General features: G+C 46.5%; 2 protein-coding genes and 1 pseudogene across 3 annotated transcripts; all 3 read right to left on the bottom strand.

Moving 5' to 3' along the window:
* Positions 1–5,043: 5,043 nt before the first annotated feature.
* On the bottom strand, positions 5,044–12,858 carry KRT1 (keratin 1). Its single transcript, XM_003405463.4, has 9 exons — positions 12,252–12,858; positions 10,997–11,211; positions 10,638–10,698; positions 10,144–10,239; positions 9,798–9,962; positions 9,539–9,664; positions 8,754–8,974; positions 8,192–8,226; positions 5,044–8,099 (listed from the first exon to the last, which is right to left on the bottom strand). Exons 1-9 carry the CDS (start codon positions 12,834–12,836, stop codon positions 7,777–7,779), a joined length of 1,827 nt encoding a protein of 608 aa, XP_003405511.1. The 5' UTR covers positions 12,837–12,858; the 3' UTR covers positions 5,044–7,776.
* Positions 12,859–21,551: 8,693 nt separating this feature from the next.
* Positions 21,552–36,061, bottom strand: KRT77 (keratin 77). 2 transcript variants are annotated; one of them, XM_003405464.3, is made up of 9 exons: positions 35,450–36,061; positions 30,409–30,623; positions 29,128–29,188; positions 28,317–28,412; positions 27,114–27,278; positions 25,151–25,276; positions 24,807–25,027; positions 24,270–24,304; positions 21,552–23,231 (listed from the first exon to the last, which is right to left on the bottom strand). In XM_003405464.3, exons 1-9 carry the CDS (start codon positions 35,987–35,989, stop codon positions 22,972–22,974), a joined length of 1,719 nt encoding a protein of 572 aa, XP_003405512.1. In that variant the 5' UTR covers positions 35,990–36,061; the 3' UTR covers positions 21,552–22,971. The 2 variants fall into 2 exon arrangements, with proteins under 2 accessions (XP_003405512.1, XP_064140252.1); XM_064284182.1 differs by lacking the exon at positions 35,450–36,061 and adding an exon at positions 29,598–29,664 and having other exon boundaries at positions 30,409–30,508.
* A 2,763-nt stretch (positions 36,062–38,824) lies between these two features.
* Positions 38,825–60,356, bottom strand: LOC100659113 (keratin, type II cytoskeletal 3-like; annotated as a pseudogene).
* Positions 60,357–65,617: the final 5,261 nt, after the last annotated feature.

The following is a 65,617-nucleotide window of genomic DNA, read 5'->3' as shown; positions in this document are numbered from 1 at the left end:
CTCTTCCATCCTGGTAACCATCAAAGAATGTTAGTATACCTATTCTTGACTTTTTATAAAAGTGGTTTCATACAGTACTTGTCTTTTTGTGATTGACTTATTTCAGTCAGCATAATGTCCTCCAGATTCATCCATGTTATAAGATGTTTCTCAGGCTTATCATTATTCTTTATTGTTTTGTAGTATTCTATTGTATGTATGTACCACATTTTGTTCATCCGTTCATCCACTGATGGACTCTTAGTCTGTTTCCATCTTTTTAGTATTGTGAATAATGCTGCAATGAACATGGGTGTGCATATGTCTATTCATGTCACTGCTGTTATTTCTCCAAGATATATACCTGGGAGTGGCATTACTGGATCATATGGTATTTATTCCTAGTTTTTTGAGGAAGCACCATACTCTTTTCCATAGTGGTCATAACCACTTTACAGTCCCACCAGCAGTGTATAAGGGTTCCAATCTCCCCACAACCTCACCAGCGTTTGTTTGTTTTCTGTTTTTTTGATCAGGTGTGGACCCTATTTCACTTTTCTTTCAATGGATATCCAGATTTGCCAGCACCATTTATTAAAGAGACTATCTCTTCCCCATTGAATGGACTCTGACCCATTGTCAAAGATAAGCTGTCCATAGCTGGATGGATTTACTTCTGGGTTCTCAGTCCTGTTCCATTGGTCTGTGTGACTGTCATTGTACCAGTACTAGGCTGTTTTGACTACCGTGGCTGTACACTAAGTTCTGAGAACAGGAAGAGTGCACAAACAACAAAGGAAAAATACTTCGTTCTTCTTCTTCAACAATGCTTTAGCTACCCAGGGTCTCCTTCCTTTCCATACAAATTTGGAGATTAGTTTTTCCATTTTGTTAAAGAATGTTGCTGGGATTTGGATAGGGATTGCATTATATCTATAGATTGCTTTGGGTAGTATTGACATTTTCACAATGTTAAGTCTTCCAATCCATGAACATGGTATGTTTTTCCATTTATGTAGGTCTCTTTTGGTTTCTTGCAGTAGTGTTTTGTAGTTTTCCTTGTATAAGTCTTTTACATCCCTGGTTAGATTTATTCCTAAGTATTTTATCCTTTTGGGGGCTATTGTAAATAGCATCTTTTTCTTGATTTCCTTTTCAGAGTTCTCCTTGTTAGCGTAGAGGAATCCAGCTGATTTTTATATGTCGATCTTGTACCCTGCCACTTTGCTGAATCCTTCTTTTAGTTCCAGTAACTTTCTTGTGTAAATCCTGGGATTTTCTATGTATAGGATCATGTCATCTGTGAATAGGAATAGTTTTACTTCTTCCTTACCAATTTGAACACCCTTTGTTTCCTTTTCTTGCCTTATTGCTCTGGCTAGGACTTCCAGTACAATGTTAAATAAGAGTGGTCATAATGGGAATCCTTGTCTTGTTCCCATTCCCAAAGGGAATGCTCCCAGTCTCTCTCCATTGAGAATAATGTTGGCTGTTGGTTTTGTATAAAACCAGACCCATTCCCATCAAGTCAATTCTGACTCATAGCAGCCCTACAGGATGGAATAGACCTGCCCAGTAGGGTTCCAAGGAACAACTGGTGAACTTGAACTGCCGACCTCTTGGTTAGCAGCTGTAGCTCTTAACCACTGCACCACCAGGGCTCCTTGGTTTTGTATATATGCCCTTAATTATGTTGAGGAATTTCCCTTCTATTCCTATTTTGCTAAGAGTTTTTGTCAGGAAAGAATGTTGGATTTTATCAAATGCCTTTTCTGTGTTGATTGAGATGATCGTGTGATTCTTTTCCTTTATTTTATTTATGTGGTGAATTACACTGATTGGTTTTCTAATGTTGAAACATCTTGCATCCTTGGTATGGACCCCACCTGATTGTAATTTTTTTTTTTTTTTTTGATATGCTGTTAAATTCTGTTGGCTAGAATTTCGAGGAGAAATTTTGTGTCTATATTCATAAGGAATATTGGTCTATAATTTTCTCTTTTTGTAGTATCTTTGCCTGGCTTTGGTATCAGGGTTATGCTGGCTTCATAGAATGAATTAGGGAGTATTCCTTCCTTTTCTGTGTTCAGGCATAGTTTGAGTAGAATTGGTGTCAGCTCTCCTCTGAGTGTTTTGTAGAACTCTCCAGTAAAGCCATCTGAGCCAAGGCTTTTTTGCTGTTGTTGTTGGGAATTTTTCTATGACATCTTCAATTTCTTCTTTTGTTATGGGTCTATTTAGGTTTTCTGTCTCTTTTGTGTTAGTTTAGGTAGGTAGTATGTTTCTACAAATGTCTATTTCTTCAAGGTTTTCAAATTTGTTAGAGTACCAGTTCTCATAATATTCTATTATGATCCTTTTTATCTCAGTTGGTTCTGTGGTAATGTCACACATCTCATTTCTTATTTTGGCTATTTTCATCTTCTTGTTTTTTTTTTTTTTTTCTCCATCAATTTATGTAAACATCTTCAGGCAAGGGCAAAACGCAGAAGTTGGGTCACAGTCTGTGGAATATGGGCAGAAACCACAGCCAGATTTCAAAAAGTTTAACTGCTGAAGAACAAATCAATTCAAATTCCAACTGAGTGGAGATAGTCACCTCTGCTGGGAGAAAGCTGGGGTGGCAGGACATCTGAGAAAGGAGAATAAATATATATATATACATTTTTCCTTAGGAAAGAAACTGAGGATGATGGTTGCCACAGAGAAGAGAAACTAGGTGGTGGGAGATACAAGAATTTTTATTGCACCGTTGTAGTTGTGAATTTTCCTCTTCTGAATATTATTACTTGGATAAGCATCAAGAATTAAATCCACACTGAGATCACCTGTGGAGGAGGCGTGGTTGAAATATTAGAGTCTAAGATTTTGAAAGGTCCTCATAGATCTGGGGGAGCTACGTATTGCTGCTGAATAGACCCTGAAGAATTCTGACTGGTATCATGTCCTTTAAACTTTCTCCATTTGAGCAAGCTTCTCCCATATTTCTGATTTTCCTACTGTGGGTTCTCTGCTCTTCTCCCTCTACCCCTTATTCCTGAGTTATCTGATGGTTTACTCTAACTTTCAAAAGCTAATGACTCTTAAGTTTACACCTATAGCCAGTTAGCCAACTGCCTGGAGCAGATTCCAACTCATGGTAACCCCATATGTGTGAAAGTAAAACTGTGCTGTATAGGGTTTTCAAGTAGATTGCCAAGCCTTTCTTCTGAGGTGCCTCTGGGTACACCTAAACTGCCAGCCTTTTGGTTAGCAGCTGAGCGTGTTAACCATTTGCACCATCTAGGGACTCCTTATACATCTACCCCCACTCACTACATGGATAAAGCAGAGGAACCTCAAAAGAACTAACTCATTGTCTCTCCCCACTAGCCCTCTTACTGTATTCTGTTATTATCCAAGCCAGGAGTTTGGAAGCCACTCTAAACTCTGCTCTTTGCCTTACCCCACATCTGATCCATCACCAAGTCCTGGTGATTTAACTCCTACCTATCTCTGGAACGCATGCCCTCATTTCTGACCACTCAACCTCCTCTAAGGACTTGAGAGTCAAGCCTGATCATCATTTGCCTGTATCTTTGCTATAGTCTGCTAATAAGTCGTCCTGCTGCCAACGTCACCTCCTCCAATCTGCGGTAAGTGACCCTTCTAAAACACCAATCTGATCATGTCGCTGTCCTGTTAAATCCCTTTACTGGGTCTTTCTTACCAATGACAGGTGGTTTAACTATAAAATACCTGAAAAAAGACATTTTCATGAACAGTATCTCCCATAGACAGATCAGATGTCTTAGGGAATACTCAAGAACAAGACAAACTGTGTAACTCATGCCCAATTCCTCTTCCAGTGGTAGTTAGACAAACCCTTTCACTCCTACTAGTCCAGTACATAGTAGGTTGTAATAAGCCAATAGGTCCCAAACTCCATCTGAGAACTTCTGACCCACAAACTAGAATCCAGACTCCTTTAAATGGCCCACAAAGCCCTTCTTGATTGGATCTAACAAACTTTTCAAACTCATTTCTTGTCACTAGCTTCATGCTCCTTCAGATGTTCAAATTCTTCATGCAATTTCGTTCTTCTATATTTTTACCCATATTATGCCCTCTGCCTAGAGCATCTTCTCTACCTTGAATGGTCTTCTACCTTGAATATCCTTGCCAGCCTGATAAATTCCTATTCATCCTTTAAAGCCCTACCAGTCATCACTTTTAGTCACCCTTACTTCTGTAGGTATCAGCTCTGTGCTTTGTATGTGTTCTGTCATTGCATGGGTCATATGTATTGTAATTACATATTTACATACACCCCATCACCCAAGTCTCGAAGCTCTTTGAGGGGAAGAATCAAGTCCCACTCATCACAGTATCCCCAATGATTGACCCAGTAACTAACACATAATAGGTGTGCAGGAAATGTTTGTTGAACAGAACTGAACCTGGATTTTTCCTTTACTATATTTCTAGTTCATGAAAAGCAAAGAAAATATTGAAGTTGTCAAGGATTTCATTTTACTTGCATCCACAGTCAACGCCCAGGGAAGCAGCAGTCAAGAAATCAAACGACATATTGCATTGGGCAGATCTGCTTCAAAAGACCTCTCTAAAGTGTTAAAAAGCAGAGATGTTACTAAGGTGTGCCTAACCCAAGCTGTGGTGTTTCCAACAGCCTCATATGCATGTGAAAGCTGGACAATGAATAAGGAAGACCAAAGAAGAATTGATACCTTTGAATTATGGTGTTTTCAAAGAATATCGAATATACCAAGGACTGCCAGAAGAATGAACAAATCTGTCTTGGAAGAAGTACAGCCAGAATGCTCATTAGAAGCAAGGATGGCATGGCTTTGTCTCACATACCTAGGACATGTTATCAGGAGGGACTAGTACCTGGAGAAGGACGCCATGCTTGGTAAAGTAGAGGGTCAGCAAAAAAGAAGAAGACCCTCAATGAGATGGATTGACACAATGGCTGTAATAATGGTCTTAACAATAACAACGATTATGAGGATGGCTCAGAACCTGGCAGTGTTTCAGTCTGTTGTTCATAGGGTTATTATGGGTCAGAACCGACAGCACCTAACAACAACAACATATTTCTAGTGCATTGGGGCACTTGATCTCACTCAAGTTAGTTCTTCATTTTGTACTGACTTGTACAAGGTTCTCATTGAGATTTTGGGACCTTATAAGCCTTGATAAGTTTCACTATAGCTTGTAGTAGTCTCTGTTTCATGTCTGACTTTACCAAGAAAACTCAAGCCCAAATAAGATGAACATGGATATCTCTAATACCGAAATGTGACTAAAGGAAGTTGTAAACTAAGAAAGAACCTAGAAAACGGGCATAGAAGTACAAGAATACACCACTGTTCTTTCATCAGTGTCCCAGGGAGAACGTATCTGGTGGCACCTGAGCTTCATTCCCCAGTGGAGGAGGAAGATAATCTCCCTTAAGGCCACCCACCAATTAGAACTCCCATTGTTCTAATTGCACAAGCACAAGCCATCTTTTGTGACTAATTCACTTTCCCAGGTATCTTGATAACAGGACAGGAAAGCTCTGGTGTTTCAGGCGCTGAAAATTGTAGGTTCTTCTGTAAGCTAATACATGAACTTCCTTGTTTACACATCCATTTCTTGTGTGTTTGGGTCTCATAAGTTGGTCCTCAGGATGTAAGCAGAGTCAAGTAGTGTGCGTTAACAAAATCAATTTCATGTCCCTACAGAGATGTCACTTGTCTACAGTGACCACATTGTAGTACTGTCCTCCTTTCAGGCTCTGAGAAAGCAGCTGCCTCATTCCGCTCCTTTGTCTCTCCCTTTTAATTTAATTTAACAACTTTTGTGTAAAACACAGGTCACAAAGCATTTTCACATTATAGTTTATATCCTCTTGATGTCTGGAGGCAAATACTCTCATCCCCATTTTACCTACAAGGCAGTTGAGGCTCAGGGTGGTAAAGTGACTTATCCAAGGATCCACACATCCAGTAAGCTATGGATTATTTCCTTTACTTGTCCTTTAGATATCAGAGTGATTTAAACCCAGATTATCTGAATCAAAATCCCTTCTTTTCTTTACTCTACCATAATACTTCCCAAACTCTCACATCAGTTCAGGCAAGCAACAGCGGTGGTGAAGGAATGGTTGGGGAGGAAAGTTAGAACTCGCCCAAGTTGTGTTTATGTAATATTCTCACTGATCTATATGCTGTTTATTCCCTCTCAGCCCTGGTTGATGATGGAACCAAAAAAGGCTTTTTCAAAATTGGAAACTAAGAAAATTAATCCTCAGAGAAGTTGACTGACTTTTTTGTGGTTGTAGAAACATTGGGAAGTTGATGTTCACTTGTTCCTAAGAGCAAGCATCTGCTGAGCTATTTGGAAACCAAGAAGCAATATTACAATAGCCAGATCATCATCATTATCATCATTTCTATTATTATTAAAATTGGCACTTAGTGAGTGGTTTTATGTGCAAGCCATGTTCATGCACCATCTTATTCAATCCTGACTCTGGCTTCCAAGGTGAAACCAAGTCTTTCCTCCTTCCTTGTTCCTTTACTTTCTCCATACCCAGGAAAATTCCCATAAGGGAGGCATTATATTCCCACTTTAGAGATAATAAAACTGAAGTACAAGAAAATTTATAACTTGAACATTATCACAGAACTAGTAAATGTTGGTGGTAAGATTCATACCTAAGCATTCTGAGCTCAAATGTTCATGCTCCTGACCTCTATGCTATCTTGTCATACTAGTTCACAGTCCATGCTATGTGTCAACAGGGAACTTTTAGATTAAGCAAAGCTTTGAGTGGTGGCCTGAAAGAGAGAAGAAATGGTATGTCCAAATCCCCATTACCATTCTCAGTTCTTGAACTCCTCAAGCCAAAGTCTGTATTCTGGCTACAATAGATTCTGACCCTACTTTACCCACACCCCTCTCATCATTAGCTGTTCCACATATGCAATTACTTTTCCATGTAATGCTTCCCCCTCTTCTCAATGCCACACCCCTCCTTCCCAACCTGCTTGCTCACTGCCCTTTTCAAGAAAGTCTTCTCAGATGAAACCTTCCACACCCGTCTCTCCATTTCTCCACGGCATCTCCACCTCTGTGAAAGAGCTTGCTCTCTGTCATCCCACCCTGTTTCACTGTTGCCTGATCAGCCTCTCCAATTGTTCATGTTCACGTTGTCTCAACCCCCCATATGTCATGTGACTCTAGCATCTTCTTTCACTCCCACAAAGCACCCATCCAGAGTAAACAGTGCCATGAACAAAGGAGATTGCAACTCACAGAGAATTTCAAATGCAGTTTATTGAAGCAACAGAAGAAAAAGGGAGTTTAAACCTCTCCACAAAAGATACACAATTGGCTGATACCTTATGTACAAAATCAAAGCAGCACAGAGGTTGTTGCAAGAGAGAAGATACAAAGGAACTTTCCAGAGCATGTGCTCCGTATGTGTGGCAAAGAAGCCATGGGTCCAACTGGCCCTCCTCTGGCTGGCTTAAGGAGGTGCTTCAAAATATAATGTGTGCAGTGGTCATTGCTGGACTATTTCTCAAGCAAAGCACAAGACATGGTCAAAGTCAGGGGACTGACATTGCCACTGGTCTGAAAACTTTGGGAAGCAGGGGAGAAAAGAAAGAGCTCGGGAAATAGGATAAACCAGTATAACTAACTATAGTTCTTTTCTTCTAGAAGGCTGGGGCAATTGACCTTGGTCTTCTCAAGCATGTTTGGTAGTGATGGAGAGGGAGAACTAACAAGGTAGAGAGCATCTCTTTATCTGGACCCTTGGGAATAAGTGCTGGAGACAAACTTCACACTGGAGCTGCCACCTGAGGTCTTGATGCCCCCAGAGCTGGATCCTCGGCCTCCTGAGGAGATATAGCTGCCTCCGGAGCTCCCACCGCCAGAGATGCCACCCCCCAATCCAGAGCCACCTCTCTGGCCCCCACTGCTGCCTCCAGTGCCATAGCTGATGCTGCTGCCGCCGCCACCACCTCTAGAGCCATAGATAACACTGCTGCTGCCGCCGCCAGAGCCAAAACCACCGCCTCCTCGGCCACCGCCTCCACTGATGCTGGTGTGGCTGGTGCTCACAGCTGCAAGGGGAGACTCAGTTATCTTCAGTCCCAAGTCCCTTTCCAACCCAGGCAAACCTGCACATGTCCCTGAGAAGGTGGCTTATACTTACACACACTCACGTTCGGGGCACACTCTCCAGAGAGCCTGTAGGAAAAAGAAAAGCAAATCTCTCATGACCGTCCAGCCTCACAGGCCCCTTTCCCATGCCCTCCCAGCCTTCTTGAAGACTCTCCAGCTGGATCCCATCTGGGGCTTCTCCAGTGCACTTGTTCTGAAACCTAATTCAGTCTCCTCTGGCGACTCAACCCACTGTCATTTTTCTCAGCATGAATACAAACAGGGAGAAATCTCCATCTAAATTAGACAGGAGGCTTGTGACTAAGGAGGGCCACCTCTAAAAGGCATTGCCTTTGGGCAAGATGACATCTAACCCAATCCAGAAGAAGAATAAATGGTTTCATCTTCACAGAGATGCTACAGCCTTCAAAAAAAAGCTTGAGACTGACTCTGGCTCTCAAAGTGAAACCACGTCTTTCCTCCTGAGCCATGTACCTTCCTTCCCACATACCCAGAATAGGCTGCAGTCAGATGGTTGCATCTTCAGCAGTAGTCCACTTACAAGGAAGAAAGCCCACAAAAAGTGGCCAAATTGCCCAGATTCCCTTTCTTACCTGCTCTCCTCTCCTTCCAGGAGGGTTCTGTAGGTGGCAATCTCCAGATCCAGGGCCAGCTTGGTGTTCAGCAGCTCCTGGTAGTCCCGCAGCAGGCGGGCCAGGTCCTCCTTGGCCTTCTGCAGGGCATCCTCCAGATCTGCCAGCTTGCCCTGGGCATCTTTAAGAGCCTTCTCACCACGTTGCTCAGCATCACTGATGGACTGCTGCAACTGAGAGATCTGAAAAAGGAAAATTCAACACATTGTACCTTCTCATATCTCACCCCAAATTGATCTCTCCAGCCCAGTGAGGCTAGTACACTGAATCCAACAGAATCACTGGAGCTTAAGTCGTCTCTTTTGTTCTCCTGCTTCTGACTGGGGAGCAGGGACCCAGCACATCATCATATCGATTTCCTTTAAAAGTCCTTAAAGGAGGTGTGACAATATCTCTTGGCCTGAGTCAAGGCTCTTCTAACCACTACAGATTTGATGTTCTTCTAAACGCCTAACCTCAAATCTCCTGGATGCCTTTCCTCTTACTCACCACCTCTTAAGCCTCACTTTGGCTCATGGACCATACTGACCATCACATCTACTTCTGTACTAGGCTATCTCTCAAGTTCCCTAAAGAAAACCTAGCATGATAGCCAAATTCTGAACGTCAGACTAGTCACCAAAGGAACTGGGGATAATAATGTAGCCTTGGTATGGATTAAAAGAGTCATTACTAGAAAAACACCGTCCAATTACCTGAGGGCCCCTCATTCCTACAGCTGAACACTGGAAAGAGAGATCAAGTACCTGCTTCTTGACATTGTCAATTTCAGATCTAAGTCTCTGGATTGTCCGGTTCAGCTCAGAAATCTCTATCTTTGAAGTTTTCAAACTGTCCCCGTGTCTGCCAGCGGTGATTTGGAGCTCTTCATACTAAAAATAGCAGATCAAGATAATTAGATGTGGGCAGAGCACAACACGGCTCAGGCATACAAATATAAAAGATAACACAGGATAGCAGGACAAGACACTTCAGGGGAACTAACAAAACATTCAAGCCATTCACCTTAGTCTGGTACAGGGCCTCAGCCTCAGCCTTGCTCTTCTGGGCAATCTCCTCATACTGAGCCTTGACCTCCGCGATGATGCTATCCAGGTCCAGGCTACGGTTGTTGTCCATGGAGAGGATAACATTCGTTTCACTGATGTGAGTCTGTATCTGAGACAACTCCTGCAAGAGGTAATAGTCCAGTGACTCTTACAGTGTTAAAACAAAACAAAATAAGAAAACAGCTTAGATAGAGGGGGTATCAATCAAGATATGGAAAATACGCCTGCATTTTCTTGGGTAGTGGTGGGTTTAGGCTTAAAAGTTCTCAGGGGGTAAACTTGGTTGAAATTAGAAAACGTACCGCTTGGTAGAGTGCTGTGAGGAACTCAACTTCCTGAAGCAAGTTGTCAACTTTGGCCTGAAGGTCCACTTTGTTCAGATAAGCAGCATCCACATCCTAGAGAAGCAACAGACATCATGAAGCCATATTAGTCCAAGGGCAAGTCATCAGCTGTGAGGTGGTTTTCCAAGTAGAAGCTGGGGGTCTACTCCTTTTTACCCCAGCGGGATCGCAATTCCTGAATTACCCTATCCTTTGGTATCACAATCCAGGGACCTTGGTTGACTTGCTGAGAACTTGCCTCCTTGCTTACTGCACCAGGTGCCAAGAAATCAGGAGAAGCAGAATGCCTGCATAAGTCCCGGTCCATGATAATGGGGGGTAGGGGGGAAGCACAATTCCAGATATTCATTGGACCTGGTTCTCCACATCCTGACTTCTTTCTGATTAGTATTTGCAGACCCTCTTTTATTACTCATTTCAGATAGGAGCTTCATCCTACAGAATTTGCTCACCTTCTTGATGGTCACAAATTCATTCTCTGCGTTTGTCCGCTTGTTGATCTCCTCCTCGTACCTGTCAGAAAGAAGTGATTAGGAGGTGCAGAAGAGGTAAAATCTGAAGTCTATCATTCTAGACTAAAAGTGGCATTCCCTATCATTGCTTTCCTATTACTAACCTAAAACTTCTTGGCCACCCTCTTCTTCTGAGCAACAAAACTACTACCAGCTTTTGAGAAAATGAAAGTTTCCACAAATGTCAACCTTTGCTTCTAACTTAAGACTTAGCAACATAGTGCACCATGGTCTTAGCTTGCCGCTTTCTGGAATCTTTTAGAACAGGAGTTAAGAACTGCCCAGTCAGTCTTCCTTACTTGTTCCGGTAATCCTCCACCAGGTCTTGCACGTTCTTCAGTTCCAATTCCAGCCGAGACCGGTCATTCTGCAGTTGGTCCTTTCTATTTCTGAGGTTGTTGATGTATTGCTCAAATAGGGGCTCTAAGCTCTGGGTTCTAGTGGTAGTATCTATCTGCTGCAGCAGCTCCCATTTTGTTCGCAGCACCTGGTTCTGCTGCTCCAGGAACCTCACCTAAGAACAAAAGACCCATCACTTACTGGTACCCAGTGGGGTCCCATGGCCCCTGAGTGCCAAGGGCCACCACACAGCAAAGTCCATGCCTTACTTGGAAAAGAACTTCAATATCTGTTTTCCTGGCCATGATGGAGAAATAGGAAATAGATGATCAAGTTAACATCATCTTCACAACAAAATCCAACTCACTGCTAAACTCAGAAAAGATTTAATTTGCTTGAGTACAGCGATTATAGTCCGGTTTCAGTTGGAACTTTGGAAGGGAGCAGCTACACAAAACAAAATTATCGCAATTATGATTCGAAATAGATACATGATATTTAAGAGATTTGCCTTCCAATTTGTTTTTTTAGGTAGATTACCATAAAAATTGGCTTGCATTTCCTGAGCACATAGCTTAAAAATACTTTAGGAAAATCCAAAGTTGGTTTCGAAATTTATTGTGGAGAACTTTGAGTTAACATTATTGACTATTCAGCAAAAAGTAACGAAAGGTTTGCGTGTTGTTCCAGAGCTGATGCTTGGAAGTACGGGTATAAAAAATATCTCCACCCTGATCCAGGACCAACGTAAAATTTCCAGAGGATGGAGCTTTTGACAGCAAAAGATGTTTAGCACTGATTTACTGTGTAATTTCTGCTACAATATCATAACGTACTCTGTTCACGCTCAGCTTCCTATTTATGGAGAGGAAGACCCTTCCAGGGTTCTCACTTGCACCCCAGAATGTTCAGTTAGCCCCATTTCTATTATCTCCATTAAACACAATTGAGTCACAATTCTGCTCAAGTGCTGAATAAGAAAACACTTGGAGATAAATGTCAAATTGACCCTCTGTTTAGGTGGACCACAGACCTCCCTCTCCGAGAGAGATGAGTCATTAGCATCATTCACACACATACCACTAACATGTCTCTTACCAGACCATCCCACAAAATACCCTTTTAATCATTCAAACACAGAAAACATTCCTTGGCTGTAGGAATCTCAGCTGAACCTGGAGCAACTCTCCCAATGCAGTGATCAGGAAAACTCACCTTGTCAATGAAGGAGGCAAACTGGTTGTTGAGTGACTTGATTTGCTCCCTTTCTTGAGACTTGATTTTTTGGATCTGAGGGTCAATCTCCACATTGAGGGGCTGCAGAAGGCTTTGGTTGATGGTGACTTCATGAATGCCACCAGGGGGGAAGGCAGGCCCAGGCCCATAAATACCTCCAAATCCACCACCTCCAAAACCACCTCCACCAAAACCACCTCCGCTGCCAAAACCACCACCACCACCACCAAAACCTCCACCGCCATAACCGATACCAAAGCCACCACTACCAAAGCCACCACCACCAAAGCCACCACCTCCATAACCACCACCAAAACCACAACGTCCACCTCCTCTAGCTACACTTATAGAGATACTCTTATTGCCACCAAGGCTAACAAGACTCCGGCTTCCAAAGCCTCCTCCACCACCACCACCGTAGCTTGAAAATCTCCCACCACTTCCTCCACTACGGCGCACAGAGCTGCTGGTGAACCGGCGCTGACAGCTGACAGCCCCAGCAGAGCCAGAGCTGAAACCTCCTCCACTCCGGTACCCAGACTTGGAACTAAATTGTCGACTCATGTTGACTTAGAGAAAAGTACGAGCAAAGTAGAGAGGGAAGGAGCTAAACACTCCTCTACCCCAAGCACAGAGACTTCCCCTTATATACAGGGAGCAAATTGGGCTTGGTCCTCCAGAGTCAGCAGAGATGCAGTGCCTGTCGAGGGTTTGGCTTGCCTGCAGCCATACATGATTTTTACGAGCCTCAACAGTACGATAAACACTACACACCTAGCTCCCAGGATGAGGTCTCAAAATTGCTGTGCAGGCAAGATCGGCTCATGTGGTAATCATTTTATCAGACAAGATCTCTCTTTGAGTGTTCATGACTTTGGAAAAGCAGGACCCCACATCTGATATCTGGTGCTTCTTGGTAGGATTTCGTAACTCCCTGTCATGAAGCCATGTAAGTTTCCATTCTTGCCTTACCCTTGTAAGCTGCTAAGCCCAGTCTCTCTGCATGCATGGCAGGTGCAATTCCCCACTCTTGAATCTCAGAAGGAACTCTCTGGCCCCTTTAATTTTTGAGATCTACCCTCCAAACCCCAGAGCTCACCAAGTTATATCTCCTGACTCACAGTAAGGGATTTAATAAGTAAAAAATTAAAAAAAGAAGTTTTTGGGTTTTTTTTTTTTTAATGTTAGCTCTATAAGCATACTACATTCATATTAAACAAAGGAAGCTATCATACATCAGGATGCATGGGTAGGTGCTCTGAACAGACCAGAAGGGAAAAGTCATATTTTTGTCTAAGTTCCCTAGTTTCTCCATTTTCTCAAAGACAGCCCAGTGCAGAAGACAGACACTAGGACACAGATACCAGAGGCAGGACACGGGCACCAGCAACAGAAAACAGGTGCATTGGGTGGCAGGCAAACACAACTTGACGTAGCACACGGGTAGTGAAATGAGCAAACAGAAGCTATTTAATATGTTTTTTAAAGCAAAGGTATAGAGATGAAACTTGTAGGCTGATGGTTCAAACCTCATACTGCACTACAACAGAGATGAACATAGGTTTGGAAGGGAGGATAATGATGGAAGCCTAAAAAGCCTGATGGGAGAAGCATTTAAATTGTTTCTGGAAGTAATAATAATAATAGCTAACATTTATCAAAAATTGACCGTGTACCAGGCACTGTTCTACACATTTTGTATGTATTAACTCATTTAATTTTCACAAATTTATGAGATAGATGCTATTATTATCCTCATTTTAAAAAAGAGGAAACTGAGGCACAGAGCTTGACTAGCCTGCTCATATTTACACATATGCTAAGTGGCGTAGTTGGGATTTGAACCAAGAATGCTTGACTCTAGTGGGCAAGATCCTAACTAGTCTGTTGTACAGCAGCATAGCAACTGAATCCAAGGTGTTCAAACAGCATGGGGAGTTGTCTCAGTGCAGAAAGCTCACAGGGCAGGAGGTCTAGCTTGTCCCTTTGAATCTATGGCTCCTGGCACGTGGCCAGCGCTCAAGAAATGTTTCTTCAATTAATTCTGAGAAGAACATTGGAAGCACAGAGTTTGGTGAGGTGTTTTCTTCTGTTCAGGTGCACAAGAGCCCAGTGTGCTTTGCGGTAAACCAGGAAACCCCAGGGACCTTCCTGGATAGCAGCATTTGATCAACATTAATGGATAGTAGCAGCATTGAGATCTGGAAAGACCAGAACTCCATGCAGACTTTCATTCAGAGACTTCTTAAAAGCTTGGCATGCTCCTCACGCTTGCATATAAACAAGCAAGTGGGGAGAAGCCAGGTCTAAGCTCAGCTGGCTCAGAGCAGCTCTGTAGGAGGTAGCAAGCGATAAATCATGGACCTATTATAGGAAGTCTCTACTAGAGAATATAGGATGTGTAAGAGAAGGGGAGTCTTGAAGACCACCTGGTCCCATTGCCCTGTGCTTCTGAACCAGAAAGCTGAATGTCAGTGCTCTCTGCCCGACACCTCACCAGAGCCTTGTTCCTCCTCCCTTCCAGTAGTTTATGCTACACCCTCCTCCAGAAAGTACCCCTCACCTCTTCCCCCACCATGGCACTTCTCTCAGACTGTGTCCTAGCACCCTGTAACATGGTTGGTCTTCTAAACCAACAATCTCTTTAGGGAATGAGTACTCCAGCTCCTGTTCTTGATCGAGAACTATGGGGACTGGGATAGTCTTGGCATGGTTATGACTGTTACCTAATAGTCTTCTGACAGGCAATCAAAATTCTTTAATTCAGTATACTCCCTCATGAGACATATCATTCTGTACAATCGATTCCTTCTAGCATTTTAGAGGGGCGTGCATATGTGTACAAACGCGTAAGTGTGTGCATGCGTGTGTTTGGTCTTTCACCTCTGCCAGCCAAAGTAAATCTTTGCACCAACCTGTGCCTCCACCCCCAAACTAAGAAACTGACCATAGAGAAACCTCAAAGAGGTGAATGGTTAGGCAACTGGTAGACAATTTATTTATAGAGCTGCAAAAACTTACTCTACGTGCTACTTACTGTGAGGAAGGAGTGTTGCAAGAGTTAGAAGGAACAAGAAGGCATAAAAAATCACCATCAGCTTACAACTTGCACAGTTCACCAAGGACATACACAAACAAGAGCCCTGAGAACGAGGCAGTCAAGCGGTTATCATCCCATTTTACAAAACAGAAAACTGAGGCTCAGAGATTAAGTGACTCTGGATACACCAGCTAGGAAAAGACACAACAGAGACTAGAAACCAAATTTTCTGATTTCTATTCAAGTGTTCTTCCTCTTGAACTGAAGAAGAGGTTCAAGGACAGGCACATGGAATTGGTGCCTATGAATAAGTGCACAGAGAATCATGGAATATTCCCATCCACAGGGACCCAAAGACTACACCATCTAACCTGCCTATCAGATAATTGAGAATGCAGGCCCAAAGAAGTAAAAAGAAAATGTCCAAGTCGTTCAGTCAATTGCTGGAACAATCACTTCAACTTTTGAATCAAACTCCTAGTCTCTTTCCACTGCTCACTTTTGAGGCAACCCAATGGAATTAGAAATTGTAATGTTGCCAGTTAACCAAATTCAGCATTTTCTCTGCCTTCCCCAGGATTGTGGTGGATGTACGGGGACATTAAAAATAAAATGTGGGACAAAGATGTAAACCATACACCCTCACTCCTGGCTTATTTGTGTCCTCTGCATTTGTAAAAAAGAGATAAAATGAATGGAGAAAAGCGCACTGGCATCTATGGTGCACCAGCTATGTGCTAGGTAGTGTGTATAATCTCATTTACATGTCAAAAAAGTCCACATGGTGGTAGCTATTAACCCATTTTAAAGAAAAGATAACTTTGGTTCACAAGGTTAAAATACTTGTCCAAGGTCACCGAGTTGGTAACCAGTAGATTTGGAACACAGAACCAAGCTTGTCACACTCCAGCATGCATGGCTAACTTCACCCCCTATGCCTTCTCTTATCCTTGGCCTGCCTTCATCACTGCATCACCTACATTTTCCCCTGCTCACTCTTTCACCCAGCCCCACACGTTGACTCTTCCTCTTCCATGCTTTGCTCAGACTATCCAAACCTCCTCTTCCCTTTTCCGTCTTCCAAACCCACTTCTACTCTTCTTTTCTCTGAAAAGCCTTCCAATTGCCTTGGCAAATCAGTCTACAGACCCCTGTCCATGATCAAGCTCTGGGCACCTAAGATCTCAGTTCCCGAGCATTTGGGTCCTGAACCTGTTTTCAGTCCATCCAGCCATGAGGGTAAATGCCACATCTACTCTACTCTGGACAGTGGACAGGCCCACGTCTCACCACCTCCAGGGAGTTTTCCTTGAGTAACACACTCGACCACTCAGTTGGTTTCTTTCTCTAAGTTCAGTTGCTGCCAGATTCAAGTATATTTTAACCTACCAATTGGCTCATTTTCACACGTGTGTGTGCACGCTGTGGGTTCCTGTGTACACGTGTGTATGTGTGTGTGTTTGCTCTATAAGGCTTTTGAAAGCAAGACTGAGTCCTCCATGTCTTTAAGTGCCTTCCCAGCACCCCTCTTTTCCCAGCCTCCCACACGGTCCCCTGCATCTAAAGGGTGCTCCCGTCAGTGCTGGATGACAGAGCACTAGAACACTTCCAGTCCTAGGGACCCACACACACAACTCAGAGCTGATCACTGAGGGGAGACAGCCACAGGTCAGCTGCAGGGCATGGACAGGGGCAGGTGTGTTGATGTTCTGAGAGATTTTTGAGGGAAGGGATTGAGAAAAGAGTTGAAGACAGACATGCAATGACAAGCCACCCAGCCCTGCGGGACTCCACAGGGACGTGGGAGAAGAAAATTTCAGGGGAGTGGGGAAAGCTGAAGCCTGGGAGGAGTAAAGCGGAATCACAGACAATGGAGAGGCGGGGTAAGATGTTGAAAGCTGACACCAGCATAGGAGGGGCCAAGGCTTCTTATACAGGCAGGAGATGTGCAGCACCAGGGACAGTCTGAGTTTGAGACTGAGGCAAAGAGGCTCCCAAGGGCCCTTCACTAGCAGGTCTGGGGCACAGCAGAAGCCAGAAAGGGGGAAACCACAGATGAGTGTGTAAGAGAGGGGTGATGGAGTTTGCCTTACTTTGTGGCATGGAGTCAGCCAGGCCTGGGTTCCACTCCTGACTCAGCCAGTATTTAGCTGCCTGACCCTAAGCAGGGCACTTACCCTCTGATTCTTAGTTTCCTCCCCTGAAAAAATGGGGATTACCTACCATACAGGGAAACTTCCATACAGTGGATGAAAGATGGAGCAAGGAAGGTAGATTCCCTCTCACCCTTGCTTTTGGAAGGACACAGAAGCTAATTTTTAAAATAATCTGGAAAAACTTGGGACTAGCCCCTATTTGATTAGAAATAGTGAAAAGACCAGGAAAGAAAATTTAAGTTTTGGGAATGAGGCCGCCTTGTAAGACAAAGCTGTAATCAGTTGCTGTCAAGGCAACGCCAACTCACAGAAACCCCACGTGTATCAGAGTAGGACTGTGCTCGAGGGGGCTTTCAGTGTGAGCTGTCCAGAAGTGCATCACCAGTGCTTTCTTCCAAGGCACTTCTGGGGGGACTCCAGCCTCCAAAACTTTATTTAGCAGCCAAGCACACCAACAGTTTGTACCACCCATGGACAGAGAAAGCCTTAAAAACAAAAATCAAGCCTGTTGCTGTGGAGTTGATTGATTCCAACTCATAGTGACCCTTTAGGACAAAGTAGAACTGCCCCCATAGGGTTTCCAAGAAGCGGCTGGTGGATTCAAACTGCCGACGTTTTGGTTAGCAGCCCAACGCTTAACCACTGCGTCACCAGGGCTTCAGGGAGAAAGACTTAGGAGGTCATAAATCTGTAATAGTGAAACTGGGACCAAGAAGAAATGCTGAGCACACTTGAAGCTGAAGGGAGCTAGGTCAACCAGAAGAGCCCTTTCTTTCATCATGGATCACCCGCTCTGTGGAGTGGGGACGAGCACCAAGGCTGGGCGCAGTGGGCAGGCCTGGAAGCAAGCCACATACTCGGCACCCCCAGAGGCCTTTCTAGGCCTGGGATTGGGATGTTTGGAACCTACCTTCCATGTTAGAGAACTGCCCAGCACCCTAAGATCCCAGTTTAGCCTTGCAACAGAGCATTGGTCGAACTGAAGACATCCAGGCAGTTTCCTGGAGCAACTGGAAAGCTGATAAAACCAGGGCAACACCTCCAACAAAATCATGGGAGTTACACTGAGCTTAAAGAGGGGCTGTTGGAGCATACGGCTCACTCATTTGAAGATAAGATACATCCTGGGCCACAGGGCTGGGTAACTGAAGGTGAGGCAACAGTCTCTAGAGGCTCTTCCAAGGACTTTCCCAACCCAGAAAGGCACATCTCAGCCAAGGTCAGATGGAGTTAGAATCGTACTGAGCCAATGGTTGTTTCTCCTGTCCACCACGTCCCAAGATCAAAATCTCTGTAGTTGGAGAAGCAGGTGGAGTTAAATTTAGATTCCCAGAGCACCCTGCCCTGCCACAGCCTCTCAGAGGGAGGAGCAGCTGGTAAGCTTTCCCTGGGACTCATAACACTCTGAGTGCTATGCTCTCTTCTGCCTGCCCCTCTGCTTGAGTAATGGATGGGGCTGTTTTATCTTCCCTCTGAGTATCTGCCTTGTGGGCATAACATTGAAAAGAAGCAGTGATGGAGTGCTCCAAGGTCCCTGGAAGAGCCACAGAGCCCCCATATGTGATCTGCCCAGCCCTCTCACAGGGCCAGTGAGAATCTAATAAGAATGCATGTGGGGTATTTTGTACATGGCAAAGGGCTATGGAATTGCTTGTTGTTTTCATTGAGGTGAGGCGTGTTTGCTTCCAATGGGATCGCCTGTTGTCTCCAATAGGAAAAAGGAAAGCCTATACCAGGGCACGTCCTCCAGTGTCTTTAGTGCCAGCTCCCATTGCTCAGGAATCTAGAGTTGTTCCTTCCACTCCAGAATGAAAACTTCTCATTTGGACTCCAAAATTCCCCTGAGTAACTCCTCTCCCTTCTGGCGTTCATTTCTCATGACCCTGACCCACAGAATCTCCATTCCAATATTCCTAGGATTCAAACACATGGTTGCCTCCATCTGTCCCCCATCCTCTATGATTGAGATGGTCAAGACTTCCAGAGAGAAAGGCAAGGTTATGTTTTCCAGGACAGTCTCAATTCCTTCCCAGAGGAGAAGGACAGGAAAGATAACCTCTGGTTAGTCTTGTTATTGTGCTTTTTCCCAGAGCCAACTGGATTCCCTAAGAACCTCACAGGCACATGCACACTCCCAGAGAAAATCAAATCCATACTCTGTAATAGGGCTGGTGGTGCCAGAAAACCTTAGCTTTATTTTATGGTCTTGGCTAAGACCTTTGCCCTCTGCATGACTTCATCCTTCCCTGGCATCTGATTTTATTTTTTCAAAATACAACATAAAGAGTAGAATTCTTTCCCTCTCAGGTTCCACCACATAATGCTTAGGGCAGCAAAGATGTGATGTGCCACCCACATATCCCCATTCCATGCTTCACTCTCTCCCTAAGCCTCCTGCCAAATGGTTAGCCAACCTTTAATTGATAGGAAACTCACTAACTCCCCAAGGGACCTCTCCCACCTCAGGATTAAAAGAAAGGTGTTTCTTCTATTGAGCCAAAATCTGCTGTAGTTCCCACCTGTCCACTTGGGTGTTCAGCTGGGTCCAACCCCTCTTTCTTATGGAAACTCTTCAAATCTTTGCAGTTAACCATCACATCTGCCCCAAAGACTTCATTGTTTCTCAAGTAACCGGGTTTCTGATTCTCTACCACCACCACTACTGTCCTGGTCACTGTCCTCTGAATAGTCTCCTGTTTATTAAAGTCCTTGGTGCTCAGTGTCCCCAGAGTGGTCTGACTACAGAAGAGAGGGGATAGGCTCTGGATACTATTTGTTTCTTTGTTCCCACTCCATCTCCAGCTTCCACCCCACCCTGTTGACTCACGGATTCTCAACATCAGCTGAACACGCTAAATCATTTTTATACCCACTGCCATTTATCCATGTCTTCCCTTCCTTGCCCTTGTGCTCTTGGCTTTTTTACTTCAAGTGTAGAACATTGCATCTGTCAGCTCCCTCTGTCCTTCCCTTTGGGCAACCCCTCTGCCTACCTTTCCCTTTCCTGGTCAATCCTCCCATAAGCCTACTGCCAAGACAGGTGAGATGGGGAAGAACTTCTCAGAGACAATGTAGGGACATGCCTGGGAAAACAATGTCTCATCAATATGGGTTGCAGTCATGTTTGAATGAACCCCATATCTAAATTCCATCTGCATTCCTCCAGGGGATGAGAAAGTAGGTCACATCTTTCATGTGACTCAGAAATACTACATAGGACAAGATGACAGCTTAACTTGGTCTGTTTTGAATTGCTGCATCAATGCTTCTCCCAGGAGCATCAATTAAAGACACCTCTGCCCATGACCCCCACACAGTTAATGAACCTAAACCCCTTATCTCCCCAGCTCAGTTTCTCATGTCCAGGTGGGCAGACCTGCTCCTTCTCCCACATGCACATTTAACCTCTCTTGTCTTTGCATCTCCGAGCAAACTGTTCCCCTGTCTGGAGGGTCCTTCAGACAGGGCCCTCCCTCCCTGACCTCCCTGCCCACATCTTCCCCAGTCTCTTCCCCAGCCTCGTTGCACAGTCCAGCCCTCCAAGAGCCTGTTGGGACCAACTTTCCCTTCCGCAGCACTGACACTTGCTGCAGGTCCCACAGCTCCTGTTTTGGCAGACCTGCCTGTGTCCTCAGAGTAGGCCAGGCACACACTCTGACTTCTTCTCCAAAGTCTTTAAGCCTTCCTCTCCCTCACTGTATATCATTTGGATTGTGATCACCTTGAGATTTGGAAATATGTTCATTTGGCATTGCATTCCCAGTGCCTAAGACACTGCCTGCCATACAGTAACCAAAACCTTGCCATCAAGTCAATTCTGACTCATGGAGACCCCATATGTTACAAAGTAGAAGAGAGCTGCTCAGGGTTTTCTTGGCTGTAATCTTTACAGAAGCAGATTAGCAGGGCTTTCTTCTGCAGTGCCACTGGGTGGGTTTGAACCAACAACCTTTCAGCTGGTGGCCAAGCAAAAATCGTTTATGCCACCCAGGTATCTTACCACACAGTAAAGGCCTAATAGTGCCAATTAAACAAATGTGTAATCAACTTTTGACTGATAAGCCACCTTAAGGATTAGTGAGATTCAAGGCTATGTGTTACTTGAGGAATAAAAAATAATGAAAATAATGCAGTGTAACTTCTCAAATATGAATATGTTCAAAGATCTCCAGAAATTAAAAAAGAAATAACTCATCTCCTGATCAAACGGTAGTTTTGATATCACAGAAAAATTTATTACAGAAGCACCAGAAACGCCAAGCCAAACAAGGTACAACATTCAACCAGAAAATGATAAAGTCACAAGCACTCCTCATGGGCCCCACACTGAACCCGTCAGACACGCCAAGAGAATCATGGACTCGGAGGTTATGTTAGGACTCAGCAAGCAAATGAAGGTGACTCCAGGTCTTAGGAGCAAAGCCACCCCTCTCTCAAGGCCCATTACTTGGCTACTACTTTTCCCTTCTTATCCCCTCCAGTACATCTCAAGTATCTTCCGTAAAACTGACTAGGAGTCAAATTCTCACAAGTTACTGAAAACCACAGAGAACAGGAGGCAGAAGAGACTTAAAAGGTCTGGAAAAGAGCATTAAACTGACTTGCAAACAGCCGGCAGCTTCCAGACTGGTTCAGGATTGGAACCTTCACAAGACCCAAGACAGATCCTCAGGCTCCTCAGGCCCTGGGCATCTGGACAGAGCAGAGCTGGGCTCAAGTGCCCAGCCATGTGGGCAATTCCCAGGAATGGCCAGGCTGCCAAAGAATGAAGCAGTCAGGAGGAGGCAGGTCAGAAGTTGAACATGTCCATCAACCACTCTACCCACTGCTAAGAATAGTCCTCCCTGTGGACAAGGACTCATGCCTAGTGCCCTCTGAAATATTCCCACCTTGGGCTGTTAACCATGGAGATAATGCTTCTTGAGATAGAAATTCAGAATCAGGACCAAATATGATTTCCAGGTGTCTCATGTAGGCAGCAAATTTTCACTGTCCATCAGCTGAAGTATGAGGCTTACAGACCAAGAGGCAGGAATTGGCCTCTGGTACAGAGCTTCCCCTTACCAAGTTAGCTTGCCTTGCAATCAGTTACTAGACTAAAGCAATCATTTTGTGGTCCCTGAGGGATGCATTATTGCTCTCAGAGCAGCCCAGGAAAGGGAAAGTGGGGGTGAGGAACTCTTAATTATCTGTCTTGTAAAAATGCTACAGGCTCTTTTTCTGCATCACTAAACTGGACCCCTGGGTATCTACAGGGCCAGTATCCGGCTCAGCTGAGTAAGAATGTGTCTGACTGTGACTGACTGCAAGCCAGTGCCCTCACAGAAGCGCTGTTTGGGGTTATCTACCCTACTTCTCCACCTAGAGTCGAATTTACGGCCAAACTGATGAGACCCATCAGGAGAAAGTGAGAGGGAGTCAGGAAGTGTACGGGGACAAGAGGACAGGAGAGAGCCACGCAGGGTAGCCGGTGTCTGAGGAGCGACACGGCAGGGCCACGCAGCTACTCCACAGTGTGCTTGTAGGAGGTGTTAGTAGAGGTCTGGATGATCTGCACGCGGGAGGAGCTCCCCCCGTACTTGTTCCTGCTTTTGCTGCTTCCTCTGTAGCTGGCTCCAGCGGTGGTCCCGTAACCACCTCCACTGACCCCACGGGTACCTGCTCCGTAATTGCCCTCGCCACCCACTCGGGAACTGCCTCCGCCGTAACTCCCACCGCTGCCTCCACCGCTGCCGCTGACCGTCACCTGGCTGGTCTGCACCGCTGTGGAAGAGAGGGCAACCAGAGGGGCGTCAGAAAGAGTGGGGGAGCGGGGGACAGGCCCGCACCTGTCCCTCTGGGCCAGCTCCCCACAGCCTAAATCTCTGCTACTATGTGGCTTGCAAACAGATACACTGGGAGTTGAAAGTACTCCCATTTGCAAAACAAACTCTTGGTACTACAGAGAAGGTCACAGGATCTCTTTAAGTAGCATGTTTTCAGTGTTTGTTGATATACTCTAAGGAGCCCTGGTGGTCAAGTGGATTCCGACTCATAGGGACCCTATAGGACAGAGTAGAACTGCCCCATAGAGTTTCCAAGGAGTGCCTGGCGGATTTGAACTGCCGACCTCTTGGTTAGCAGCTGTAGCACTTAACCACCAAGGCCACCAGGGTTTTGATACAAACCATTAATCACTCAGCTGCTAACCAAAAGGCTGGCAGTTGGAACCCACCCAGCTGCTCCTCAGGAGAAAGACTTGATGATCGGTTTCTGTAAAGATTACAATCTAGAAAACCCTCTGGGACAGTTCTCTGTCGCATGGGGTCGCTAGGAGTGGAAAAGGACTGGAAGGCACCCAACAACAACAGAGTTCTAAGCCACTGCTGATTGTTGTTGTTGTCATTCTTAGTTGCCATGGAGTCAGTTCTGACTCATAGTGACCCCGTGTGTGCAGAGTAGAGCTGCTCCATAGAGCTTTCAAGTCTGTGACCTCTCGGATGAAGATCACCAGGCCTGTCTTCTGAAGCACCTCTGGGTGTGTTGGAACCACCAACCTTTTGGCTAATAATGAAATGCTTGATTATGTGTGTCACCCAGGGACTTAGGTATCATAAAAATTGAGAGAAAACAAAACTGAAATCATAACATTTTATTTAAATGAATTCTTCTAGGCTTTGTGGTTGTGTTTGCCTATTTTGGCTTTCCTTTCATAACACTGAAAGCTAAAATGCCAGTTCCCTGCTGGTCCCCTGGAAACCCTCCCCCCCACCCCCCACCCCCCAGCACCAGTCTGCCTCATGCCTGGGCTTTGCTACTCACAGATGCTCACTTGGCTCTGCAGATCTCCCGACATCCTGCAAAACCAAAGCGCAGGTCAGCCAGACCCACAGAGCCTGAAGGCAAGAACGCAGCAGCCTAAAGACATCAGGAGCAGAGACATCCGTGGGAAGGAAGAGCTGTCCCCAAGCCTTAGGGGAATGTGTGGGAGCCAGTGGGGCCAAAGGGGGCTTGAAGCATTTTAACGAAGCCTTTTGGCATTGGGAATCACCACCTGGCTGCAATGACTTTAGTTGGGACGTGAGGACATTCTGCTTGGAGGCAGGGGGAGGAAGACAATGACTTCTGACCTGGCCACCTAGCGCACCCTCTGCTTCTAACTTGCATGTTTCTGCTTGCCCTGGGCTAGACTGGTAAATCCAATGGGATTTGTAATAATTCAATGGGATTGGTAAATCTTCCCAGAAAAGTGGGGGATTGTCTTCTCTCCAAATAGTCAGTCCCACTGCTCCATAAGTGCATCCTGAGCTTTGGTCCAGAACCTTGGCTGCCATCCACCCCCTTCCCCACCAGGCCCACCTGCTCTCCTCGCCCTCCAGCAGCTTGCAGTAGGTGGCGATCTCCACATCAAGGGACAGCTTGACTCCCAGCAACTCCTGGTAGTCACGCAGCAGCTGGGCCAGCTCCTCCTTGGACTGCTGCAGGGCCTGCTCCACGTCCTGCAGTTTCTGCCGTGCATCCTGGAGGGCCCGCTGTCCTCTCTCCTCTGCATCCGAAATGGCTGAGTGCATCTGCTCTATCTGCTCCAGAGCCAGGCATGGGGAGAAACCATGCAGAGGTTGAGTTTCAGGAACCTGCCCCATCTGGCAGGGCATTGTAGGAGGCGCAGTGCCCAGTCAGCCCACCCTGAGAACGCATCCCACCTGCTTCTTGACGTTGGCAATTTCTGCCTGCAGCCTCTGGATATTGAGGTTGAGCTCAGCAATCTTCACCTTGCTATTCTTCAGATCATCTCCATGTCTCCCTGCTGTGATCTGGAGCTCCTGATACTGAGAGTCAAAGACAGCATCATAGTCAGCGCCTGCTGCCCACCACGAGCCCCTCCGAGAGGTGGTAGATCTGCCTTCCCAGGCCCTGCCCAAGGCTGTTCCTCCCCAGGAAAGTTCCCCCAGGAAGCCCACCTAGGTCTGTGATCCCCATGCATACACAGACACCTATACCAAACCTCCCTCATCTAAGCTACAACCTCCCCTCCCTACACACAAATCTATACCAATCCTCCCTCATTCCCATAAGTCCCTGGGCCAGACTCACACCCCAGCCAGGCAAACCTGCTCCTTGGTGTTGTTTTTACCTCCTTTTTCCCCACACCTAAACTTCACATTGGCCCTTACACACACTGGGTGCCCCCTCACCTTGCCCTCCCCACCATATTCCTCCCTGCCCTTTTCCAAGATGCTTTCTCTAGCAGTCAGGACCTCATTCGTTCAGCGGCCTTTAGCATGCTCCATGTTTATTTGCATTTTCCTCTCCATCTCCTTTTCCATGTCTGCATTACTCCATCAGTCAGAGAACTCTGCCCACACCACATGATTGTGAAAGGGGCAGGGGGTACAGGTTGGCTTGAGAGAATCTCTTTATTCTGATTTCTTCACTAGCTGCCTCCTCACTCTAATGCTGGCACCCATCCCGTTCCCAAAACACCTGTTTGCAGGACAGTGGGACAAAGGTCAGCCAGAAGTGGAATCTGCCGCAGGTAATGTACAAAGCAGATCCTCAAGCGCCCATTGCTCAGAATTTAGTGACCAGGCTGTCAGCCTTTGACCTTTCAACTACTGAGTCTTCACTTTCCAGAAAGGTCCAGGGCAATTGATGTTAAAGAAATAACCAAAGATGTGTCCAAAGACTTAGCTATAAAAATGTTCAGCTAATAAGTGAGTGCCTATCCTTATAACAGAATACGATGCTGCTATTAAAAAGGATGCCAAATATTTAATGTCACGAAAAGTCATTATATGTGATAAATGAAAAAGAAAAGTAAAAAACTATATGTTAGAAGATAATATTCTGAAAAAAACAAACATTATAGCGGCGAAGATCATGAGTTTCGTAGACACACACCTGAGTTTAATTAAGTCCTGGCTCTGCCACTTACTGGCTCCAAGACCTGAGAGAAATTCTGTAATCTCACACTCTATTATTTATAAAGTAGAGATAATGAAATCCTTACCTGATAGGGTTGTTGTAAGGATTAAATGGAATAACACAGGCAATCCCTGGATTACGAACGAGTTCCACTCCTAAATCTGTCTTTAATAAGTTGATTTTGTATGTAAATCGGACCAGTTAGGTATGGTTCATATCTAATTTCAGTTAGTCAAATATTTGTCTTAGTATACAGTACATAGTGTAATCTGTGCATAAAAAGGAGCCCTGGTGGTGCAGTGGTTAAGAGCTTGTCTGCTAAAAACATGAAAGAAACACTTCTAGATACACTAAAATATCTTTAACATAATAATACAGTGATAATAATGTTTTGATGCATGTCACAAAGCAGCACCCATCTGTTATTACAAACTATTGTATGTACCTTGAATATTTCATATACTAGGTTTTACAGGAGTTGGTTTGTAACTACTGGTTGTACTAAGTTGGACATTCATAACCCGGGGACTGCCTGAATACATAAAGCACTTAGTGCAGTGCTTGGCAATATGAGTTCTCAATAAATGTTAGTTATAAAGAACTGGTAGAAAATATATTGACCTATTTGCAGTGGTAGTTGGATTATGGGTAATCTTCACTTACAATTCTAAAATTTCTATAACAAACGTGTTTTATTTTAAAACTAAGAGAACAACAATGTAAGTTCTAGGGGGAGCTCACCTTGGTCTGGTACAGAGCCTCGGCCTCATCCTTGCTCCTCTGTGCAATCAGCTCATACTGGGTCCGCACTCCACTGATGATGCTATCCAAGTCCAGAGAGCGGCTGTTGTCCATGGACAGGATGACATTGGTGTCACTGATGTGGGTCTGCATCTGGGACAACTCCTGTGAGGCATGGAGCATAGGTGACTCCTTTCACACTCCTCTCTCCAGGGCCTTGGTTTCCCTCTACCGCCCCTTCCAAGGCTCTCTGGGGAAGTTGAAAGCCTAGGCCAGGTGGGAGTCTTGGGGGAAAGTTCTCAGAATTGTTGCCTTCCCTGAGGTGGCTTAACTAAAGGCAATGGGGCGCAGACCTAGCCTCCAAGAAGAAGGAAGAAGCCTGAGCTCAGAAGCCTTGTAGACACCACCTACCTTTACCACCCCCTTCTATACCCTCTGTCCTGCTTGGCTGTCTCCTGAGCCTGGCCCTCTGACAGGGCAGATGTGCTCCTTGAAATCATACACATCCTCTCCCTCCCTGGTGCCTCACATGAGCTATCAGGGGCAGTAGGAAGGGTTCACGTTGTGGAGCCACTCAGATTCAGTCTTTAAATCTGGCTCTACTGTGGATAAGCTGTGTGACCAAGCCAGTAATTTAGTATCTCAGTGCCTCAACTTCCTCATCTATAGAATGGAGATACCAATAATATATGTAAAGGTCCTAGCAGAGCATTTGGCCCAGAGCAAGTGTCCCCAAGTTAGACACGGGTAGCAACAGGACCTGTAGTGGTAGGAGTTTATTGTCCCTCACCACTCTAGTCTTTGTCCTCACTCCCTTTAAGTTCCACTGTCATCTACTAGTGAGTCTCTGCATAGCCCCATCCACTTCCCAGCACTGATGAAGAGTGTTCTTATTTATCTTGGGAACGTTGCACCCAGTGCATAGATTTCTGGCTGCCTTTGCCCCTGTATGTCCTGGGTGCTAGCCTCATTTCCCAGGCAGACTGAAATGCAATGAAGCAGGGACTATTTCACCTTCTCCTGCCCCCATCTCCACTATCCCCACTCGGGAATCCTAAGGATTGGGGACTGAGATGATGGGTGACTCCAGTGGGGCTGGAGCCCTAGTGGGGAATGTTGAGTTTCAGATCTCCTCAACTTACAGCCCATACCCCTTATAAGATGTGAGAAAAGAAAGGGGTTCCTCATGAGGACTGAACTCACCGTCTCATATAAACACTTCAGGAGATTGGTCTCCCCAAAGAGAGTGTCCACCTTAGACTGCAAGTCCACTTTGATTTCATAAGCAGAGTCCACCTCCTGGACGGCAAGCAAAAATGGTTTGACTTTATTGCCCAGGCACTGCCCACCACAAGTGTGGCCCAGGACAAGTGGCGAAGACTCTCTGGGCTTATCTCCTCACCTGCAAATTTCCCCACCTCACCCAGATAAACTAAAAATACCAAACGAGTTCCCATCGAGTCAACTCTGACTCATGGCGATCCCATGTGTGTCAGAGCAGAACCATGCTCCATAGGGTTTTCAGTGGCTTATTTTGAGAAGTAGACTGCTAGGCCTTTCTTCTGAGGCACCTCTGGGTGGACTCGAACCTCCAACATTAACCAGTTGCACTCAAATAAGGGACTTTTAAACCCTGGTACTCAGGGGCAGAAGGAGATATGACACCAAGCACCATGCTCAGTCTGTCACACACAACATCCTGTCCCACCCCAGGCACCAAGGCTGAGCACAACTGACATTCAAAAGATGTCATTAATTTAATCCAATCTCAGGACCCTGGAGAGATAAGAACTAAAAGGTGCCTAGAGATTTATATTAGTATCATTTCCCGACTTATGCCTTCAGTGTAAACCAAAGACTGTGTTTTTCGCATTTTGGGGCCTCAGCATTTGGGCAACACACACAATGAGCTGGCCCATAGGTCACCCTGTCTCTCCCCCTGTCACACATCATCCCACAGCTCTGCTCTGCCTCCTGGGCCCACAGTCCTCCTCTGGTCTCTTCTTTCCCTCACCTTCTTCAGGACAACGAAGTCATTCTCAGCGCTGGTCCTCCGATTGATTTCCTCCTCATACCTGATGGGAAAGGCAAGAAACACAGGCAGGCTGCTGTGCTGGCCCTGGCTCTTTAGTATCTCCTCGAGCAGGAGGCATGGACTCACCATGCCTGCGGAAGGATGGTCTTGCCCAAACCCTGACTGACACGCACTGACAAGCAGCTGAAACCTGGTTCTCCAGGCCAACAGAGGGGACAACAGCCCAACGTGGCAAATCCACTGCCACAAGGTCTCCAAAATGTCCATTTTTATTTTGATTTTTACCTTCATAAATTTGTTAAGAGCAATGATTTTTTTTTCTTCAACTGAAAACATGAAATAACCACTTCTAACAAAATTTTTTTAAATGGAAAAAACATCACCTACAGTTCTGTGGCCCTAGCACCTCCACTGTGAATTTCCTTTATCCCTCATAGCCTCACACATACTTGGTTTTCCACTGGCACAATGCAGTGAGCATAGGGAGGCGATGTTAAGAGAAGGACCCGGCTCCCCCTGCGCGGGAAGAGAGAGAGAAGTCACTCAGATGCCTGCACGACGCAGGAGAAGCTGATCTGAAATTAGGCTGGTCCTGTCCCCTCTACCATTATTATTATCAGTAATAGCTAGTGCTTATGAAGTGCTTACTAGGTGCAAGCACAGTACTAAAAACTTATTAAGCATAATTTTGTCTAAGCCGGTGGTTCTCAAAGGGTGGCCAGAGTCCAGCAACAACAGTGTCACCTGGAAATGTGTTATAAATGTGGCTTCATCCTAGGCCTACCAAATGAGACACTCTGGGGTGGCAGGAGCAACAATCTGGTTTGAACAAGCTGATGCACACTAAAGTTTGAGAACCACAGATCTACACCTCACAGCAACTCAACAAAGGGGGCATTATTACTATCCCCACTTTACTGATGCAAAAACTGAAGGCTTAGAAAGGTTAACTTGCATGCAGCTAGCAAGCATCAGAGCCCACACCAGAACCCAGGCTTATCTGGCTCCAACATGCGTGAAGATATCCTGCTCCTATTCCCCACCCCCGGTACAGTTGGGAGCTGGCTGTCCAAACCATCTTAGCAGGGCTGTCACATGCAAATGAAAACTCCTGCAATTGTACAGAGCAGAGCCTGCATGGCTTTGTCTGGTGGCTCTGGCCCCGCCCCTTATACATAAAGCAGCAGAATGCCTTGCCCCACAGCATAGGTTCCCTGCCATGCTTATCCCCAACCCCTTTGCCCCGTCGGGGAGCCTCACTTGTTTGTGTAGTCCTCCAAGATATCCTGTATGTTCCTGACCTCCGTGTCCTGGCGCATTTGCTCTGCCTTGAGAAAGTCCACCTGCCTCCGCAGATCACTGATGTAGCACTCCAAGAAGGGCTCCAAGTTGCTACTCCGAGTGGAGGTGTTCACCTGCTGCAGCAGCTCCCATTTCGTTTGCAGCACCTGGTTCTGCTGCTCCAGGAATCGCACCTAAAAGCAAGAGATCCCCAACACATCTCAGACCTGGGTCAGAGCAGCTCTCCTACATGTAGGGGATCAGCACCCTCACAGCATATCCCAGACCTCAAAGAATCAGGGTGGCCCCTCTAGTGCTCAGAGACCTTGCCCTTTCTCTGGGACCAGGGCATACAGAAGGCAGTGGGGTTCCCAATGGTTGGCCAATGGCTGTAAGGCCAACTTCCCTAAAATTGACACTAAGCTAAATCTGGTTTTGAAGGCTAAATCATTTCCAGTGGGGTGCCTTGTTTCCTTCACCACAACCATTTACAGCATAGAGCGCTCACCCTCCACCCTCAGTTATCTATGCCAACATAAAGAAGCGGTGATTTGGAGCAACCAAAACTAATAAATCCAAAAGTCATTTCTAATTGTGGCTTAAATGCTTTATGGAATTGAGGAGAGGAGGGAGTAAGAAGAAAGAACAATTTGACTTGGAATATTAAACTAATTCCCTAGCAAACCCTCCAACCGCCACCCCCTGTTGTTTGCTCATGTATTTTTCAGGAAAGTAATCTCATTTAAATGCTTTTAAAGCCCAGACAGAATTTAAAAAGTAAACATTCTCATTAAAAAAAAAAAAAGTTGTATAATGTATTCATGGGGATGTAAGGACTTGGGGTTGTCTAGTGTTTTGGAAGTACCCATGTTGCTATTTCTTTGTTCACTCCACAAATAGAGACTGGACATCACCCTGGATTTCACTACTGCTTCCCCAAAACTACTTTCAGTAGGGTGGTTCCAAAAATGTGGGTGTAAAGGTCAGATACAGGGTTCAGAGGTTGTCCATGTGCAAAAAGTGTATGAACTGTCTTTCTCATGATAATGATCTACTTTCACATTACCTCTACAAGTTGCCCACAAATGGTACCTCCTTCCAGTGTCCTGCATAGAGACAGGAAGTTTCCTCTGTAACTCGCACCTTTGCTCAGGTGCATGTGCATACACACACACACAGACACTCACACACACACCTCCAGAATCTGGCTCCCTCCCCCAGAAGCTGAGTATGTGGGCAAACCCACTGCTTTGTGCAGTTGTGATTACAGTGCCTCTTACAAAAGAACCCAGAAGACACTCTATGCCTGGCCCGTATGGCACTAAATAGGGTACTCAGAATCACCCAGCCCTGGAGACTCTGCCTATCTGAGGCGAGGCGATAGCCCTTGTTAATTCCCTTTGAGTTCTGACTCTAAGCTAGAAAATGCTCTCAGAGAACACTATTTCCCATGGGTCACTTTTGTTGACTTTATCAAAGTCGGAGGTTGAGTAACCAGTTCTCACAGGCTTGTCAGCACAACTCGCAAAACCTGTGAGAAATTCCTGCCACCCAGCTTATTTTTGCTCTGTGGCGGCACTCCCAGGGAGTGGAGAAGTCGATTCAACACTCATTCGCAGCTCTGTGCGCGCGTTGTGGGTGCCAAAAGAAAGTATCTCATGATTTGATGGGGAGTCTCCATGTAAAACAAGGGCACAATTAGACAATTCCCACAGTGATCTTCCAGTGCCTCCAACACTCTGAACCTTCCCAACTCTTTGCCTCGCTAATTCCTACCCACCGTTTAGATCTTAGCTAAAATGTCACCTCGCTGGTGTCTCCCCTTCACAGTATCCTGCTCTTTTCCCCTATAGAATGAATTGAGATTTGCAGTCATTTGGTGTTTAGCCTGTCTCTCCCCCACTGGGTTGTGAGCCCATGAAGGCAGACGCATCTATTTTGTCCTCCAGTGGACGCAAGGTGCTGAGCCCTGAGGACGCACACTGCCCAACACAGAAAAGACAGTTAACAATAGCATGGGTTAATGAAATACAAAAGGCTTTGGGCTTACCTGCTGGTTTGGGCTTTCTAGACCACTTACTACCCTTTGGCATCGCGGTTTAAAGGTCAGCTGAACAAGAATGTCCTTCTAGCCCATGCCCCAGAGGCTACACCTGTGTCCCAGTAGGAAGAGATGGAACCCTCTTTTTCTTCCTGAAGCCCCTTTCATTTGTCATGATTCTAAAAAAGCCTATCTCTATAACCACTCTCCAAGGGTCCAAGCCTAAAACCTGAAGGGCTGGCTCAATTTTTCATTGAACACATATTTATTGAGCAATTATCATATGCCAGGCACCATTCTGGTGCTGGGGCTTGAATAATGAACAAAAAGATAAAATCCCTGATTTCCAGGAGCTTATATTCTATTCTAAGACAACCTTAAAGAAGCAAACATGTGAAATATGTGTCAAATGGCTGTAGGAGCTATGGAGAAAATAGAGCAAGGATGGTGGATGGGGATACTGGGGTGGAGGATGCTGCTTTAAATAGAATGGCCAAGGAAGACCTCACTGAGACAGACCATAGGTCATTTGAACAAAGACCTGAAGGAGCTGAGGGAGGGAGCTGAGGGAGGGAGCTGGGCCCCTCTTTGGGGGAAGAGTTACAAGCGGCCAGAACAGCATGTGCAAAGGTTGCAAGAAAAGACCATGCCTGGGATGCAGTAGGATGGCAAGAATGTAGTTGTATGCTTGTGAGCAAGAAAGCAGGGGATGAGGCATAGTGGGAGTGGCAGAACCACTGCATACGATTAGGAGTTTTTACCTTAGGGGGCTAAATTCAGCCTGCACTCTGCTCACTAAACCCTGCAGCTTGAGAGCTGTTCCATTCAGTGGGGGCAATTCTGCCTAATTCTCATAAATGCATGTCACGGGCTAGCAGCAGCTGTGGTTTGGAGGGCCAGATCATATAGGGTTAGGGCTTTCACCCCAAGAAGCCAACATAGAATTCACATAGAGGGATGATGTGGTATGTCTTTAAAGGATGACTGTGGTATGGTGTTGAGAATAATCTTTCTGGGTTAATGGTGAAAGCAAGAATACCAGCTTGGAAGGGAAGGTTAGAAGCCACCGCAATAGAAGCCTGCTCCTTCTAGCTGGGCCGGGGACCACCTGGGCTGAAGAACCTCTCGTCGTGGTCATCACAGGCCAGGCCCCTTAGGGAAGGATAGGAAGCCAAGGTCTCCTTCATCTTGGCCTCTGCCCACAGCCAATGCCATAAAGCCCAATGGGTACCCAGTAGTACCATAATCAAATGAAAGTCTCAGGAGATTGATTGCCAGCAGCCTGTGGTCATTTTATTGACCTCCAGCCCTCCCTTCTCCCTCCTCCTGCCTTGGCCCAGTGGTGCCCCCTTCACCTGTCACCTCCTTGCTCCAGTCACTCCCTCCCCTGACTATGCCTGAGGTGTGGTGACGTTCAGCCCAATCTCTCATCCCTAGTGATCGAAAGTATCCAGAAGCACTTGCTCTATGGGACATCTTTTGAGCTATCTCTGGGCTTCAACTTTCTTAGCCCTGATCCCCCTGCTTTCACATTCTGTCCTGTTCCCAGCATTTGTCCAGACATAAGGGGCCAGCTGTACAGCCTCACAGTGGGCTCAGTCTCGCATGGTTAGCCTGCAGTCAGGCCACAGGGCAAGTTCTGGCCTCAACACCAAACTCTTGTGGAGATTGAAGGAAAGTCACTGAGCATCCAGGGGCCTTTGTGCTTCCCACCTCATCCTCAAAGGCAAAGCACTTTCTGGGGAGCCTCCAGTGGCCAACAGACATCCATCTCTGAACGAAAAGGAATGCTAGAGAAAGGTCCTTACCATAGCTATTCCAACAGCCTCTGCTTGGTGATTTGGGGTTTGATCAGGCATAATCTAGGGTTTAATCAGGGAACTAGGGAGCAGGGCTTCCACGGCTTCATCTGGCCCATTCTTGGCCCTTGATAAGCTGAAAGGAGAAACTCAGACAGAACCCAACATTGTACACTATTGACCTTAGCCCCCAGGGATGACTAGTAGAGCATTTCTCTAGGCTCTGCTAAGCTCAACCACCCTGCCTTCTCGGCCCTGCCACTGCACCTTCATCTCCTTTTCTTTTTTCTTCCTTCTGTTAAATTCTTTCTCCAGGAATTTTAACTATTTGAAATTCCTTGAAGGTGTCACACTTTCATGCCTTTTGCCTTGGTGCCTGCTTGTCCTTCTGTCTAGAAATCATCTCTGCTCTGAGAAGCTATTTGGCTCTTTACTTTCAAGACCCAGGTCAGATCTGGGGTCCTTTGTGAAGCCCTCCATGAATCTGGCAGGCTGAGCTCCTCACATCTTCCTTTGAGCTACCACAACCCAGAGAGTACTACCCATATAAACATGCTTTTCACATGTTGTATTAATTATGTCCCTTTAAGATCTGGGTTCCTTGAGGCAAGAACCTATGTCCTAGAAACCCATGGTGTACTCTGTGGTATATGCCAGTACCTGGCATATAGTAGCTGCTTAGAAAGTGTTTGCTTGAGGGATGGATGAGTCGGTGGGTTGGTGGATAGGTGGGTGGATGAATGGATGGATGGATACACGGATGGGTGGATGCATAGATGGGTGGATGGATGGAGGGGGGAGGGAGGGAGGGAGGGAGGGATGGATGGGTGGGTGGGTGGGTGGTTGGATGGATGGGTGGGTGGGTGGGTGGGTGGGTAGAAGATGAATAATGATGAATGAGAATAAGGTTACTACACAATCTACTTTGTCTGTTGGGTATTTTCACACCTCTTATCTGCTTCCCTGCCAAGAGAAAAAGATAAAAATAAATCCCCCCAAGAAGTCAAATTGAGGTCTAAATGAGTTGAGTGCTTTCCTAAGGTCCCAGGACATACATATCTGGAAGTGATTGCGGCCACCAGACAGAGCTGGTGTGATGTAATGAGTTGTGGCAGGGCCCAAGGCTCTCCCATTGATTTGGTCAGTGTCCAAAGACCCTGCCTGCCCCTAAGGTACTCACCTTGTCAATGAAGGAGGCAAACTTGTTGTTGAGAGCCATTATCTGATCCCGCTCTTGGGTCTTGACCCTCTGAATTTCAGGGTCCACCTCCAGGTGAAGTGGCTGAAGGAGGCTCTGGTTAATGGTTACCTCTTGGATGCCTCCCGGGGGACAAGAAGGGCCAAAGCCCCCAAGCCCAAAATTGCTACCCCCAAACCCAGCACCACCAAAACCACCTCCTCCATAGCCACCACCCCCAAAGCCACCATTTCCAAAGCCTCCACCCCCAAAGCTTCTGCCCCATCCAAATGCCTCTCCTGCTCCCCCACCCTGGGGAAAACCACTGGCACTTCTCCCCACCAGACTAATGAAGATGCTTTTACTGCCACCCAGATTGTAGAGGCTCCTAGAGCCAAACCCCTTCCCATAGCTCGCATACCCACTACCGCCACACCTCCCTCTGGACTGACACACAGCCCTGCTCCCACCACCAGAGCCTGCACTGTAAACCCGCCAGCTCCTTGAGCTAAATGCAGACTGAGAACTGAATTGTCGACTCATAGTTGCTGGAGCATCCAGAGAAGCAGACAAGAGAAAGGGCCCAGCTAGAAGGAGGCAGAGACCAGGGAGGGAAGGAGCTATGTATGACTGATTTGGCAAGAGATCTGGCTCTGTTCCTATATATACATGCATTCACTGGGCTGGGCGACTTCAGAATCCTGGGAGGGGAGTATTAATGTTTAGTTTGCCTGCCAGCACTGTTTAAAAGCTCACACCTATGAGTTGCAGAAATTGCATTGTAGATAAACTTCCCCAACTTGATCATTTATCATACATCTCTTACCATTTAGAGATCAGAGTGAAATCATCTCTCAGAATCTAGTTGCTGAAGACTCCTATACAGTTTCCCCCAAATAGTTAGCTGATCTCTTAGAAACTCCATCATTGAGTTGTTTGTTTTGGGGCATGCCTGGGAGAACTGGGGCAAAGCTAAGGGATGTCTAGCTACCTGAGGACCACAGCTGGAACAAGAGTAGAGACACCTGCTATTCCAGCTATGTCCTGGTGGGACAAAAGCTTTGTTCTAACATCCCACACCCTGTTTCTGCTCCCCACTGTTATCATCACCATGCATACCTCAAGGTTTATCACATGAAAACACAGTATTGTGCTCACTGAGTGTAAATGGAAGCCAGGAGACCCTTCTCAAGGCTACCTGCATTTTGCTGGGTACATCTTGTGCTGCTCTGTAAGCCTCAAGCTCCTTGAATACAAAACAGATAAGGTCCTTCGACACTGAAGGTCTGGTTGTAGATTCACTGAGCATCTACCAGTACCTAACATTGTCTTCTAGACCAGGAGATAAGCTATGCCAAAATACCTTCTTTTTTTTTCATTTCCAATCTGTTGAAGACCAATACTTCCATAAATTACAAATTACCATCAAAATGAGATAAAAAAAATACATAACACAAGCCTCAATCTTTTTATTTTTAAGATTCAACAGAAATAAAGTTGCTCTGTTGCTAATATATGCATTCCGTGTGTGTGTGTGTGTGTGTGTACATGTGTGCGTGTCTCCTAAACGGTTACTCTCAAATTCGGTACTTAGTTCATCACAAACCAGTAACAAAGAGTCCATGGTCTGTGGCTCCACACTTTGAGAAACAACGTCCCAGATAATACACATGGGGTGAAGCTCATTCAGTAAGCATCAGTGTCAGCCAACAAAAATATGTTTGTCCTCTGGACTCAAAAACCTGGTGGCTTTCATTCAAAACTGTAAAAAAAATAAAATAAAATAAGTGTCCAGCCTCAGAAAAATGGCTTGTGATCCAATGTTAAAGGAAGGAAGCAGAATACAAAACGATGCCTGTGCTATGAACTCATAAAGATTAAAAATGCAGAAAAACAATAAGAATGTAGATAAGGCAGACTTAAAAAGCAACATAGAAAGTGAAGGTATTTATTAGGGATAGCAGGAGATTTTTTTTTTCTCTGATATTTTAAATTTCATTTTCTTTTGTGTTTGTGGAACAAATAAATTTTTTTTTTTGAAAAGTTGGGGCTGAAATCACAGCTGGTAGCATCTAGCGAGGTGGAAAGGGGCGGGAGGTGGGAAAGAACAAGAAGAGATGTCTGGGGAGCAGCGGTGAGGAGAAGGCACCTTCGGGTGGGGATGCTCTGGGGTCCACCTGTGGGCAGCTTCAAGCCTCCATGCCTCCTTATCATTACCATCCGCTTTCTCTGCTCAGTAACCGTTTAGTGGCCTATCTCCAGGAGACACTGTGTGTAGAAGAGATAGTGAGCCTGGAATTTATAGTCAGCAGAGCCGGTTTCAGTTTCCAGCCCTGCTTTTTACTGGGCCTTGTGATCACAGACAAGTCGCCTATTCCCTGAGCCTCAGAGACTTAAAGGAATCATAGCATCTGTTTCTCAAAGGTTCAATGAGAGAATGCATGTGAAAACAACTCAGAAAACTAGTACACTAAACTTACATAAACACAGCTGCTCACAGGGACTCGTGGAGTCCCTGGGTGGCACTGATTAAGCTCTGGACTAACTGAAAGGTTAAAGGTTCAAACCAACCCAGAGGTGCCTCCGAAGTTAGTCCTGGTGATCTGTTTCTGAAAGGTCACAGCTTTGGAAACCCTATGGAACAGTTCTACTTGTCACACCTGGGGTCGCCACGAGTCAGAATCCACTAGAGAGCAACTAACAACAACAACGCACGTGCTGGGAGGATGACCAAGTGTTTCATGTTGCTCAGGACTTTCAGTGCTAAAACCTGTCTACACAGCCCTAGCCCAGACCCTGACACTCTCTGGGAGCTCTTGGTAGGACAGGGAAGCCAGGACTCAGTCTTCAAGCACCGAGTGATAAGGAAAGAACCCGTAGAGCCCGAGGAATGAAAGGGAAGTGGACCGGGAAATGGATGGCTTAGTGTGAGACAGCTGCCTGGAGGCAAGGATTCTGAGTTAGGTCAACAGGCAAGGAGAAGAGGTGGAGGTCTGGCAGAGGAAAAGAGGGTGTCATGGAGAAGGCAAATTAGGCATTGGTGGTTCAGTAGTAGAATTCTCGTCTTTTATCCAGGAGACCTGGGTTCGATGCCAACAGACAGGGAAAATGAGAGTTAGATAAAGTAACTCATCCAAGAACACGCAGATGAAAATGGTGGAATGGGGTTTGAGGCCAGGCATTCTGACTCAGAGCCAAGGAGGTGGGTCCTTGGAGGGTGACGAGTTCCCTCTTTACTCTCCCTAGCTCTCCCCACCAGCCTTCCATGCTCTCCTTACAAAGAGTGAGAAGTCAGTTGAGGGCTCCATCCACCTTGCCAGTCCTGTCTCCCAGGTACTGAAAGCCAGGGCTGCCAAGAGAGTGAGGCTGGGGCACGTATCAGCCACTGATCATGGTCTCAGGCAGTAGCGGGAGGCAGGATTTGAGAGGAGCTGCAGGTGTGACTGGCAGGGCAGCCCCCACAACATGTTCCCCGCCTTGCCCAGCATCTCCCAGGGCCTTGAGGCGGATCTGACAGGGCAGCACAGAGGCGTGGCAGGGGTGTGGGGACAGAGGCAGGGCCCCCCAGCAGAGAAAAAGAGAGGGAGAATTTCACTCACTGGCCCGCATTTGGAAGGGAGGGGAGAGCTGGTGTAGGTGTGAGGGTTGCTTCCCTGCCCAGCTCAGTACCCCTAAACTTGGTCTTTTAGCACCTTGAAATGGGCCGCAGAAGGGAGGCAGTAATGTGACAGGAATCATACAGAATAGCCCTTCCAAATAAATAGAAGCTCCTAGCTTTCTATTCAAGAAGCCCTGGTGGCGCAATGTTAAGCACTCGTCTGCTAACCGAAAGGTTGGCAATTCAAGAGCAGCTCAGAGGGAGAAAGACCTGGCAATCTTCTCCCAGAAAAGATTACAGCTGAGAAAACCCTATGTGCAGTTCTACTTTGTCACATGGGGTCACTACCAGTTGAAATCAATGCGATGGCAACTAACCACAACACAACATCCTTCTATTCACTATTCTTCCTACACAAGAGGGCCAGAGCTGGACCTATGACAGAGACCATCAGCCCAGTCTGATGAAACAGGTGAAAAGAGAGACAAGGACTTGATCGAGGAAAAATTCCAGGGCAGCCTCCATGTTCCTGCAGCCTGGGAGAGATGGCTGTTTGGGAGCCTCCACCTCCAGCCTCTAACAGACCCTCCATACTGGGGGTAGGAGGTGTTGCAGGGCAACAATTAAGTATTCAATCTCCTCCCAAGGCCCCCAAATTAGCTAGGATCCCACTCTGATATCCGGCTGACCAACATTCCATAGTCTGCCTGAAAACCGAGAATCAGGCACTCTCCCTCCTTCTCATCAAACCCAATAGGAGCTCTTGGGCCTGAGGATTGTGGAGAAGCTCTCCCAAGGTCTCAGAGCAGCCCTGCAAATTCCCATGGCCAACATCCAGGGATAATATTGTCCTGGGCATATTAAGGCTCTTCCATCCAGCCTGCTGAGAGTCATGACTATTCATACACACATTTATAGAGCTGGCAATTCTCTTGTCTCTGAGCCAAAGGGAACAGCTGGGTGGGGGTATATTCAAAGGAAAATAAGGCTGCAGGTTAGACTTGGATTGAATTCCAAGGGAAACAGTGCACTCCTGGTGGGGACTGGGGTTGCCTGAATCAAAGGAGGAGTGGAGATGGACACAGGATTACAGGGCTAGCTAGTGGTGGGGCAAGGACAAGAATTCCAAGCCCATGGGGGAATATGAAACCTGTGGGAAATTCCAAGTCCGTGTCTTACCTCACTTACCCAGGGAGAGAGTGGAGTGCTAGACAAACATAAGGAACTAGCAATTTATTATTATCCCCTCAGTTTAAAGAATGCGTAGGTTCTTGAAATGTTAGTCATAAATAGTAAGAATCCTTTATGGTGCTCTTACAATGTGCCAGGAGTTAAACAGATGACATCATCAATTTGCACAACTTCATTTCACAGATGAGATGGGGGAGGAGGTTAAGCACCCTGCCCGTGATCCCACAGCTTATAAGTGGTGGGCCCCAGATGGCACCTGGGCAGCCTGGCTCAAAGCCTAAGAACTTCCCACTGTACTTTATTACTTTCTACTTAATGAAGTTTTGGATTTAGGCTGCAGAGTTTGATTCCTGGCTCCAGCACTTACTAGTTGTATGACCCTGGATAAATTCATTAACCTGTCTGTGCCTCAGTTTCCTTATCTGTAAAATGGAGGCACTAACATTTCCTATCTCATAGGGCTATGAAGATTAAATGAGTTAATTCATTAAGAGTCATGCTAATAACAAGCAGTTTTAGCAATTATTCTATTGTTGCAAAAGCAAACTTCTGTAACCAACTGTGTTCCCCATTCGGCTTCTCTTAACAAATGAGAAAGTCATTGCAAGCAAGAAGACGTGGTCCTATGATGCATTGTGAATGATACAAAGGATGCAGAAAAGCTTTTCTTTAATCATCTATTTAAAGGAACATGGCAACTTCTTGAAAAGTGTGAAACAAGCCAGAAGTATCCTGTCATTAAGCTAAGCACGCATCTCTGCCAGGTGGATTCACCACCTAGGAGCGGTATGTGGTGAGAGATGAGGCTACAGCCCCTCTGAGTGCAGGCTTTGCTCTGGATTAGACTATTCCAAGTAAGCATTTCACTCTAGAGCCAGAACATTCTCTGTCCAAGCAGCAATTGTAGGTTGTGCTTTTCTAGGTTTGACTAACCGAAGCTGTGTGTTTACTCAGCTAAGAGTTTCTGTGATCACCATAAGGGGTGCCTCTCTTTCTCTGTTATCTGACATCTTTTACCAGTTCTTTATGCTAAAGAGGACACTTTATAAGGAGGAGTACTCATGCATGTACTCATGTTTGTCCACCTGGTATTTTGTTTCTCCTACCTGGATCCACCTAGTTTGAGAGGAAAAACAATAATAGCACATCTCTTTCTTTCTTATCACAGTCTTTCAGGCTCCAGATATTTATTGAGCACCCACTGTGTGCAAGTCACTGTGCTAGCAGGAGGCTAGCTTTCTACCTTCCACAGCATTGTTCCTGAGTAAATCATCATCACCACAATCTTGTAGCTACCATATATTGACAACTGTCAGTGGTAGGATAATATCCATACGCCTACAAGGAAGAACAGTTAATACGACTATTATTCAAATTTACGCACCAACCACTAGAGCCAAAGATGAAGAAATAGAAGATTTTTATCAGCTGCTGCAGTCTGCAATTGACTGAACATGCAATCAAGATGCATTGATAATTACTGGTGATTGGAATGAGAAAGTTGGAAACAAAGAAGAAGGATCAGTAGTTGGAAAATATAGCCTTGGTGATACAAACAATGCCAGAGATCGAATGATAGAATTTTGCAAGACCAACAACTTCTTCATTGCAAATACCAACGACTTCTTCATTGCGAATACCTTCTTTCACCTACATAAACAGCGACTATACACATGGACCTCTCCACATGGAAAGCACAGAAATCAAATTGCTTACATCTGTGGAAAGAGATGATGGAAAAGCTCAATATCATCAGTCAGAACAAGGCCAGGGGCCGACTGTGGAACAGACCATCAATTGCTCATATGCAAATTCAGGCTGAAACTGAAGAAAATCAGAGCAAGTCCATGAGAGCCAAAACATGACCTTGAGTATATCCCACCTGAATTTAGAGACCATCTGAAGAACAGGTTTGACACATTGAACACTACTGACAGAAGACCAGACAAGTTGTGGAATGACATCAAGGACATCATACATGAAGAAAACAAGAGGTCATTGAAAAGACAGGAAAGAAAAAAAAGACCAAGATGGATGTCAGAGGAGACTCTGAAACTTGCTTTTGAGCGTCAAGCAGCTAAAGCAAAAGGAAGAATTGTTGAAGTAAAAGAACTGAACAGAAGATTTCAAAGGGCAGCTCGAGAAGACAAAATAAAGTATTATAATGACATGTACAAAGAGCTGGAGATGGAAAACCAAAAGGGAAGAACACGCTCGGCGTTTCTCAAGCTGAAAGAACTGAAGAAATAATTCAAGCCCCAAGTTGCAATAGTGAAGGATTCCATGGGGAAAATATTAAACAACATAGGAAGCATCAAAAGAAGATGGAAGGAATACACAGAGTCATTATACTAAAAAGAATTAGTCAATGTTCAACTATTTCAAGAGGCGGCATATGATCAGGAACCAAAGGTACTGAAAGAAGAAGTCCAACCTGCTCTGAAGGCATTGGCAAAAAACAAGGCTCCAGGAATTGATGGAATATCAACTGAGATGTTTCAACAAACAGACGTAGTGCTGGAGGTGCTCACTCATCTATGCCAAGAAATATGGAAGACAGCTTCCTGGCCAACTGACTGGAAGAGATCCATATTTATCCCTATTCCCAAGAAAGGTGATCCAACCGAATGTGGAAATTATAGAACAATATCATTAATATCACATGCAAGCAAAATTTTGCTGAAGATCATTCAAAAACAGCTGCAGCAATATATCGACAGGGAACTTCCAGAAATTCATGCCGGTTTCAGAAGAGGACGTGGAACCAGGGATATCATTGCTGATGTCAGATGGATCCTGGCTGAAAGCAGAGAATACCAGAAGGATGTTTACCTGTGTTTTGTTGACTATGCAAAGGCGTTCAACTGTGTGGATCATAACAAACTATGGATAACATTGCAAAGAATGGGAATTCCAGAATACTTAATTGTGCTCATGAGGAACCTTTACATAGATCAAGAGGCGGTTGTTCATACAGAACAAGGGGATACTGATTGGTTTAAAGTCAGGAAAGTGTGTGTCAGGTTTGTTTTCTTTCACCATATGTATTCAGTCTGTATGCTCGGCGAATAATCTGAGAAGCTGGACTATATGAAGAAGAACGGGGTATCAGGATTGGAGGAAAACTCATTAACAACCTGCATTATGCAGATGACACAACCTTGCTTGCTGAAAGTGAAGAAGACTTGAAGCACTTACTAATGAAGATCAAAGACCACAGCCTTCAGTATGGATTACACCTCATCATAAAGAAAACAAAAACTGTCACAACTGGACCAATGAGCAACATCATGATAAACGGAGAAAAGATGGAAGTTGTCAAGGATTTCATTTTACTTGGATCCGCAATCAACAGCCATGGAAGCAGCAGTCAAGAAATCAAAAGACACGTTGCATTGAGTAAATCTGCTGCAAAGGACCTCTTTAAAGTTTTGAAAAGCAAAGATGTCACATTGAAGACTAAGGTGAGCTTGACCCAAGCCATGATATCTTCAATCGTATCATATGCATGTGAGAGCTGGACAATGAATAAGGAAGACCAAAGAAGAATTGACGCCTTCGAATTGTGGTGTTGGCGAAGATTATTGAATATACCATGGACTGCCAAAAGAACGAACAAATCTGTCTTGGAAGAAGTGCGGCCAGAATGCTCCTGAGAAGCAAGGATGGCGAGACTGGGTCTTACATACTTTGGACATGTTGTCAGGAGGGACCAGTCCCTGGAGAAGGACATCATGCTTGGCAGGGTACAGCGTCCGCGGAAAAGAGGAAGACCCTCAACAAGGTGGATTGACACAGTGGCTGCAACAATGAGCTCAAGCATAACAACGATTGTAAGGATGGCGCAGGACCGGGCAGTGTTTCGTTCTGTTGTGCATGGGGTCGCTCTGAGTCGGAACCGACTCGACAGCACCAAAAAACAACCATATATTGAGTCACTATTATCTGCTAAGGAGTCCCTGTGTGGCACAAAGAGTTAATGCACTCAACAGCTAACAGAAAGGTTAGGAGTTCACCACCCGGAGGCACCTTGGAAGAAAGACCTGGTGATCTAAAAAATCAGCCATTGAAAAACTTAAGGTGCACAGTTCTACCCTGACACACAGAGTCACCGTAAGTTGGAACTGACTCCATGACAATTGTTTCTATTATTATTATTATTATTATTATTATTATTATTATTATTATTATTATTATTATTATATGCTAGGTGCTTTATGTGCCTTATTGCTAATCTTTGCAACTACCTCACAGAAGAGGCAATATTATCCCATTTGACAGATGGAGCAAATGAGGCTCAAAAAGGTTAAGATTTTTTAAAAATCTATAGGAATAATTTCCAAACTGGGGCACACATACTTTTAGGGATATATGAAGACTTTCCAAGGGGTAGGCAGGAATGGCTAAACTTAAGGGAAGCAATTTCAACAAACTTTATCTGTCCCATGTACTGTTCCCTAAAGCTGATTCTCTGGAGAACCCACCTGCCATCTCCTTCCTCTCTCAAAATTGCCCTGCTTTCACTTTACAAAAGAAAAGCATGCTTATCATTCCTCAAAATCTGACTATGGCACTTCGCCAAGGAGAGAAAACAGCTTCCTGTGAGGGCCCAAGCAAAGGGAGATGATTTCAAATTTGAAGCATGCTATGAAGAAAAGGCAACATAATAGACAATGGTGTGGGGGAAATTGCATTAGATGGGGGAGCAGCGAGCCCCCTCTCGGTAGGTACCGCCCAGACAGGGACCTAAATGATGAACAAAAACCTGCCATTCAAAGATCAGGGAAATCAATCCAGGCAATGAGATTAGCAAAGTCCAAAGTCTTTGAGGAAGAAAGGAGCCATGATCATCCATTGATGACTCATGTTTTATTATTTTAGGAATTTCCAGTTCCTGAAGAGTATATTCCTTGAAGTAGAGTTTGCCTTTTCTGTCTTCCCTGTGCAAATTGAAAGTGAACTTGCCGCATAGGCCTCACAAGGAGGCAAAGGTGGATTGTTCCAGAAATGACCGTTGGATGTCATTATGGAGGGTAGATAACCTAAAGTTTGTAGTACCTTAAATAGATTCTAAGAAGCCCTTCTTGAGTCACCTCTCCCAGGTTTGCTGCCCCTTACATGTCCCCCCCTCCCTGCCCTGAATCTGTGTTCTAAGTAAGCAAGTACTTCTGGATCTGCCTTGATTTTTTTTTTGTGTGTGTGTGTGTGTCTGTGTCTGTGTCTGTGTCTGTGTCTGTGTCTGCATATGCGTCTGCATCTGTGTCTGTGTCTGGGTGTGTCTGTGTCTGTATCTGTGTCTGTGTCTGGGTGTGGGTGTGTGTCTGTGTCTGTGTCTGTGTCTGTGTCTGTGTCTGTGTCTGCATATGCGTCTGCATCTGTGTCTGTGTCTGGGTGTGTCTGTGTCTGGGTGTGTCTGTGTCTGTGTCTGTATCTGTGTCTGTGTCTGGGTGTGGGTGTGTGTCTGTGTCTGTATCTGTGTCTGTGTGTGTCTGTCTCTGTGTGTCTGTGTGTCTGTCTGTGTCTGTGTCTGTCTGTGTCTGTGTGTCTGTGTCTGTGTCTGTGTGTCTGTGTCTGTGTGTTTGTGTCTGTGTGTCTGTGTGTGTGTCTGTGTCTGTGTGTCTGTGTCTGCGTGTCTGTGTGTCTGTCTGTGTCTGTGTCTCTGTGTGTATCTCTGTGTCTGTGTGTCTGTCTGTGTCTCTGTGTCTATCTGTGTCTGTGTGTCTGTGTCTGTGTCTGTGTGTCTGTCTGTGTCTGTGTATGTCTGTGTCTGTGTGTCTGTGTGTGTGTCTGTGTGTGTGTATGTCTATGTGTCTGTGTCTGTGTGTCCATGTGTGTCTGTGTCTGTGTCTGTGTGTCTGTGTCTGTGTCTATGTCTGTGTGTGCCTGTGTGTGTCTGTGTCTGTGTGTCTGTGTGTGTCTGTGTCTGTGTGTGTCTGTGTCTGTGTGTCTGTGTCTGTGTGTCTGTATGTCTGTGTCTGTGTCTATGTCTGTGTGTGCCTGTGTGTGTCTGTGTCTGTGTGTCTGTGTGTGTCTGTGTCTGTGTGTGTCTGTGTCTGTGTGTCTGTGTCTGTGTGTCTGTGTGTCTGTGTCTGTGTCTATGTCTGTGTGTGCCTGTGTGTGTCTGTGTCTGTGTGTCTGTGTGTGTCTGTGTCTGTGTGTGTCTGTGTCTGTGTGTCTGTGTCTGTGTGTCCATGTGTGTCTGTGTCTGTGTCTATGTCTGTGTGTGCCTGTGTGTGTCTGTGTCTGTGTGTCTGTGTGTGTCTGTGTCTGTGTGTGTCTGTGTCTGTGTGTGTCTGTGTCTGTGTGTCTGTGTGTGTCTGTGTCTGTGTGTCTGTGTCTGTGTGTATGTCTGTGTGTCTGTGTCTGTGTGTCCATGTGTGTCTGTGTCTGTGTCTATGTCTGTGTGTGCCTGTGTGTGTCTGTGTCTGTGTGTCTGTGTGTGTCTGTGTCTGTGTGTGTCTGTGTCTGTGTCTGTGTGTCTGTGTGTGTCTGTGTCTGTGTGTCTGTGTCTGTCTGTGTCTGTCTGTGTCTGTCTGTGTCTGTCTGTGTCTGTGTGCCAAGGGGAGGGGCTAGGGAGTGCCATGGGGCCATTTTAAATTCTTTGTAGCTTCTTAAAACTCTTAATATTCAAAGGCCCTGCCCCCCATCATATCACACTCAGCATGTATAATTTTTTGCTATGAAAAGTTTTGATTTTTACAATTGCTTTTGAAAATATTTGACTACCAGCAACTCATTTGATTATGATGTGGTGTGATAATATGACAATATCAGACATGTTTGAAATTGTTGAAAGGCAAGGCAATCCAACCTACAAGTTTTTTCAAATGTAATGAAATTTTTATGAATTCAAAATCTTGTCAATTAAGGAAGTCAGTATGTCATCCACAGTGCCAGGTACGTGAAAAGGCCCCGCCCCCCAGCCGGTGAACTCTCAGCAAGTGCTGCCAGCCTGGTTCTTTTTCCTCCAGGCTCACGCCAGAGCTCTGTGTGCTTGTGGGGATCCACCTGCGGAGAAAGTTAGACCCAACGACCTTGGAAAACCCAGGGAATCCTGAATGAAAATTATTCGACCCCGATGTCTGAAACACAACGCAGTTTATTGAAGATACAAAAGAGAGAGGTCCTTTCTTGGAGCCAAGAAGGGACAAGTACCACTGATGGGAGTTAAAGCGCCAGCATGAAGTGGGGACAACTGGAGCCCCTGGCTACAAGGGCAGAGAAAGGGGTGTGCCCAGGGCTGGCTGGGACGTTCCATAAGGCAGTGGGCATGAAGTGGGGGCACCTGTGGGGCAGAAGCAATGTCCAGGCCCAGATCCTGGAGCTGCCCCATGGCCTGACCTTGTAAGGTTAGATTTTTTTTTCACCCCAATTTTCCTTCCCTGCAATGCCTGCCATCTGAGAAAGTGGGGCTCCCGGTAGCAGGCCAGAAGTCACCGAAGGAGAGCCCCGCAGGGGAGTGGGAGAGCACAAAGACCTAGGGTGTGCCGGGACAAGGGAGGCCCGGGGCCCGGAGACACCTCGGGCACTGGTTCTGAATTTGTGGTGGGACCGCTGGCACTGGGAGGAGCTCTGGGAGACAGAGGCCGAGCAGCTGCTGGTGCTGCGGCCACCACCCCAGCTGGCAACACACGAGCCCCCGGAATTGGAAAGGCCCCCGCTCACCGTGGAGCTCCCAGCTGAGCCCAGGCCCCCGCGGGCACCCTCAATGCTGGGCTCCCCGCTGCCCAGGCCCCTGCTGCCTCTGAAGGAGCCGCCCAGGCCTCTGCAGCCCTCGGCGCCTCCGCCCAGGCCACCTCCCAGGGCACCGCCACCGCTGCTGCTGCTGCTGCTGCTGCTGTTGCTGACCATCTCTGTGAAGAAGGTTAGGGTTAGGGGGCCTCTGGGGTGTCCACTGGCACGTTGGCCCCTCCAGCCCACAGTCTGCCCAGCGGTTTTCCCCGGGGTAATGTCACTCTGAGATTCCGCCAAGGGTGGGGAGGACAGGTCTCAGGAAGGGAGCAGAGGTTGGCTCCTCTAGTACCCAGAACCACAGGTTACTCCTGTCACCACCCAACAACTTCTCCCAGCTTGCAAGTGGGGTGTTCTGGCACCGGCTGCTGGCCCACAGTTGAGAAACATTATTCCCAGATGCCCAGCCCCCCTCCCCAGAGAAAGCCCCCCAGTGCTCACCAATGCTCAGGGCACTCTGGCACTTGCCAGACATCCTGTTGGGGAAGACCAGACTTCAGTGTTAGCCATCTGCTCCCAGGTCCTCCCCTCCCCAAAGCCACCTTCCTTAGGTCAACAGCAAAGAAAGCCTTGGTGCTCCCAATCCCTCCCTAATTCATGTGAGAATAAGAAATAGGCTGGAAAGGTGCTCAAAAAGTCATGAAATGCATTCCCCTGTTGGGTAAGGCTGCACTTAAACTGTTACCCTTTCCACAAACATTATCCTAGAGAGTAAGAGAGTAGAGGATTGTTGCTGGACCTTCCCATCCACTCCCTAATTCTCAGGACCTGTTTATTTAACAAGTATTATTTGAATCCAAATGGGGACAGAACCATGGGCCAGCCTACAGGAGCCCACTCTTCAAAAACTGCAATTACGGCAACAGTAAAATTAATTTTTTTAAAAATGACCTAGAAACAATATTTATGCCTATGATTTCTCCTCTTTGCAGACACATTTTACTGCTAAAACATGAGGGTATGAAGAGTGGAGAAGTCTACCCAAGATAAGGCTCTGACGGTTCAATATTGCGTAGGAAACACAGCACTCTTGAAGGTCTGGCAGCACCTTGCAGCCTTAATAGGAGGAGGCTGTGCCTGCCAAGGGCCACCGCCACCTCCCAAACAGCTTGTGTATACACACACACATACATGTATACACACACGGTGCCTGGGTACAGGCTCAGGCAGGAAAGCCTCCAGGCCTCTGGGCCACCTGGGAACCAGGTGGACTCTTGCTCACCTGCACTCCTCCCCCTCCAGGAAGGTACGGTAGGTGGCGATCTCCACATCCGAGGCCAGCTTGACCTTCATGAGCTCCTAGTACTCGCGCAACAGCCAGGCCAGCTCCTCCTTGGCCTGTTGCAGGGCAGCCTTGAGGTCCTGGAGCTTGGTATTGGCGCCCTTGAGGGCCATCTTCCCACACTGCTCAGCATCAGCGGTGGCTGTCTGCAGGTTGGCATTCTGGGTATGGAAGGAGAGGAGTTCAATTTAGGTTCAAATAGCCATCACTAACAGCCTTGTCCTGTATGCTTGATGTTTGCATATGCATTACCTTGTTGTTGTTAGGTGCTGTCAAGTCAGTTCCGACTCATAGCGACCCCATGGACAACAGAACGAAACACTGCCCGGTCCTGCACCATCCTCAGAATTGTTGTTATGCTTTAGCTCATTGTTGCAGCCACTGTGTCAATCCACCTTGTTGAGGGTCTTCCTCTTTTCCACTGGCCCTATACTCTGCCAAGCATGATGTCCTTCTCCAGGGACTGGTCCCTCCTGACAACATGTCCAAAGTATGTAAGAAGCAGTCTCACCATCCTTGCCTCTAAGGAGCATTCTGGCCGCACTTCGTCCAAGACAGACTTGTTCGTTCTTTTGGCAGTCTGTGGTATATTCAATATTCTTCGCCAACACCACAATTCGAAGGCGTCAACTCTTCTTTGGTCTTCCTTATTCATTGTCCAGCTTTCATATGTATATAATGTGATTGGAAATACCATGGCTTGGGTCAGGCACACCTTAGTCTTCAGGATGACATCTTTGCTCTTCAACACTTTGAAGAGGTCCTTTGCAGCAGGTTTGCCCAATGCAATGCGTCTTTTGATTTCTTGACTGCTGCTTCCATGGCTGTTGATTGTGGATCTAAGTAAAATGAAATCCTTGACAATTTCAATCTTTTCTCCATTTATCATGATGTTGCTCCTTGGTCAAGTTGTGAAGATTTTTGTTTTCTTTATGATGAGGTGTAATCCATACTGAAGGCTGTGGTCTTTGATCTTCATTAGTAAGTGCTTCAAGTCTTCTTCACTTTCAGCAAGCAAGGTTGTGTCATCTGCATAACAACCCTGGTGGCGTAGTGGTTAAGTGCTACAGCTGCTAACCAAAGGGTCGGCAGTTCGAATCTGCCAGGCGCTCCTTGGAAACTCCATGGGGCAGTTCTACTCTGTCTTATAGGGTTGCTATGAGTCGGAATCGACTCGACGGCACTGGGTTTTTTGGGCACATTACCTTACATTGGGCAAATGAGAAACCTACAGCTTAGAGAGGTTAAAAGATACACAATTGGTTTGTAGTAGAGCCTGGACTTGGATCTAGGTCCTAGCGCAGCAAGGTGTGGAATTAGCACCATCTGGTCCAAGGACCCAGCCCAGCTCAGGAGGAGTCAGACCCTTCCTGTACTTATCTCTTCTTTTATGGTGAGTGACTGAGCATCTTCTAAAAACTTAAATCCTTCAGGCGTTCTTCCTGAATTGTCAGGAAAACCTACTCCCTGCCTCAGCCCATCAAATGTGGGCTTGCTTGGCTACTCTCCCAATTCAGTCTCCACACAGTCAGCTTCTTTCCCCAACCTCCCTAATCATGTCTGTACTCGGTGTTTCTGGCCCACATCAGCCTTCATGCTCCATGGCGGCAGGACCTGTGTCCACGTAACACTCTTTGTTCAGGGCCCATCCCAGAACTGCCCTGGTAAACCATAGAGCATATGTGTTGGAACATGAGTTCACTTTTAACAAGAGCTGAGCACTGAGCTTTATGGTGCAAGCAAAAGCCCACATACTGTACATGTGTTTTTCCTCCTCATTCCCACCTGCTTCTTACATTCTCGATTTCTGTCCGTAGCCTCTGGATCAGTCGGTTGAGCTCCAAGATCTCACTAGTGGTGTTCTTTAGGTCATCCCCGTGTCTGCCAGCTGTGGTCTCCAGCTGTCCCAACTGCGTCCAGAAAAGAATCACAAATGTGATTGTCATAAATGGCACAAATGGCAAAGCGAAGATACAGATTATGACTTATGCTAGGTCACCCAGTTGGAGGCCGGAGGGAGGAGCCAGGTGTTCTGCCCCTGATACTCTTTCCCCTGCTTCAGGTGGCCTGTCTCCTAGCCCAGTAGCTGCTGTTTGTTGAGCAGCCACCCTGTGCCAAGCCTTGAGCTTTAGCTCATTAATGCTCACAACTGCCTGAAGACATTATTATCCCTGTTTTACTAATGAGAAAACCAAGAAACACATCACCTGAGTACCATGACCAAAGTCATCCAGCTATCTATTAACAGTGCCAGGGCTTGAACAGAGGCATTTCAAGTGCTAGTGCTGTTTTCCTAATCAGTAGACTACACTCTCCTGAGCAGAAAAGCCAGGAGAAGAGTCAGATGGAGATGGGTCAGCTATGTTTGGCTCAGATTTTGGGAGTGGGAGGGTAGTGTACAGAATTCCCTGCTCCAGTAGAGTCTGACTTTGTTCAATCTCTCTCCTTCTCGCCTCCTTCCCTTTGCTATTCCAGACACCAGGTTCAACACTTCAGGGTGATCCCATCAGAAAGCACACATCAGCGTGGGACCAGACTGGTAGAGGAGAACTGGAAGATCTTTTAGCATTAAAAAACAATGAAGAGAATGCAGCTCGAAGGATGTAGGTTATGGGTTTCTCAACCTTGGCACTATTGACATTTTAGGCAGGATAATTCGGCACTGGGTTTTTTGGGTAATTCTTTGTTGGGAGTGGATGGCTGCCCAGTGCTTTATAGCGTGTTTGCAGCATCCCTGGTCTCTATCCACTAGATGCTAGCAGCAAACTCCCTCCCAGGTGTGACAGCCAAAAATGTCTGCAAACATTGCCAAATGTCACCTGGCGGGGAGGGGGGAATCACACCTCTCAACCCTGTCGACAAGCTCCAGGTTAGAGCAAACCAGGCTCTCTTGTTAGGAAGGGAGAGCTCTGTTAGTGAGACTAGACTAGTGGGAAGGTCGTGGAACCTCCATGCTGGAGATTTAAAGAATGGCTCAGAAGCAGGGTCTGCCCTGCATACTTGTCTAGGTAGGTTGCTTGTGGAGGTAAGAGTTTCCAAAGCTACATGATGGTATCAACTCGCCTTGGAGTGGTACAGGGCCTCAGCCTCAGCCTTGCTTCTCTGAGCAACTCATACTGGGCACGGACCTCGGCAATGATGTTGTCCAGGTCCAGGCAGCAGTTGTTATCCATGGAGAGCACCACAGATGTGTCACTGGTGTCTGACTGCATCTGGGACAACTCCTGCAGAGCCAGGCAGACATGCTCACTCCTGAGAAGACCCACCCCAGGTCTCCCCAGAGGACAACAGGCCAGCAGCTCAGGAGGGAGGATGTGGGGTTGACTGAAAAACAGGCTTTGGTGGCAATGACCACTTATTTCACTAAAGAAGGAAGATGGTGAGGCAGAGGCTTAAATTGCTAGGTAGAGAGTGGAACTACCCACCAAGGTAGGCAGGTGTTCTCTTTTTTCAGAAGGACAGACAGGACCTAAACTCCTGTTGGTGAGCCTCTGCAAGCCATCTCCACACGGAGGTGGGAGGCAGGTGGTCACAAGGTTGGGAGATGAGAAGCTTACAGCATCGTAGAGGGCCTGCAGGAAGTTGATCTCATCAGTCAGGCTCTCCACCTTGGCCTCCATCTCCACCTTGGTCCTGTAGGTGCCGTCGACATCCTGGGAGAGAATTCAGCCACTGTCCCCTGTGTCCTAAGCATGTCCCTTCACCTCCCCTCTCCCGTGGGCTCAGTGCTGTCCTGGGCATGAAGGGGAGAGGCAAGAGGAAGGAGCCACAAGGCCTACCCCCAGGGAACTCCCACTCAAGGGAAATAAGACACCCATCTAGGCACAGGCAGATATGTCCCAACAACACTACCAAACTGGGTGTTCAGTAAACAGGCTGAACCAGAAAGCACACTTCAGGGAAGAGCAAAAAAGAGGCCATGAGGGTGAGATGAAGAATGTGAGCTGGTCTGAGGCCATTACACTGAGATCAGGTGAAAAGAATTTGTGAGGAGAACCTGAGGGAGAACTTCCAATTTGTTGAAGAGAATTCCACCACACACAAAGGCTCTCTTTAAAGAGCTCCTGGGAATGCATTCCTGAAGAAAAAGGATTTCTTCTTTTTGTCCATTTTTCAATCACAACTCAAGGCCTAATCTGAGTCATAAGCCCCACGTGGGGGACAGCTAGTGCCTGAGCCACAGGCCCTGCCCACTGCTCAGGTGACTGACTCTCTCCCTGCTCCTGGCCCTCACCAACGTGGTCTAAGGGCAGCCCTCCAATTAAAAGGTCTAGCTGCTGCTCCCCTCAGCTAATAGGCACACTCTGCTTAGCAAGATTCTGGGAGGGAAGTGGGGGAGAGGACCCTTCACCTTCTTCAGGACCACAAAATCATTCTCTGCAGCCGCGCGCTTGTTGATCTCCTCTTCATACCTGTGAGAGAAGAGGCATTTCCCATAAGTAACTTCGGCTTGGGGCTTCTTGTCCTGCCAGTTTAGATCAAGGTCTGTGTCATCATAAGGCATAGTCTGCAGCCTTTTGGGTTTCTGTTAGACACAGTGCATTCAGTAGGTATTTACTGAGCACCAACTGTGGTGAAGGAACCCTCGTGGTGCAGTGGTTAAAGCACTCAGCTGCTAGCCAAGAGGTCATTGGTTCAAACCCACCAGTCACTCTGTGGGAGAAAGATGTGACAGTCTGCTTCTATAAAGATTTACAGTCTTGGAAACCCTATGGGTCAGTTCTACTCTGTCCTATAGAATTGCTATCAGTCAGAATCAACTTGACGATAATGGGTTTGGTTTTGGTTTGGGACTATGGTGATGGTGATTATTGGGCAGTGGGGTGGGAGCTTCTTCTTCATGGGTTCTATTTGGATTAATCCTGGAAGGCTTCCTGGAGGAAGTTGGATTTTTTTTTTTTTTTTTTTAAACTACTTGACCAGAGGGAGATGACTGAGCTGCCAGGAGCTTTCAGAGGAAGTGCCGGGTGTTGACCCTGTGGACAGCAAATACAGTAGTATTGTGGACTCCTGTAGATATTTGTTGGATGAATGAAAACCAAGAATGGGTCACTGAGGATGTGCCAGGTCCTGCTCCATGAATTATACTTGTATTAACTCATTCAGTCCTCATAACGATCCATAAGATAAATATCACTATCTCCATTTTCCAGATGAGGAGACTGAGGCACAGAGAAGGTGAGTGGCAGAATGGGACTTGATCAAGGCACTCACACCTTAAAGCCTGTACTCTTAACCATACAGCAAGTTGCTTCTTATTTAGAAGCATATTGGCAGGGAAAATAAATTTCATAAAACACAGAGTTGTAAGGGAACTTAAAGATCATCTCGTCTAGGGTGGGTGGGGGTATTCTCTGGGTCTATAAGGTTCATAAATGAATTTCAGGGTGTCTTGAAACCCCAAAAAATTACATCTACATATAATTGAGTCAATTCTGACTCATGATGACCCCAAGTGTGTCAGAGTAACACCGTGCTCCCCAGGGTTCTCAATAGCTGGTTTTCCAGAACTAGAGTACCAGGCCTTTCTTCTGAGGCACCTCTGGATGGACTTGAACCTCCAAACTCTCTATTAGCAGCTGAGCACATTAGCCATTTGCACCACCGAGGGATTCCATATTTACATTTACATATAAATTCTTGCATTAAATTGCAATTCCCGAAAGTGTTTCTGACCCAAACAAGCCATGAGCCATTCTTTTAAAGACTGGAGTATTGAAAGTCAATGAGGATGGAGGTGAATTCCTACAAGCCCACAACCAGCTGAAACAGAGCTAAACTGGAGCCCAGGGCTCTTGGACCCTAGGTCAGGCCTCCTGTCATCTGCTCCCTCCCACCCCAGCCCCTTTACACCCTCGGCAACTGGGAGCACGCACTTCTTCTTGAAGTCCTCCACCATCTCTTCCATGCTCCTCAGCTCCCCCTCCAGCTTGCTCTTCTCACTGAACAGCCCATCCAGAAAGCCCTGAAGCTGCTGATGTACTTCTCAAAAAAAGGCTCAAAGTTGTGACTGTCAGTGTTAGAACTGGAGCCCTGATCCTGCAGGAGGATCCACTTGGTCTCCAGGACTTTGTTCTGCTGCTCCAAGAATTGCACCTGCAGCCCAATAAGAAAAAAGCGTCTAGGAGCTGCATGATACCAACTCCAATCACAATAGCCCACGGCTTCCTTAGTGTTCTCCCTGCCCCTCCTGCAGAGCGACATTTTTAATGCTGCAGTAGTTTAATGCTAACCCCAGGTGAACCGCAGGGTTGGTGTAATGCAGATGAGGAGACTAAAGTCCAGGGATAACCAAAGGTCACACAAGTTAGTAACAAAACAGTAGCAGAACAGAGGTTTCCTGATACCCAGACTCAATGATCTTCCCACTACATCGTTCATTCATTCATGAATCACATACTACTCAACAAATAGCAGGAGATTCCAGCATCCTGCAGTAGATACAGGCTCCAGGAAGAGTATACAGTCCTGAGTATGCTGCACTAAGACAGGGAAACAGAGAAAACTGTGAAGAAATGGCTCTCAGGTAGCCCTTTTCCCAGGAAAAAAAGGTCCTACCTAGATGCACCTAGTTTGGGCCTCCCTCTGCCGAACCTAGTCTCTGAGCCCTGTATTTAAACTGAAACACTATTAAAAATGTCTCAAACTTCCATTTGTCACAAAACATTTTTGCTTACAAGTTCAAAATCTAATATATAAAAAAAGTAGATTGGTCATTCAACAAACATTTGCAGAACGCCAAACATGGGCCAGGCTTCGTGTTGCACACCCAGAACGGCAAAATCTTGGAATTCCCCTTTGAGAATAATAAAAGCTACTGATGAAAAAGCCTTGTGCAGCCACACCCTGCCTTCTGTGGCGGGACAGCATTTTCAGCATCGCTTTTTATCTTTCTATGAATGAATTCATCTAAAGACCCAGGTGTCTGCTGAGAACAAGGTAGGTGCCTCCGGAAGGTCACTTGACTTTCAAGAGCCTCACCTCTAAAAGAGGTGTGATGTTCTGATGTTAAGACAAACTTCTCCTCCTTCCGCTTTGCCCAGGGCACATAGAAGTTGTGACGGGGCCCCAAAGAGTCTCCACAAAGCTTTTCCTTAAGACCTGATACTATCCCAGGGTTACAAAGAAATCTCCACACGTTTTACCCAAGAGTATTGATGAAACTTTCAGTTAGCAGCTAACCAAGCCTGAATACCATACAGGCACCATGATAATTGTCATGGTTTTCCTTGTGTGGACTATCCAAAGCACAGAAATTTCTATATAACATCTCTTCAGCCCCGCCATCACATGTATACACATTCACAGATTTCAAATGGCCTCAGCATCTACAGCTCCTCACACTGAAGTCTTCCTGTGAGAACCAGCCACTCCAGCAGCCCTCAAAAAACTCTCTCCTGAGCAGTGGGATGCAGACTCCAAATTCTCATAAGACCAGACTTAATGGTCTGACTGAGACTAGGAGGACCCCGGTGGTCATGGCCCCCAGACCTTGTGTTGGCCTAGGACAGGAACCATTCCCAAAGCCAATTCTTCAGACATGAATTGGACTGGACAATGCGTTGGAGAGGGATGCTGGTGAGGAGTTAGCTTCTTGGATCAGGTGGACACTTGAGACTACGTTGGCATCTCCTGCCTGGAGGGGAGATGAGAGGTTGGAGGGGGTTAGAAGCTGGCGAAAACGACACAAAAAGAGAGAGTGGAGGGAGAGAGCAGGCTGTCTCATTAGGGGGAGAGTAATTGGGAGTGCGTAGCAAGGTGTATATGGGTTTTTGTGTGAGAAACTGACTTGATTTGTAAACTTTCACTTAAAGCACAATAAAAATTATTTTTAAAAAAATACTCTCTCCTTCCTTCTCTTTAGGTTGATGACAGATTAACTCATCTCTCAGATACAATTCCAACTTTGATAGAATTGGCCTTGCTTTCAAATATAAGCTGCTCACGATTTCTCTGAGGTAGAGAAGGAATTCTGTGTTTGCTTTTCAGAGGCGATGGTGAGGGAGCATCAGGGATGGCAACAAACAACCCCAGGAGCAACAGTCTCAGCAGGGCGTCTTATAAACCACACTGATGGGGGAATGGAGTGGACAGTAACTCCAGCCAGTGAGGGACTGGACTATTTTGATCAGCTGCTACTAGGTATAACAGATCTACCACCTGCCGATACGTCACAGAGGGTTCGAGGTCTAGGATGAAAACACAATTTCTTCCTCAGAATCACAAGGGAAAGAAGGACAAGGAGCCAGCCGAGTTAGGCCAGATTTTCTCTCTGTCCATTTGGCCTGAGATGGGCTCACCTTGTCAATGAAGGAAGCAAACTTGTTGAGGTCTTGATCTGCTCCCGCTCCTGGTCTTTTACTTGCCCAAACTGAGGGTCAGTTTCTACACTGAGGGGCTACAGAAGGCTCTGGTTGATGGTCACTTCACAGATTCCACCTGGGAAGCCACCTGCACCACCAGGACCACCAAAGCCACCAGGACCACCAAAGCCACCAGGGCCACCAAAGCCATCAGGGCCACCAAAGCCCCCAGCTCCTCCACCAAAACCCCCAGCTCTTCCACCAAAGCCACCAGCTCTTCCACCAAAGCCACCAGCTCTTCCACCAAAGCCCCCACCCATTATTCTTCTACCACCTCCAAAACCACTGCCTCCTAAATAGCCCCCACTGGCACCCCCAAACCCTCCAGCCTGGGTGCTGAGTCCAGCCACACTGATAGAGATCTTCTTGGTCCCCCCAAGGCTATAGAGACTTCTGCTGCCAAAACCTCCTCCCATCATGGCACAGGCAGAAGACCCACAGCCACCCCCTCCTGAGCGGAAGCCCAATGAGGACTTGGTGGAGCTGATCCGGCTCTGGCCTGACACCATGGCTGAGCGGCCACTGAAGCCCTGACGTGGCCACCCCCACTGGAAGACCTGCAGGACTGTCGGCTGTAGCTGGCCTGGCGACTCAATGTGGACAGCAAGGTATTCCAAAGGAAAGGTAGACTCAGAAGCCTGGAGGAAACTCAGAAACCTTCTGAAGTTTGGGGCTGAGGATGGCCCTTATTTAGGGCCAGGCAGCTTTGCTGGCTATGCGGTGCCAGCCAGTTAAATGAGGTATTATCAGCTTTGGTTTGCCTGGCAGCAAGAGGTCAAGTCCAAAACTCAAAACACACCTTGATAATCACCCTAAATTTCCAAATTCCTTTGTTTTCCCAGGGTTACTCACCAGAAATAAGCTTAAGTTGGGAGAGGGGCCATCCTGCAGGGCTGGACACAGCCCCTAATCCCTGGGAGACTTACGCTTCCATCATGGGAATGACAGGTCAGCATTTCTCCTCGTCTCCTGTGTCCCTACGGCCACTCTGCAGCCCATCCGGCCTCAGCAAGTCACTGGGATAGGTGCAGAGCCTCAGCAAATGCAGGGCCCCAGGCAAGGACCTTGGGGGAGGAGAGAAAGGAAGGAGGAGGGATGTGAGGGAGAGAAACTGATGAGAAGAAGGAGGATGCAGAGGTTAGAGAAAGTACAGGAGCTCCCTTTGGGATCCTGCCATCCAGAGAAGAGAAGATACACAAATGAGATACACTAAGGAGCAGGTTTTCTACTACAAGTACACCTGGAACCTGGGGTCTGAGGGGTCTTGGAGGGGGAGTTAGGGTGGGGAAGGAGAAAGAGGTCAGTCTGAGAAGGCTCCCTGGAAGGAAAGAAATGAGGAGTGGCTTGAGAAGAAGTAAAGGTCACCCCAAGAACTGTGGAAGGGAGTGAGCAGTCATGACAATGAGTATACGGGGAGAGGAAAGCTGGAAGAGGCCCACCCAGGCAGGGAAGAGGTTGTAGACCAGCAGGTCCCAGCCAGAGGGACTACTGCCTTTCTTCTTCCAGCCTCACACTAGGAAAATGAATCCAGTATTTCCAAGACCTCCTTTCTTCCCAACATGACAGACATGACCACACAACCTAGGAAGCTTGAATTCCTCACCAGTAAAATTCAAGAATCATGTGCCTTATTCCTAGGGTTGTTGAGAGGATAACACATGAGGAAAGTTCTCTGTAAAATGTAATGTGTGCTGTGGATGTTAGTTTCTCTTATAACATTCTCTTCCTCCTCCCCTTTGGCAGCAAAGACCAGCCTTTGTGACCCCAGGCTTGATGGCCCCAGCCTTGATAACCTCAGCATTGACAACTGCAAAACCCAAGATAGTCAATGAGTGCCTACAGAGCCCACCACCCTTTTTAAATACTCCACCCGTTTCCTCTTTCAGTGTGACCTTCCCAAGTCACTCACATATAAGCTCCTGCAAAGCCCTCCCCTCATTTCTCTCACCTCTTCTCCTTTGCCCATCCCCTTACTTTCTGGCTGCTTAGCACCTGTGCCTTCACTAGGAGTGCCCAGACATCACTTTCTGTGAGCTAACTGCAGGAAGGGCCAGTTTAAGCCAGTGACAAGTTAGCCTTGGGGGAGTTCCAAAAATGCACTCCTGTTCCCTTCAAGTACACAAAGTCATACCAGACCCTCAAGTAAAGCAGGCTAAGAAAGTGTTGGCAAGTAGAATTTCTTCCTGATCTAGCTCTCTTCCCTAGAATTAGGTTTCCTCAGGCTGCCAGACTCTCTATATGCATGTACAGAGAGATGGACAGAGAGATAGTGAAAGGGAAAACATGCATACCATACATTCACAATAGCACACACATATAGACATTCATACTCACAAAACCACAGACATTTACCCTCTTATTTCGGTTCCCTGCCCAGAGCTATCTTCTCCACTAAGACTTTATGTCTCAGATGGGCATTGCCCTCCTTTGTCCCTTCAAAACCAACTGCCTTCCTCATTCCTCCAGGGCACTTCTTCCTGACCAAAGCATCTTGCTAATCTATGAAACCAAGATATGGTAGCTAGATCCAAACAAAGGCACAGACTGAGAGTTAGGGACCAAGGTCCTGTCCCAACTTGGCCACTGAGTCTTCCCACTGAGCTTCAGCCTCCCACTCTGAACAATGAGGGCTTTGCACTTGAGTGGGGCTTTTCAAATTGGGCCCCACTGAAGTGCTGGGGTTAAGGAGGTTGGGGAAGAAGGAGGCAGCACTGGACGTTCTTCTGGTCTCACCTCCACCACCATCTCTCAACCCCTCCATTCTGATCTCTTAAAAGAAAGGTTCTGTTGTTTACAAGCAAGTTTGAAACTTCCTGGGCCCAGTGCCATCTGAGGTCCCCTCTCATGCTGACATTCATGACACTGAGGATAGTCAGGCCTGGGGAAGGTAAAGAGATGGGTGATTTGGTGGCTGGGAGGGGGGCAGGCTTTTAACAACACACCACATAAATCTGCTCTCTTTGCCTATTTGCCTGTGTGTGGGACTGATCCTGACTCCAAAATCCAAATATTGCTTTGGGCTCCAAGCATAGTCTATGCCTTCATCAAAAGAGACCCCAAGAGCCAGTGAGGAAACGTCCCTACACTGTCTTTCTGCACCCACTTATGGCTTTTAGATCCTTGCTACTAAAGGGAAAAAATACAGAATAATTGATTGGTTTCCACCCCATGACAGCTGCCAATGACCTGGCCTAGTTTGAATGTGCTGAGAAGTCAGTTTGTATTTCACACATCAAGAACAAATTCCAAAGAGATTAGGGTGGAAGTCTGGAGCTCTAATAAGGGCCCATCCCAGTTATCTCGTTCCTGGCAAATCCCACTGCTAATCCCCCACACCTGTAGACTATAAAAGCCCAGCAGCTCTCCTCAGGCACCACTTAGGGTAAGAAACAGAGTGTGAGGCTGTCCAGGAGTCTCCATCACTGGAACTAGCCCAGACGGGCCTTTCCTGGGGGTGAGGGAATAGGTGCCCTGTACAGCCTCCTCTCGGGGGCCATGAATATGCCTCCCAGGCTGGCACTGTGACCAAGGCCCTCTCTGCCCTCACTGGAGAATTGGAGAGGAAGAGGAGCAGTAGTTTCTTCCCTCAGGAACCTGTGGCCTCTCGGGATGCAGGGCACTCAAATATGAGCACCCAAGGCTAAGGACAGGGCTTGGCAGCTGAGGCCAGGAGACAGCAGGTGGGTGTGAGTGGTGCTGGGAAAGAGCCGTGCTAGTGCTAGGGCCTTCTGGGAGAGAAGCAGGTGGAGCTGAGGTAGTATGGGAGGAAACCAGGCCAGACCAGACCAGGAGGGCCTTGTCAGAGGTAGGATGGTGAAGGAAGGTGAGGGACTCAGCTCTGGTTTCCTGGGAGGACAGTGCTGCCCTGTGGTCTGCAGTAGGAGCCAGCACTGCCCCTTAAGGAACTCTTCTTGAATACCAGCTGAGCTCTGAGCCAAGTCCCTCTGAGAAGGGATCCACCTCAAGGCATTTGGAACCCAGTAAGAAAGTCTTGGGCCAGGCAGCTGCAGCCCTGAACATGGCTCAGCCCTGAAAGTGGGAGCCTCTGAAGGAATGAGGCGGCATCCTCAAAGTACCCAGACCCACCCACTCTGGAAGGCCAATAGAGTGATGCCATGGAGAACACCCTAGGCAGAGGCAGCTTCCAGATCCCTCTGGGCCTCCATTTAGCCAGCCGTAAAATGGAGCTGATAAACCTCTTCTCTGCCTGTTGAGTAGAGTTGTTGGGAGGATCAGGTAAGGTAAGCAGAGTTGCGTGCCTTATAAACTGAAAAGCAGATGCTCTGTGTTACCTAAGGTATTATAATAGCAGCTGCAAGTCATGGGATGTTTACCAGGTGGCAGGCTTTATATTTATCACTTCACAGACCTTTCCCCATTCAACCCTCATAGCAACCTTATAAGCAAGGGCTTGTAGCTCCATTTTACAATTGAGTAAAACTGAGGCTCAAAGAAGTTAAATAGACTTCAGACCTCCAACCCTGTCCTGTCCCAATCTGAAGCCCACACTATGGAGGGAAGTATCCCTGAGTGGGTGCCCACAGTGCTTTCTGTTTGTCTCTGCCCAGAGCTCAGCTCACGGAACAAGCCCTGGCTCTGAACAATAGACTCAGAATTTGAACATGTTTGGGAAATGGAAAATGATTAAAAATAACTTCAGCAAAATCAGAGTTTATGGACTAGGGAGAAAAGGCACAAACAGGACCTGAAACTTGCCCACACGTAGTCCCCTGGAGGGCATTTTGCATTATTCCCCTAGCAAAGAGGATGGTTCATGTTGCACCGTCTCTATCCTTCATGGTTAAACTCAAGGGCCTGATTTCGCAAGCTGATTGGCCAGGAGAGGGTCACAGTCTATAGCCATGGACCGCCATGACACTCAGCGTTTCATAGCTGGTAAGGTTTTCCGTCCTCCTGATGAGGTCCCAGTGTGAAGATTCCTCCTCCCTCCCCTCATTCACTCACGCAGCCACACATACTGAGCACCCCACTCTGTTCTACACTGTGCTGAACTCCTCTGGCTGGCACTCCCTCTGTCCTGTGGATCATGAAGACTCCTTTGACTTAAAACCCCTTTCCCCCAGTCTCACCTCATCTAGAGCAAGGGAAGAAAACCAAAGACCCAAAGGAAAGATTAGTCCAAATGACTGATGGACCACAAGTACTACAGCTTCCACCAGACTGAGTCCAGTACAATTAGATGGTGCCTCGCTACTACCAATGACTGTTCTGACAGGGATCACAATAGAGAGTCCTGGACAGAGCCAGAGAAAAATGTAGAACAAAATTCTAACTCACAGAAAAAGACCAGACTTACTGGGCTGACAGACAGTGAAGAAACCCCGAGAGTATGGCCCCCAGACACCCTTTTAGCTCAGTAAGGAAGTCACTCCTGAGGTTCCCCTTCAGCCAAAGATTAGACAGGCCCATAAAACAAAATGAGACTAAATGGGCACACCAGTCCAGAGTCAAGGATGGGAAGGCAGGAGAGGACAGGAAAGCCGGTAATAGCGACCCCAAGGTTAAGAAGGGGAGAGTGTTGACATGTTGTAGGATTGGCAACCAATGTCACAAAACGGTATGTGTACTAATTGTTTAATGAGAAGCTAATTTGTTCTGTAAACCTTCATCTAAAGTACATTAAAAAAAAAGAAAAAATAATAAAAATTTAAAAAATAAAACCTCTTTCCACCTTTCCCTTCCACCCTAAACCAACCAATCATTTAGGATCCAGCAAAAGGCCTAGCCCCACCATGATGTCTTATAGGACCAGTCTGGCCCCTTGAGCATTCCTGTCCTCGAGCTCCTGGGACATCCATTGTCCTCACCATGCCCACAAGTCAAATGAGAATTCTTACTTCCCTCTATCTAGTGTGGAAGCCCTTGGAGGGCAAGACTATACCTGGCGCACACACACACACACACACACACACAGCACCCAGGCAGCCTCAGACAACTTGGGAAGTTCTTGGTCCCCCCAGACAAAGTCAAGCCATAGCCTCACAAGATTACATGCCAACACATAATAACAACTGACGTTTTTGGAACACTTTCTACTTTTTAAAGCCCTTTCGCTTATCTGATCTGATAGACACTGCACATAAACACACACCCTCTTGTGACTCACAGACAAAATCATTTCACACAACCTCTGACCCCAAATAAAAATGACAAGAATATTAAGCATGACCTAGGTTTGAAGACTGATGCAGTCAGGAGGCAGATGCTGTCTCAACCTGCCCGTTGGCTTTGCTTCTGCCACAGGCATGAAAATTACAGCAGTGAGGAACAGCCCGGCCTTAGGGGTGTTTCAGCATGATGACCAAAGAACTCAGGCAGTAGTGTCCAGCCTTTATTCCCCCTCAGACTTAATTCCTCCCAAGTGAAACAACAACGGACCAATACCCATTCAGCATCTCTCCATACATCCATTCATTTATTTATGCACTCAGCCATCATTTGTCAAGCACCTACTGCATCAAGCACCAGCCTACCCCATAGGAACACGATAAGGGACAAGACACTGTCCACGGTCTGAAGGAGTTCACAGTTGTGTTAAGAGGGGCATCAGATATGGAAAACATCATACCAAAAAAAAAAAAAAACTCATTGCCATCGAGTCGACTCCGACTCATAGTGACCCTATTTGTTGTTGTTAGGTGCCTTCTAGTCAATCCTGACTCACAGCAACCCTACGCACAACAAAACGAAATACTGCCCAGTCCTACGCCATCTTCACAATTGTTTCTGTGCTTGAGCCCATAGTTGCAGCCACTGTGTCAATCCATCACAGAGGGTCTTCCTCTTTTTCACTGACCCTCTATTTTACCAAGCACGATGTCCTTCTCCAGGGACTGATCTCTCCTGAAAACATGTCAAAAGTATGGAAGGCACGGTCTCGCCACCCTTGCTTCTAAGGAACATTCTGGTTGTACTTCTTCTAAGACAGATTTGTTCATCCTTTAGGTAGTTCATGGTATGTTCAGCATTCTTCACCAACACCACAATTCAAAGGCATCAATTCTTCAATCTTCCTTATTCATTCTCCAGCTTTCACATGCATATGAGTCGATTGAAAACACCATGGCTTGGGTCAGGCGCACCTTAGTCTTGAAGATGACTTCTTTACTTTTCAACAATTTAAAGAGGTCTTTCGCAGCAGATTTGCCCAATGCAATGCGTCTTATGATTTCTTGACTGCTGTTTCCATGGGTGTTGATTGTGGATTCAAGTAATAGGAAATCCTTGACAACTTCAATCTTTTCTCCGTTCAGCATGATGTTGCATATTGGTCCAGTTGGGAGGATTTTTGTTTTCTTTATTTTGAAGTGTAATCCATACTGAAGGCTGTGGCCTTTGATCTTCATCAGTAAGTGCTTCAAGTCCTCTTCACTTTCAGTAAGCAAGATTGTGTCATCTGCATAACGCAGGTTGTTAATGAGTCTCCCTCCAATCCTGATGCCCATTCTTCTCCATAGAGCCCACCTTCTCAGGCTATTTGCTCAGCATACAGATTGAATAGGTACGGTGAAAGGATACAGCCCTGACACACATCTTTCCTGACTTTAAGCCACGCAGTATCCCCTTGTTCTGTTCAAACGACTGGCTGTTGATCCACGTACAAATTCCTCACGAGCACAATTAAGTGTTCCAGAATTCCCATTCTCCACAATATTACCCATAATTTGTTATGATCCACACCGTCGAATGCCTTTGCATAATCAATAAGCAACCCTACAGAGGAGGTAATTTGAGTGGGGTATTGAAGTATGAGTAGGAGTGGACACCATGGATGAATCTCTTCATGATTTCCTGGGGTGGGGTGGGAGTATTTGGGAGGAATCTGAGGGTGGGGCTTCTAGGGTAATGGGAATGTCCGTCTCTTGATTTGGGTGGGTTCAGTTTGTGAAAATTCATTAAGCTAAACATTTGAGATCTGTGCTCTTTTGCATACATACATTATAGTTCAGTAAAAAGTTTTGAAATGTTACAGAACCCCGCCATTT

This window comes from Loxodonta africana, chromosome 4 (assembly GCF_030014295.1).
Source record: "Loxodonta africana isolate mLoxAfr1 chromosome 4, mLoxAfr1.hap2, whole genome shotgun sequence".
NCBI lineage: Eukaryota > Metazoa > Chordata > Mammalia > Proboscidea > Elephantidae > Loxodonta > Loxodonta africana.
The sequence above is the reverse complement of the archived record's forward strand: the minus strand, read 5'-3'. Positions and strand labels throughout refer to the sequence as shown.

What these genes read in the sequence shown, in the direction of transcription:
- KRT1 (XM_003405463.4), bottom strand. Translation starts at nt 12,836, where the DNA reads ATGAGTCGACAATTTAGTTCCAAGTCTGGGTACCGGAGTGGAGGAGGT. An exon ending in CTGGAAGGAGAGGAGAGCAG is followed by an intron (nt 8,227 to 8,753) that starts GTAAGAAAGGGA and finishes TTTTTCCTACAG; the next exon opens with GCTCTCTGGAGAGTGTGCCC. An exon ending in TGCCCCGAACGTGAGTGTGT is followed by an intron (nt 8,100 to 8,191) that starts GTAAGTATAAGC and finishes CTCCCCTTGCAG; the next exon opens with CTGTGAGCACCAGCCACACC.
- KRT77 (XM_003405464.3), bottom strand. Translation starts at nt 35,989, where the DNA reads ATGAGTCGACAATTCAGTTCTCAGTCTGCATTTAGCTCAAGGAGCTGG. An exon ending in TGAAGTGTTTATATGAGACG is followed by an intron (nt 27,279 to 28,316) that starts GTGAGTTCAGTC and finishes CATGCCTCACAG; the next exon opens with GAGTTGTCCCAGATGCAGAC. An exon ending in TTGCCAACGTCAAGAAGCAG is followed by an intron (nt 25,028 to 25,150) that starts GTGGGATGCGTT and finishes GCTCTGGAGCAG; the next exon opens with ATAGAGCAGATGCACTCAGC.